Source organism: Rhodamnia argentea, chromosome 10 (genome assembly GCF_020921035.1).
Source record: "Rhodamnia argentea isolate NSW1041297 chromosome 10, ASM2092103v1, whole genome shotgun sequence".
NCBI classification, from domain to species: Eukaryota; Viridiplantae; Streptophyta; class Magnoliopsida; order Myrtales; family Myrtaceae; genus Rhodamnia; species Rhodamnia argentea.
In genome coordinates this window covers 21,746,022-21,817,650 of record NC_063159.1, presented here as the reverse complement: position 1 = coordinate 21,817,650, position 71,629 = coordinate 21,746,022, and the positions used below count along the sequence as shown (strand labels likewise).

General features: G+C 37.3%; 5 protein-coding genes across 6 annotated transcripts in view; 4 read left to right on the top strand and 1 right to left on the bottom strand.

Moving 5' to 3' along the window:
• Positions 1-9,282: 9,282 nt before the first annotated feature.
• On the bottom strand, positions 9,283-11,146 carry LOC115735186 (protein RGF1 INDUCIBLE TRANSCRIPTION FACTOR 1-like). The gene is made up of 3 exons (XM_030666309.2): positions 10,573-11,146; positions 10,230-10,445; positions 9,283-9,839 (listed from the first exon to the last, which is right to left on the bottom strand). Exons 1-3 carry the CDS (start codon positions 10,747-10,749, stop codon positions 9,597-9,599), a joined length of 636 nt encoding a protein of 211 aa, XP_030522169.1. The 5' UTR covers positions 10,750-11,146; the 3' UTR covers positions 9,283-9,596.
• A 12,607-nt stretch (positions 11,147-23,753) lies between these two features.
• LOC115735155 (vacuolar protein-sorting-associated protein 37 homolog 1) lies at positions 23,754-27,463 on the top strand. Its single transcript, XM_030666266.2, has 7 exons — positions 23,754-23,994; positions 24,674-24,883; positions 26,004-26,091; positions 26,612-26,651; positions 26,745-26,791; positions 26,879-26,999; positions 27,140-27,463. Exons 1-7 carry the CDS (start codon positions 23,981-23,983, stop codon positions 27,301-27,303), a joined length of 684 nt encoding a protein of 227 aa, XP_030522126.1. The 5' UTR covers positions 23,754-23,980; the 3' UTR covers positions 27,304-27,463.
• Positions 27,464-35,499: 8,036 nt separating this feature from the next.
• Positions 35,500-41,772, top strand: LOC115735138 (aspartic proteinase 36). 2 transcript variants are annotated; one of them, XM_048271514.1, is made up of 10 exons: positions 35,500-35,981; positions 36,602-36,731; positions 36,831-37,081; positions 37,594-37,821; positions 38,724-38,886; positions 39,982-40,055; positions 40,173-40,257; positions 40,426-40,489; positions 41,011-41,082; positions 41,172-41,772. In XM_048271514.1, the coding sequence occupies exons 1-10, from the start codon at positions 35,710-35,712 to the stop codon at positions 41,339-41,341; spliced, it is 1,509 nt and encodes a 502-aa protein (XP_048127471.1). In that variant the 5' UTR covers positions 35,500-35,709; the 3' UTR covers positions 41,342-41,772. The 2 variants fall into 2 exon arrangements, with proteins under 2 accessions (XP_048127471.1, XP_030522104.1); XM_030666244.2 differs by having other exon boundaries at positions 35,501-35,981; positions 40,173-40,269.
• A 14,244-nt stretch (positions 41,773-56,016) lies between these two features.
• Positions 56,017-61,711, top strand: LOC115735013 (polyadenylate-binding protein 7). The gene is made up of 10 exons (XM_030666053.2): positions 56,017-56,498; positions 57,771-57,889; positions 57,990-58,183; positions 58,304-58,563; positions 58,650-58,756; positions 58,843-59,032; positions 59,786-60,081; positions 60,243-60,380; positions 60,802-61,005; positions 61,236-61,711. Exons 1-10 carry the CDS (start codon positions 56,297-56,299, stop codon positions 61,431-61,433), a joined length of 1,908 nt encoding a protein of 635 aa, XP_030521913.1. The 5' UTR covers positions 56,017-56,296; the 3' UTR covers positions 61,434-61,711.
• Positions 61,712-71,474: 9,763 nt separating this feature from the next.
• Positions 71,475-71,629, top strand: part of LOC115735089 (threonine dehydratase biosynthetic, chloroplastic-like) — a 6,503-nt gene continuing 6,348 nt past the window's right edge. The window contains exon 1 of the mRNA XM_030666161.2: positions 71,475-71,629. This exon is cut by the window's right edge and continues 389 nt beyond it. Coding sequence (XP_030522021.1) covers positions 71,554-71,629 — 76 coding nt within the window. The 5' untranslated portion in view covers positions 71,475-71,553.

Below are 71,629 nucleotides of genomic sequence, written 5' to 3'. Positions count from 1 at the left end.
ATGTTTTATACTTAGATTACTAGTGTAACTACTCAACTTACACACGGAAAAAGCAATATCAGGCATAGTACAATGCATCTCATAAATTAAAGACCCTATAGCACCCACATATTCAGGTTGTGCTACTGCTATACCGTTATTATAATTCAATTTAATACTAGTATCAAATGGAGTACTCATTTCTTTGAAACCAAGTATTCAAATTTACTTAACATCTTTTCAACGTAATTACATCAACCCAAAGAATAACCCCACTATGCTTTTTAACTTTAATATATAAGATAGTATCTATTTCACCCAATTCTTTCATTTTAAAGTTTAAAGTTAGATACTTCTTAGTTTCAATGACTCCAGTCATATCAGTTCCAAAGATAAGCATATCATCTACGTATAAGCAGACTAAAACTCTATAGTATTTAGTGAATTTAAAATAAATGCATTTATCAATACTATTATGCTTGAAACCATTGGACAATATGATTGAATCGAATTCCTCATACCACTACTTCGGTGCTTGTTTAAGCCCATAAAGAGATTAACTAATTTACACACTTTCCTCTCATTTTCAGGAAGAATAAAACCCTCTAGTTGTTCTTTGCAGATTTTCTCATGTAAATCTCCATTTAAGAAAGCAATCTTGACATCTATTTGATGAACGCAAAGATCTTAAATGGATGATAAAGCAAAAAGAATTCAAATGTACATTATACGTGCTACATGAGCATACGTATCAAAATAATATATTCCTTCCTTTTGTCTATAACCCGAGCTATTAATCTAGTCTCAAAAGCATGGATAGAACCATCATAATTATATTTTCTCTTGAAAACCTATTTGCATCTAATAGGTTTAGATCCTTTTAGTAAGTCTGCTAATATTCAAGTATTATTAGACATAATTGAGTTCATTTCATCATCTATAACTTCTTTCCAAAAAGAAGTATCTCTAGAAGACATAGCATAACTAAAGCTTTTAGGATCGTCTTCTAAATTTAATACTACTCGGTATTTATTTACCACGTTATTATCTCTGTCTCCTTCAATAAGAAAAAATGAGTAATAAGGTCAAGACCTAAATCCTTCGCTTTTCTTGCTCTAATGCTTCTCCTAGGCTCAATCATACCTTTAGAATCATTTGTTTTCTCATGAGAATGTACGTGTGTTTCTATGAATTCTGAATTATTCATATCTTGCATTTGAGTATTATTCTCAATAATTTTAAAATCCATAGGATATTTATTCTCAAAGAATTCAACATCTCTTAATTCTACAACGACGTTTGACTCTAAATCAAGAAGCCTATAAGTTTTACTATTCTCAGCATATCCACTAAAGGCACTTTTGATGGCTCTAGGATCAAGTTTCGTCCTTTTAGAGTCGGATATACTGTAGTATGCCAAACACCCCACACTTTAAGATATAATAGGTTTGGTTTTCTACTATTCCACAATTCGTAAGGGCTGGCGTTATTTCTTGTTGAGGGTACTCTATTATAAATGTGATATACAATAAGCAATGCCTCTCCCCAAAGGTTAATCGGTAGCCTCGAGTGCGAGAGTGTACAACTAACCATTTCTCCTAAGGACCGATTTTTCCTTTTAGCAATATCATTTTGTTGTGGAGTGTATGGTGCTGAAACTTGATGAATAATATCATATTCTTCACAAAAGGCTAAAAATTCATTTATGAAATATTCTCCTCCTCTATTTGAACAAAGGACTTTAATTTTCCTTTCTAATTGATTTTCCACTTCAGCCTTATATTTCTTAGACATAGTAAATGCTTCATCCTTTGATATTAGGAGATAGACATATAAATACCTACTGCAATCATTCAAAAAAGTAATGAAATACCTTTTACCACCACATGTTAACATGCCATTGAATCGCATTTATCACTATGTACCAAATCCAGTAAATTTGAATTTTTCTTAACACTAGGAAATAATTTCTTTGTTAATTTGGACTAAGCACATATTTCACATTTATCAAATTTGCCATTAAAGTTTATCAAGTCTAACTTTTTTATATTCTGTAAATAGCGAAAATTTAAATGTGCTAATCTACTATGCCATAAATGAGGAGAATCAACAATGTAAATAGACGACATGATATTATTATTAATACTCGGTTGATACATGCCATCACCGACATAACCCTTTCCCACAAACAACCCATTCTTTGACAGGATAACCTTGTCGAACTCAAACAAAATCCAAAACCTCATTTTACAAAGTAAATCAATATAAATCATATTTCTTCTGATTTCAAGTACAAACAGAACATTAAGAAGGACAACCTTCTTTCCAAAAGTAAAATCTAAAATTACTGTGCCTTTGCCAACAACCTTTGCAAGAGCTTTATTTACCATCTAGACCTCCTGAAAATTCACTTCAACAGTCTCTTCAAAGTGCTTGAATATCGATCGACCCTTGCATATGTACACGGTTACACTAGAATCGACCCACTAAGTAGATTCGACAGTGGCAAAATTGACTTCAAAAATCATGGCCACAAAATCATGAATTTTCTCTGAATTTTCATGTTTAAAAACTTGGTTGAAAGCATGGCTACGTAGTTCTCTTCAACCATGTTTATAGCTGCCTCCACTATTGAAATGTTCTTGTTCTTGAATGTGCTCTTGTGATGTTTGCACTCCTTTGCATGGTGACCCTCCTTGCCACAATAAAGCAGCAACCCTTTTTCTTCTTCTATGACTTCTTAAAATTCTACCCTCTTTTGCGTTTCAAGTTCCGGTGGGTTTTTTTTTTATTGAAATACATTTCCTTCCACAAAATTCACTTTGGTATCATACAAAACAGATTTACCACGTAAACGTGACTCTACCTCAATGCGGACATGTTCCTGAATTTGATCCAAAGTGATGTTCTCATATTTATGTAGCATCATTTTTCCATAATCTTTCCAACTTGCAGGCAATTTTCCAATAATTGCTCTAACTTGAAAAGATTATGGAATTTTCATCTTGAGAGCATGAATTTTATTGACCAGTACTTGTAGTTCATAGACTTGCTCCAACAAGGATTTGGTATCAACGAACTTGGAGTTAAAATACTTAGCAATCAGCTATTTGTTCGTACCTTGCTCCTCTGCTTTAGACTTGAAGTCGAGTGCATTCCATATTTCTCTAGCAGACTTCATCTCAATGAACAAGTCATAGAGACGATTAGATAACGTGTTTAGTATATGGCCTCGACAGAGCAATTCCTCCTCTTCATGTTTCTTTCTCTCCTTGTTGACCCTCTCAACATCTTCTGCACTAAGCTCTCCTCCTTTAGTGGTAGGCGCCATATCCTCTATAGGCATCAAATTTGGGACAGGATATAGGAAATCTTCGGGGCAATGAGAAGAAACGTGATCTTGTCTCTCCAAAGAGCGAAATTGTTGCCATCGATTCGGTCCGGTTTCACTATATCCTGGTTCATAACCTTAATTAGTTCTGACTCCATTGTTGAATGAATAATTCCTTAAAATTGTTGGTAAAATATGGTTGAATGGGATGAACAAAGAAATCAGACTATGAGGCGTGAAAGCACTCTCTTTAAGGAATTATTTGTCCCACAAAGTTGCTAATGGTTACCGACAAAAATCCTCCAAGATACAATAGAGTCTCAAGCGAGAATATTAGATAGCAATTCAAATAATTTTCCAAGAACTCTCTAAGAAACAATCAGAAAAGAAGGCTGTAACCCTCTTGTATTTCAACAATGAAAATTGAAAGTAGAAGTTATAAATAATGAGCAAAATAGTTGAATATGTAATGAGAAAAGATCACACATTTTCAAGTCTGAAAAGGTGTTAATTCTCATATATCTTTTCATCATTTGAAAACAGTTTTTGTTTAAAAAATTGCAACTCTTCGTATCCAATAACCGATAATTCAAATATGCCTCTTCATATTCGAAGCTGTACATTCAATCACATCTTTCATGTCTGAATCGGTAGTTATTCCCAAACATACACAAATACTCCAAAGGTTACAAGGGTGTCGGTTTGGTAGTTATGTCCGAACAGACGTAAACCTTCCAAAAAATCTAAGAGTGTCTTAGAAAATAACCGCCAATTGAATATACACGACCTTTCAAAGGTTGTAAGAGTGCCTCAGAAAATGACCATCAACTATTTTAAAGGTTGTAAGAGTGCCTCAGAAAATAACCATCAATTGAACAGATACACACTCGTGTCCTTTCGTCAATTGAATAAATAAAATAACTATCAAGTGGGACAATGCACTTCTTTGTTTGTTTTACAAATAAACTACCAACAGCTACTACCATTATAACATTGAATTCTATGAGATGTTTTAAGCAAGACGTTAATTAGTAATTACATTTGATTATGACATAAGCTGATTGAATCGTTTTTGCGTGCTATACACCACGTGGATTCACTACAATCCGAAAACTCTCCTCCTTCAATCATCTCCTTGAAAGAAGGAGGGGCTATAATAGCTATAGAGAATCTTTGTCTTCTTGTCCGTGATAGATTTCTTCGTGATATAACTGTTTTTCCGCAGATATAAAATCAAGATTCTCTATGAAAATGGTCCTTGTCTTGCTTGTCTAAAATAGCAATTTCAAACAAATTAATTCATTATTGCATCGAAAAAAGGGAAAAGAATAAAAGAAAAAGAAGTACATAATAATAACAAATCCAAAATTCAGAATATTTTTAAAAATTACAAAAAATTGTCCACGTCAGCATCAACAGTTCTACGTGGCATCATTGTCGTCCAAGTCAGCGACTTTCGATTTAAATTAGCTGAATAGATTCAATTGGCAAAGTGTCAAAAGGTTTAGGACTTAACTGGCAAAATTGAAAGGCTTAAGATTAAATTGATCAAAATGCAAAAGATTTATAACTTTTTTGACAATTTTTTCCAAATAGAGCAGTTACCTTCACACATGCACCTAGGTGGATCCAGGTTATTTCTAAAATTACATTCTAGGCGTCCAATCAATCTGGATTTAAATGATAAAAAAACCAGGTCTCATTAATGATCGACAGACTACAGCGGGTCGGCCCATCCATATCGACTCGATCAAGGTTGGTGTAACTCGACGCAAAGTCGGACCTCTATCTTTTCGTCTGAATCAAATCTATCCGTCGTCTTTGGATGTGCAGGCATTAGGCAACTTAATTAAAAGCTTACCCTGGTCATGCATAGTGCTATTTACCGGAAAAAAAAAAAAAGATGCTATCGAGTGTTTTTTTATTAGATATAGCTGCACATGTCACCTACTTATTCTGCCAATTCCTAGATAGAACAAAAGGACGATGTATTTTAGGAAAACTAATCCATCGACTTCCATGGTACCAAATTGTTTGGCAGATGGGGGTATACTCATAAAGGATGCCTCTCTCGGCTATGAAGATAAACATGAGGAAGAGGGAAAAGATTCAATAAATGATTAATTAACCGAAATCAAAATGTTATTAAGACTTCGTTTGTTCCGCGGAAAACAATTTTCAGGAAAAAAATTTAAATTTTTCAGCGTTTGGTTCACGAAAAATAAATGAGTTAAAGAAAACATTTTCTGTCAATGGAAAAAACACCATCATAAGTGGGGGAATCATTTTCCCTCATTTTTCCTCTCTCCACTTCTTCATCTGTTTTTTTTCTTTTTAATTGTTTAAAAAATTCAAAAAAAAAATTATTTCTTTCTTTTCATTTTAATTATTTTTATTTTTATTTTTATTTTTCCTCGGCCGGGTGCTGACCACGGTGACGACCGGCGAGCTCGCGGCTCACCGGATCCTAGCAAGCTCATCACAAGCTAGCGAGCTAGAGGCTCGCCCAAGGTCGCCGAGCTTGCCTGTGGCCGTCACTAGCTGACCGCGGTGGATGAAGGAGGAAAAAAAGAAACGAAAATAGAAAAATGAAAAATAATTAATAATTTGATTTTAAATAGGGTTAATACCATGAAAAATCTCAAGTCGATACACTTATGACAAATTTACACCAAACTATTTTTTTGACCACAAAAAACTTCAAACCAATACACTTGTGACAAATTTATCCCAAACACCAGTGATAAATTTACCTTCCGTTAATTTTAGTTAAATTTAATCGTCAAATTACTGAGTTGGATGACGTGTGATAGTTGATGGGTATATCGGTTTAAGTTTTTTACCCTCTGTTTGTCACGGGTGTATCAATTTGAGATTTTTCGTTATATTAACCCAATTTTACGAAGGGTAAATTTGTCATAGACGTACCAGTTTGGGGTTTTTCGTGGTTAATAAAATTAGTTTATGATAAATATGTCATACATATAATAGTTTAGGGTTTTTTGTGGTAAAAAAAAATAGTTTGGGTTAAATTTGTCCCATGTATACCATTTTGAGATTTTTCGTGGTAAAAAAAAATAGTTTAACGTAAATTTGTCACAGATGTACTAGTTTGGGGTTTTTCATGGTATTAACCCTTAAAAATAATAGAAAAATTAAAAGAAAAGAATTTATTAAAAGGATTGCAAGAAGGAAAATCAAAATCAATTTTCCATATAAAGCGGCAAAAAATATTTTCCAGTTCATTTTCCAATTTCAGCCGAACACCAAAAAGTATTATCATTTTCCTCAAAAATAACTTTCTAGAACACATTTTTCAGAAACATCTCGTTTTCTATGAAATGAATGGAGCCTTTAGGGTGAGTTTATTTGAATGAAAGTGTTCTTTGAAAATTGATTTTCTGGACTTTCTCCTATTTGACTCGCCAAAAATGACTTAATCAACGGAAAATACTTTTCGGCCAACGGAAAATTCATGCATAAAATTAGGAAAGTGAATTCCTAAATTTAAAGAGCTAAAAACATTTTTTTAAGTTGTTCCTCTGAATTTTTTTGTTATTCTGATATTATTTTTTACATTTAATTTATTCTTCTTTTTTGTTTTCTTTTTCCTTCTTCTTGTTAAGATGCACGTGTGAATTGCATTAGAGAAGTCCCACATTGAAGAATCGATGTTGTGTTGAGCAGTTAACATATCCAAGTTGGCCCATAACTCATTAGCTTAAACTTTTGAGTGAAGATGGATCCAGTTGGATATTCCGATGGGCTCGGACTTAGGCTCTCTCTTAGCGATTTCCCCGGATGAAGGTATCAGACTTCTTCTTTGCGCTCACAACAAATGGTATCAGAACCGATGATTGAATGGTGGGCCTTTAATCTGTTCCGGTGTTTGGTGAATATCTCAAGAAAGAAATATCATGATCGACGTTTATTTGGGATGAAAATTGCCACCATGGGTGATACAATCACAAGTTAGCAATTGATGTTGGTTGGTTGCGGTGCATAGTTGCGGGTGCATTGCAATGACTTGGAAATTCAACTTGAGATAAGTTGGTGTAGAAAAATACATAAATTAAGGGGGAGCAAACCTAATATTGAGCTCACACGTGAGGGGGAGATTGTAAGGATACACGTGTGAGTTGTATTAGAGAAATCCCACATCGAAGAATTGATGCGGCGTTAAGTAATTAACATATCTAAGTTAGCTCATAACTCATTGGCTTAAGTTTTTGAGTGAAGATGGGTCCAACTGGATATTCTGCGAGCTCGGACTTGAGCCCCCTCTTGGCGATCTCCCCGGATGAAAGTATCAAATTTTTGTTACACACTCTCAACACTTTCAATTAGCCGATGGCCACATGCATAGTCAACTCAAGGATCACCAAAGGCCATTGAATCCGGTGAGCCTTGAGCTCGCCCGTGGCCTGTTGCAATGGAGGAAAAAAGGAAAAGAAACAAAAAAAAATGAATAATGAATAATCAAATTAACAGATTAAAAATTTGATTTTTTTTGCATGACACAAAATCATGAGGTTGAAATCATTTTCCAAATGAGATCCAAACACCCTAAAGCATTTTCGATCACATGTCACCAATCGAAAGGAAACTAACAATTTTCCTGAAAAAATAGATTTCCTGAAGAGTGTTTTCCTTTAACATGAATTTTTTTTTTCCCCAAATCATCAATTTGAGTGAAATTATTTTTCCAAAATTAGTTTTCCAGACTTTCAACAGGTTAACGAAAATGATTTAATTAACGGAAAACATTTTATGTCAACAGAAAATTTATATATAAAATTAGAAAAGTGAATTTCTAAATGTAAAGAGGTGAAAACACTTTGCGAAATCACTTATTCGAATTTTTTAATATTTTATTTTCTTAATTTTATATTACATTTTACTTTGTTTATTTCTATTATTTTACCTTATTATTTTTATATCTTTCTTTTTATTTTTCCTTCTCCCTCTGCTAGTCATTGGACCTCGATGACGGCCGATGACCCACAGATGCAGGCCGGCGAACTCGAGATCGCCCATGGCCACCGTCAACCGATCGTAATAGAGGAAGAAAATAAAATGATGAATATATTTTGCCTGAAATAAAATGATGAGATTGAAATCATTTCCTAAATGAGATTCAAACACCAGAAAACATTTTCGGTCAACATAACCAAACACAGGAAAACTGACCATCTTCTTGAAAAATGAATTTCTGTAAGTTATTTTCATTTAACATGAAGGTTTTCCCAAACAAACGTTGTTTTATCGAAAATTACATAATACAGGAAAATTCTTTTTTCATGAAAATGATTTTCAAGGAAACTGGCCTGTTTTCATTTATTTAAGTTTGTTATTTTTCAGTTCACAGAAAATGTTTTAGGTAATCGATTACTTTTTCATCATCCAAACACAGAAAGTTGGAAAACAATTTCCTGAAAATACTTTTCCCTAAATCAAATAAAAATAAAAATAAAAAAAGAGAGAGAGAGACACCTTAAGTAATCCCAGCCCAAAATTTGACAATGGTGTTGATCCAGGAAACAAATCATTCTCCCCTAATTGTCCTCTCTCTCTCTCTCTCTCTCTCTCCTGAAAAGATAGATCCTTCCAAATGAATAGTTTGCAAAATTACTTGCTTCTCAAATCCTTCTGTACCGAACATAACAAGGTAACTGGTGGGAGCATATTCATGTGCCTCTCTTTCGCACTCACGAGACACACTCCCTCCTCTTTTCTCCTTGAGAAAACGCCGAAACAAGTTGGAAAAATTGGAGTAATCAAAGGGAATTCCCCCCCACCCCGTTCGTTGAGCCATCAAAACTTTCGGAACAATCATCGGAAGTCGATTTTCCCCACACTACAATATGCACATTTAAAGAAACACAAAGTAGGTTGAGCCTCTTTTTTGTGAACTGCCCATGTGTTCGAGGGGGCCACACGAAATGTTTTCTTTGTATATATAAGACTTTTCAAAGGTGACTTTCTCCCAATATGTTAATGGCGTGTACACCTTGCAATTCCAAACACACAGCAAATCGTGGCATTATTGAGGGGGGGCAATTTGTTTGTCAATTTGGGGACCCGCCCCCAAGAACTCAAAAAGGCAGGACTTATTACATGCCCTTTTGCCCTTTGGACACAGAATGATCAATATCATCTCCCCCTTCAAAAGAAAAAAGAAAAACAGAGGAATCTCTCTCTATTCTTTTAGCTTATATGAGCTAAGTTAGGTTCATTTTGGCATAGAGTTTGGCTTTTGGAGCTGAAAATGACCTAAACTTTTTGGTTAGGACCCAAATGGTGCTCTGTGAGGGATGCCTTTCCTCCTCCTTGCACTTGAAGGAATGAGCGGAAGGGACTTTGGTGGGTACTTGTCTCTTCTTGAGCTCTCATGTGATTCTTCTCTCTCCCTCGTCAAGACCCTCCTTGAGCTTTTGCCTTCTCTAACCTTCCCAATTGTCTGCTCATCATTCTTGGCCTCCACGGCAAAGTTTCTTGGATCATCCCCATTGCCCTTCATCCCTGCAATCTGAGAGGTGACCCAAGAATCAAACACTCATGAGTTGCAAATGAATTAAGCATTTTGATGGAAGTGAAGCCATGGATCTATGATTGATTGATGAGAAAAAAGAACCAAAAAAAAAGTTAGACAGATGCCTTTGTGTTGCATGAGATGATGCTATTATAATGAAAGATAAAAAGAATGGTTGTGGTGGGTTAGGTGATGGTGATGTTTTGGGAGTGTGGGGGTCATGATGATGGAATAAGATAACCACCATATGATGGAGAGTTTGTGAAGGATGTTGACAACATCATCAAACTACGAGAGGAAAGCAAAAAAAAAAAAACAAAGGAGAAACTGTGCGAGGAGATGCTTTTGGATGATTCAAATCGAATCCAAATGGTAATCTGAATTTACCTTACAACCCAATGAGCAGAACCTAAAAGGGTCCAAGAGGCTCCTTCTGCAGACCTCACAGGCATGAGCTATTCTGTTCCCAGATTTCGGCTGAGGCCTCTCGTTCAAGAAGATCACCCTCGCGCTGTTGATCACATACGTCTGTACTCCGCTTATGTCCAGCACTTTCTGAATCTCCGAAGCCCTCACCACGTCGTGGTATGAAGATCTCCTTATCTGCATAACCATCCCAGAAGAAAAAGCACTGAAAATCGTTCATAATGCAAGCTATTGTGGCTGGCCTTTCGGCATAAAATGTACGGTTTTTTTGGAGGTTTCTAAATGGCGCTGAAGCGGGTAGAACCTGAAGGACTTGATGGTCCTTGTGGCGCGACGAGTGGCAATAGAAGCAGATCGCGTCTCCGCCGTTGCAGTCCAAGCAGTACATGTTGCACTCGCTCCTTGCCGCATCCCTGTGCGTCGAGCAGGTGGTGAAGAATGTGGTGCAGAGCAATGGCTCCACCCATTGGGGCACCGACATTTGACGAAGCCGAGGCCAAGGCCGATCTCTCTAACTGGAACTCCAAGGAAAATGTGTGCTGGTTTGAGGGTTTCTGAGAGAGAGAGATTGATGTGCTAATTCTCTAGCCAGCCCCACAAGAGTAACATTGCCAATCTAGAAGAGGTGATCACCATTTTCATATCCGAAACTCATCACAGAGAGAGAGAGAGAGAGAGAGAGAGAGAGATGACCTTCAGCGCTTAATACAATAATTATCTTGATGCATACAAGAGACAAGAGGCTCATAAAGCAAATGGGGCAACACTGCTGAATCCGACGGGTCAGATTAGGCGGGGTGGCTGGGATCGATCCTCAGCCGTTGGATGGCGCGAGAGAGATATTTGGTTTAGGTGGTTTGGCATTTGCGCTGCTTTTGGGGGGGCTTTCTTTGCGTCTCTTACGTAGATAAAGGGTCAGCCCCAAGCCTACGTAACGTTTATGGGCAAAAGACTAGCTTTTTTTTTCTCTTCTTTCCATAAAGTTGAGCCTTTCCCCACCTAGATTCGTGCCACGTGTAGCCATCCGACGTGGAACAATCTCGCCCGTCTACTTCACGATTGACATTTTGATGACCCATGATTCCTTTGATTTCATCTCGGCGTGTACGTTGACGCTATTGGCTTGAACGTGAAGGATTATAAGATTTCCCATTTGGGTTCGTGAGATTTCAACTATTATAAAAGCTTAAGGTATTAAATAAAAGTATGATATATTTGAACCTCTTGCTCTGATATCATATGAGATTCTTTTGAACCATTTCCAACTATTCTAAAATTTTAAACTATTAGATAAATACGTAATTTAATATTTAATTATCTTATCAATCTTTTTGCAAACACGCATTAATCAAACTCAGAAGCCACTCTTATTTTTGACACATTGAGTGCTTTTGACATACTTGTTTTTGCGTTTGTCAAGATATGGATTAGTCATCTGCATCTTTGAATTCGATTCCCAAAAAAAGAGCAATCTTAGGCTCACTAAAATAGGTTCACAAAATTATTATACTAAGTGATAATATAATTGCAAAGGGTAAAATATATGCTAGTCATTATTAATGCATAGAGAATAGAAAGATCAATATAATATTACGAAATTTGTTATTAATTGATTATGTATAAAGCTAATTAATTGTTTCTGTGAGAGAAATAACTTCTTCATGATGTCTACTGATCGCTTAAAGGCTAGTGTTTTATCACTAGCTCGTTTTACTAAATTATTCAATTAATATTTCCGTTCTCCTTTTTCTTGATGTCATTTGGTCTCCAATAGATTATCAAGAACTACTTTCGCCAAGTTATTTAATGGAAAAATTGTCCAAAAGATCCTAAACATATTGGCCACTAATTCAATCATAAAATTTCCAATTATGCCAATGTAATTCTAAACATTGTGATAATTTTTTCAATGTTAACCATTCGAGAAAATGCTGACATGGCAGTTAGTTGGCATCGACCATGGTCGCCAATCTAACGTGTTCTTCTACACTCAAATCACATTTTGAGATATTTTAACATCTCTATTCATCGCAAATCCTAAGCTCCTACCAAACCACAGAGACCTCAAATCCGCGACAATTGAGCCGGTGATTCTCTTCCCAATGCAAAGACACAATAGATCAACATTAGCGGTGGATGAAAACCCTAGATCACCAGATGTATTTGCCTGTCTCCTCCTTCAACCGAAATGCCTCGTGAATGCAAGAGGAAGGAGGGGTGATGCTAGAGAGATTTGAATTGCAATGGCGATTGATTGGAATGTCGAGTCATTCGAGTCCCGATCACTGAATTGGCTGGAGATCAAAGGGTTTCCACCATCGATGATGAGGGAGAGAGGGAAGGGGAGGGGAATGTGAACAACAAGGAAAAGAAAAGGAAAAAATCTAAATATTTATACAATTTTTCGGAGCTACATCGTTTTGTGTGGAGTTGGAAACATCAAATCATGGTTGACACTGACTGCATCACTACCTTAGCAGTTTCCAACCTAAATTGATGAGACAAATAACATGAAAAAATTGTTAGAAGGTTCAGGACAATATTAATCAAATTGAAAAATTTAGGACCAAATTGACGACCGTACAATAAGTTTAAGATTTTTTTGACAATTTCCCTCTTATGTAGTTAATGGTAACTTTCTCCTTATTTAAAAAATAATGTTCCAAGTATTAAAATCCAACTAAATAATATAGATTCGATATGTATCAAGAAGTTATACATAACGTCAATAAAAACTTCTTGCAAGAGACAAATTAAAGGAAAACGTATACGGGGACAATGATATACATATTAATCTTGACTAAGATGCAATAACTGTAATTTTACTTAGGCTTCATTTGTTTTGCAGAAATAAATTTCAGAAAATGTTTTCTGAATTTTTTGACATTTGATTATCGAAAAATAAGCTAGTTTAGGAAAATATTTTCCACCCATGGAGAAAAAGTCCGTAGGGAAAATATTTTCCTCTTTTTGGGAAGAGGAAAATATTTTCCCTCATCTTTACTTATTCAATTCGTTTACATTCATTTTCTTTTATACTATTATTTATTTTATTTTCTTGTTTTCTTTTCTTTTTGGTTTCATTTGTTTCTTTTTTCTTTTCTCCTTCTTCCTCCTTCCTCTGCCCATGGCTCCTTCCTCCTTCTTCCTCTACCAATAGCGGACCTCGGCGACGACCGGCAGCCTGGCGATCAGCCATGACACAGGCCGGCAAGCTTGAGGCTCGACCGATCCCGGCAAGCTCGAAAGTCGCCCATTTGGTGAGTCCAAGATCACTAGGACTTGTCGAAACCAGAAGGAAAAGGAAAAAAAAATAAAAGGAGAAAGGAGAAAGGAGAAAAATGATAAAAGATAAAGATAAATAAAAAAAATTGAAATTAAGAAAATAAAAATGAAAAGAAATAAAAGAAATAACAATTGAATATGAATAATTTTTAGATTCCGACATAAAAAATAGCAAAATTCAAGATAACAAAAAAAAAAAACAACAACAATCTTTTACACGACCCAGGTGATTGACGCTTGTAGCCTGCCACTTTTCCTCGGGTAGTGACGGTATCGGTTCATATGATCATGTTTTATCTCTTGGATAAGAATCTTGAGCAGACTAGAACGTCATTATTGACGATTTTGTACTCCGGTAATATCTAGGGTTCCTCTAACAAAGAAGACTCTTGAATTGAGAAATAGATTCTGATAGTTAAAAAATAGTAATTTGGGAGTCTTTGAGCTGAGATTGGAGTTCTACTGAATCATCTCCAGCTCTATATCAAGGTCACAATCAATATCGCCACTTCCCTCGGTATAACTCGTTTTACTATAATGCATCTTCTCTCTCCCTCTTTTCTTTTTATCAATTTTCTATTTACATGGCCGGTTCCTCTTCTAGGAGAGTGTCCCCACACCATCTTTAAATTCACAAAGAGACAAAAAACCTGAAATTGACCTTTAATCTTCCTCCGACCACGATGCTTCGTTTGTCTATTCTTTTTGAGTTCGTCCAATTTAAGGGCCTAATCATTGGTCGTTCTCCTCATTAGAGATTTGATTCGAAATTAAATCGACATCTTTCATCTAAAGATGACAAAATGGATCTAAAACAGGATCATAAATGTGTGTCTTTAAGTTTTAAAAGTGGGTCATAAATGGGTTCCATAGAAACTCAATGAGTCATAAATTGATTTTAAATAGGTTAGCTATGGTAACTATTTTAAGTGAGACATAAATAAGTTTTTTGAATATTTTTAGAAAAAATATTATGTTATTTTTATATTTCATTTTATTTGATTTCTTTTCTTTTCTTCTTTTTTCTTTTTTCCTCCTTTTCCTTCTCCTACCTTTGCTACCTCCGCCTACCTCTACTGTGACGGCCACCGACGAGCCTCGAGCTCGGGCAAGCTCGAGGTCGTCGAGGATCCGGCAAACCGCACGCTCGCCGACCTTGGATGAGCTCGTGCTCCCCTAGATCGACGATGAGGCTCGCTGGGATCCGCGAGGCCCCGCTCCCGAACGCGGTTGATTGCCGGCCATCGTCAAAGCCCCGCAACCAGCAGATGGAGGGGGGAAGAGGAAGGAGATAGAAGGAAAATAGAAAAAAAAAGAAAAGAGAAAAGAAAATAAAAATAAAAATAAAAAAACCCCTTAAAAAAAAATAAAAATTCACTAAATTTGTATTGCATAAAAGTGTTTTAGTAATATCTTTTTTTTTATCAAATTATAAGAAACAAGTATTGTATGAATTGATTAAATATAGAAATGTTTAAGAATACTGGTTGAATCGGGTATATGTCACTAAATTTTTTTTGGTTGAAAATATGGGTGACTGTCGCGACCCTCGCAATTTTTTCTTTCGGAGCGGGCGGATGAGGTTAACGAGCCGCGCTTTTTGGACCTCGGTTAACAGCGAGGATTTTCGGTGCGCGAGTCTCTCCCAAGACCCATTACTCGAATTGCGATGTGGAGAAAATTTTATCAAATATCGGGGTCGACCTTAATATGGTCGGGTGACATGTGCACAGTGCACATGCATATGGAATCGCCACCGATCAATTATTGGAGGGTATGATCGGGAACCCTATCGAGCGGTTGGGAGAAACAGTTCGATTCTACGAAAATCAGAGATTTGAGTCCGGGGACTTGGTTACGCCAAGATTTACATTGACGCCCTTTCGGTTACCGAAGTTGAGTGATTTTCTAACCTAGGAATTCATGCAGATGAAATTTTGGGTGAGGTAGGCTCTAACGATCTAAGGTATCATGGAAACGGGAATTTCCTAACCTATCAATCACAATCAAAAATTTAATACACAATCAAGGTGATAACAATCAATGAAATCAACCAATCAATCAAGTAGACACGTCTAATATGGCCCTATCGGCCCACAAAATGAGCCTAATTAAGTATCGGGGTGGTTCGAAAAAATTTGGGGCGGAAAGCTCAAAAGGGTAGAATGGTCATTTTTGGGGTTCGGGACCCAAAAATCACAAAATTGGGGTCGGGCCAGTTGAATGTGGCAATTTCCCATTTTTTGTGATTTTTCAGAATTTTTGTGATTTTTCCTATTTTTTTGAATTTTTTATTTATTTTCTAAAAAAATTTGGGAATTTTCCGAATCAATGTAAATTGACCATTGAAACTTCAAAAATTTGTGATCCAAACTATAAGAGTCCCGAGTTGACCTAAGTATTTTTTAGAAATTTTTTGGAAAAATCTGGAAATTTTTATGAATTTTCTATGAATTTTACAATTTTTGGATTTTTTTTAGAAATTTTTATTAATAATTTCGGACCGGGTCAAACCAGTCAACAACCGGTCAACCCGGTCCAGACCCACTTACGAACCGCTCGACACAAAAACAGCACCGCATCCTATTTATTTGATTTTTTTTATTGAATTTCTAACTAATTTCTAATATTGGAATATAAAGAAAATAAATGGACAACTGAGATCAATCTCAGATTTAATCTCAACCGTCGACTTGCCACTAAGCAAAACGACGACGCATCGGCCTCGCCGCTCTAAACGACGTCGCACTGGCTAAGACCCCGGACGGCCACGATTAGATCCTAAGGCTCGATCCGAGCCGTTCATTCTACCTAAGGCTTAAAACGACGACGCTTCTGGCCTTCATTCTAAACGGCGTCGCGCAACTAAACAAATGAACGGCTACGATTTGATCTAAGACTTAATCCAAGCCATTCATTTCTTCAAAGCCCAAAACGTTGACGCATCCGTTCTGTGTTCTAAACGACATCGCTTGCTACTAATCTAAACGGTGCCGTTTTTGCATTATTCTAATTTCTATCTAATAAACGAAATTCCAAAAATACAAAAATATTGATCCAACGGTCCAGAATCAAACCTAGCTAATTATCCGGACCGTTGGATCAAATCTGAGCCAGCTCGCTCGCGCCAACAAATGAGCCGACTCGGATCCAAGCTGGACCTATGGGGGAATGACACCTAGACATTTAACCTTTTGACCGAGCCACGTCGACTTCGTCTTCTTCGTTGTGACGACACCAAATGAACAGCCGAAAACTCTCCGGCGAGATCCAACGGTGAGATCTCGCCGGAATGACTTCAAACCAACATGAATCGATTCATGAGAACCTCCAGATCAACATATCTAAATATTAGACAATTCCATCCACCGAATCAACACAAATCGAACTCGCACAGTCTCATAGTTGCAAAGTTCAATCACGAAGCACATAGCATAATAGGCCAATTCCTTCACACAGAAGCTCGAAAAGGAGTTGAGAAGACTTACCTCGAGCTCAAATCGAGCCCGCAGTGGCTGGAATTGCCCGGCCGAAGTTCGACCAGACCGAAGTAGGTTGGAGGTTCGACTCGAGGTAATCGCGCAAAATTAATGCACAAACATGATGCGATGATGATTAGTGATGTGTGAGGATGAAAACGCCCACATTAATTGAAGAAATCGAGCTCGCAGAAGTAAGAATCCATGTGTGCACAGTAGGAGAATGTGAAGCTCGACTCACCTTTTTTGGACGTTGCAGACCAATTGAAGTGGCACTATCGCTTTACGGCGCCTATATGAAGCTCCCGGACTTGATCACGAGCTTCGATTTGGCCTGGATTGGCCGACCGAACGATGCACAATCCGAGCTTGAACTTTCATCAATGGAGGATGACGAGAGCTCCTCTCTCTAGCTCTCTCTCTCTCTCTCTCTCTCTCTCTCTCTCTCTCTATTGAACCCGGCGAGCACGAATGAGGCCCCCCTTCCTCTCGAATCTTCTTCAGCCTTTTATACCACGTTTTGAATTTGGGCGCGCACGGGCGAGAGCTCGCCGAGGCCCCCTCACATGTACTCACGTGCAATTAGGCCGCTGGATGGCGACGGAATCGGTTAGGATTCCGTCCGTGTCTGTTAGGCCTCCGTTGATCACAAAACGAACGCTAATTTGACACGGGATTAAGAAAGTTGACTTTTCCGGGCACCGGGGCTTTGACCGGCTCGCCGGAGCTCCTCCGGCGACCATTGGTCGTGCCACCGGTAGCAATCGACACAGTTTGATCTACAAAACAAAACCCCCACATCAATTGGTTCGATTATGCTCGAATTGATCTTCAATTTGGCTGTTGAGTCTCCCCCTTCAATTCCGCAAAATGGCGCAAGTCGTCCGAAGAAGACAACACTGTTTGGACCGGTTCAGACTTAGAATTTTTGAAATTAATCGAGATTTACTGGGAATTTTTGCAATTAAACCTCAAATTGAACTTAGGGGCCTGAATATTATCTAGAAATGTGGTTTTGCCTAAAATTTCTCACCAATTTCTGCAAAAACCCCAAATTTTTCAAAATTCCCAAATTGGGGGAAATTTCAATTGAGTGTCAAATTGATCAAATTGGATTAAACCACCTATGTCAATCGATTTAGAATATATGAAAACCTAGGGGGACGGTCTAATTTTTTCAAGATAGTCCCTCAATTAAAAGTAATTTCAGAAATTGCAAATCTTAGGGACTAAATTGCAAAAATTTTGGGGGTTCTTGCCCAATTCGTGCAAGTCACGCAATTAGAGGTGCAATTGGTCAAATTGAAGTTAGATAGGACTGCAATTGAATGTCTAGACTCTAAATGTGCAAAAATTACAAATAAAAAGAGTCAATTTGTATTTTTTATGAGAATTCAATCCTTAGTGTTATGAAGAAACACCTAAAATTGGATTCAATTTTTGATTTCTCTTGAGTTCAATATGAAAATGGAATTAAAATAAAAATATTGGAAATTTTTCTGTATTTTTGTGACCTCGAAAAGTATTTTTTATGAGTTTTCTAGTATTTTCCTATTTTCCGAAAATATTAAAAAAGTGAAAAATATGAAAAATTATTTTTTTTTGTTCAAAATTGGTTCCTTATGCTTGGCCAAGGATTCCAAACTTAATTTTTTAATTTTTTTGATTTTTTATGAATTTTTGGTGAATTTTAGAAAATAAAACTAATGAAAAATTGATTAAAAATCAGGTGTCAACAGCGACTAAATTTGTACTACATGAAAATATGTCAAAATGGATTAAATGGTTTAATATGGGTTAGACCATATTCGACCCGATCCAACCCACCCGTTTGAGAACTCTTAATTTCACCTCTTGAAAATCAATTTCAGCATTCCGCTCTTCGTCCGCAGACCTTTTTCTCGTTTTCATAATTTGGATCCATGTGAATGAATGTCGGCGAATGATGCTTTGAGAGATCTCCTTCTAAGAGCTAAATTATGGACTGTTTATTCACGTTCTGCTCCCTAAAATTCCAGTGCAAATATCGGGGGGATAATCACTAAAAAAAGTTGTAAGTATATTGTATGCATGCCAATTCAATTTTAAACTTTTTAATTTGATTAATTTAATAATAACTTTTTTGATGATTTGCAAATATAGTCATTCCCACAAAATTGACCGAAAATTGTTGACGTGAATGTTGATCGCCGAAACTAAATATATTGAAAGGCCAAAGGACATAACTTTGTTGTTGAAGGGGCGTGAAGGAAAATCAATATTGGGAAGGGAACTTTAATTGGCTATCAGCTATTACCAACCAATTAAATCTTATAAGGTTGCGTTTGATTATCTGGATTTTTAGTCATGATAGGATTTGATATGATAAGATATAAAATTCAATGATTTTACCATATCCTATCCACTGTTTGGTGAATCACAATAATAAAGCCGGATATGTTCATATCCACACATATTTATGTAACTTAACTTAAAAATGCATAAACGGAGACTATAAGAGTATCTCATAATTCACTGCCAACTCCAGTAAAAGAGAAAATATGATCATTCATATTTGTAATTATAAAAAGTTTTGCCTCTCTCGCTAGTTTCGTTAAACTTCAACATGAACCATAAAACTACGGAGAAGAATGAGTTTTGACTCACTTTCTACTTTCATAGACTTTTGACGTGAACCAAAAACCTTCGAAAGAGAAGAAGTTTCGACTCTCTCGCCGTTTTCATAGAGTTTTGACGTGAACTAAAAATCTACAAAGGAGTGGTGAAATTTTAACACGAACCAAAGATACATAGGAAAAGTAGATGGAGATCTCTAATTTTTTATTTTTTAGAAATTTCATTGCCTTACATTCATCGAGAATTATTTTCATTTTCAAGTTTGAATTTTGTTCATTTAACATCTGGGTTCTTCTACTTCATTTTTGTACTTGTTTTTTATTTTATATCTCTTTTTTTCATTATTTTTATTTCGCTCCATCATTTCTTAATAATTTTTTTTATTAAATAATTAACTATACTACCATATCTAAAATATGTAATGATCTAATGTGGATATGAAGTGTTTGTGTGTATATGCACAAAGTATATATTATAAAGTAGAAAAAAATTATAAATACACATATGAATAAATAAAAAATATTTTTTTAATTTTTAATTTTTAATTTTAATTTTTTATTGAGAATTCAAATATAATTCATATTTAATAATAATAATAATTTTATTATTTAAGGAGCTTGTTATTTGAGATAAAATAGCTTTTATACCATGAACATAAGAAATTTTATACATAGTTATCCCACCTCTCCTATGAGATAATTTTATCTAGGCTATATCCTCATTATATCCCACTTTATCTTGTCTTGAGCGGAAGCCAAAGACAAGATAGGATAAATTTTATCCTATCCTGATTTTTATCACGACTGCCAAACGCAGCCTAAGTTTCTATATCCTTTTTTCATAAAAAAAAAATGATGGCGACATTCCCAAAAAAAAAAAACAACTTCTGGTTTTGGCCCAGATTAGGCAACTTTTAAAATTTGTAAAAGAAAACCAACTAACTATTAGGGTGCTTTTATTTGAATGAAAGTGTTTTTTGGAAAATAAAAATTCGAACTTTCATTCATTTGGTTCGCCAAAAATGATTTAGAGAACGAAAAAACACTTTCAGATTAACGGAAAATTTATGCATAAAAATAGAAAGTGAATTCCTAAATCTAAAGAATTTTAGATGAGTAGTTCTAGAAAGTGTTTTCACGTGACGTGAAATACTATCTAGAACTGCTCATCTCTAATTTTTTAATATTTAAGATTCTAATTAATATTTATATTTATACTTATGCTTTTTATTTTATTTTATGTTTTACTTTCTTTTTCTTTTCTTTTCTTCCCTTTTCTTTTTTTCTTCTACTTCCGCAGCTTGCTGGGCCTCGGCGACGGTGGTTGGCCAGCAAAAGCCTCAAGCTTGCCCGTGTCCGCCGCGCGACCGGTCACGGTGGAGGACATCGCAATGAGGAAGAAGGAAAAGGAAAAAAGATAAATCAATAAAAAAATATACAAACTGTAAAATATAAAAATATATATTTAAAAATATACTCATGCCAACCTATGTCCGACCCGATATATTGCTAAATCACTTCATGTTTAAACCAATCTAAGAAAACTCATGCCTAAATTGATGTGATAGCGCGGAGAGAATGAGCGCGAGATTAAGTGAGTACGAGAGAGAATGAAAAGAGAATCATAGATATGGATTGGACATAGTAAGTTGTAAATCAATTTGTAACCCATAAATGATCTATTTGACACTCATTATATTTAAATCTACTTATGGCCCATTTAATAAATATAACTAGTCAATATAACAACTCCGATATATGGGGCTTGAGATGACGTCATTTCATCGAGCTACTCAAGTTGAAATTGGGGGAAAATTTTGCAGAAAAAAAAAAATAGGGTTCATTTCACTTCTGATCTTCATTGCTCTTTCCGGAATTGAAGATAGTCGATAGATGTGAGAACAGGGCTGATATGGCTAATTCATCTGTTTAATGTGGTAAAGTTAAACGTAGATAAAAGTTAGTAAATAATAATTGATCAAATAGGAAACTAATGATTCTCCCAAAAAAAAAGAAAGAAAGGAAACTTAAGAAAAGAAAGAAAGCAAGCTCTTGGCTTTTTGTAAGGAATTAATGGACAAAACACATTTCATCTCATATTGTAGTTTTAATTTCTTTTCAATAGTATTTTTTTTTTTATAGTTTTTGTTTACATACCGAGCAAGGTTGTCAACATTATAACTTATTTCAACCCATAAAAATCATCAAACAACATAAATGCTGCCATTTTGAGTTATCATTAGATCTAAACTAATGATTGACTATGAAAAAGTTTACCCTATTTGATAATAATATCCAAGTTGTGAATTTTCTTCATCTAAGGTAGGAGAAAAGTACAACATGCTCAAAAGATTAGTTGGGGAACATAAAAAAAAAAATAGAAGGAAAGAAAAACAATTGTCTTCAAATAGATTGGAAGAAAATGAAGACACAAAGAGGAAAGTGAATATAATGAAATGTAAAAAGGAAAAGATGGAAAGCTTTTTTTTTTATCACATAATCTTGTCTTCTTTAGAAAAAAAAAATGAACAATATTGTATAAGAAAATTTGAACACCAAAAGGAAAAAAGAAGGCTAGAGGAGCGTCCATGCCAACGATATTATTTTTCTAAAAGAAAGAAAAAAGAGAAAAATGGCCTAATTTCAATTGGACCACTCTTTCCTCTCTCATTACTATGGCAACCTTAATATATAAAAAAATTAGTCAAACAGGACGACCAATCACAATATTACACATAGTGAATTTTCATAGAAAGTTACCAAAAAAGCCCTAAACCTATTGCAATTGTACTAATTCAGTTATAAACTTTTTTTTTTACAATTGAATCCTCAACATTTTGCATTTTAGCTTGTCCGATCAATTTTGTCTAGAAATTGCTGATCAAGATGCCGATCTTCTTACGTGACGCGACCGGCATTGACGTGGACAATTTTTAATAACATTTTAATTTTTTTATTTTTTTATTTTCTTTCTCTTTCCTTCATTTTTCTTCTCTTCGTGCTTCCAATAGTCGGTCGGCTGCCGTCAAAGGTGAGGGCTAGCCAGGTCAACTTCACCAACCTCTGTCGAGCTCACTCTCACCGGCCCTCGCCTCTTGGTCGGTCGTTGAGGTCCATCGACCAGCTGGTTAAGAAGCACAAACACTCTCCGGGGGCCAAAATGTACGAGATCAATTTTAAACATTTTCAACAAAATTAGGGGCCAAAATGTTAATCTATTAAAAATATATACACTCAAATTATATACCCAGCCACCCCAAAATTAATATACCCAGCTAGTCCCAAAATATATAATCGTGAATCTCTAATAGTAGAAGAAGGAAAAGAAAAAAGTCACTGCTGATATTTTATGTATACACGATAATTTATCATGTAAATGCAAAAAAATACATTTAATATAGAATGTATTCCAACGTGTCAAAATTCTCTAGTTTTTGAAAAATGACGTGTTGGCATGTCATGTTGTGTCGTATCGTGTGGCGTGTCGTGTGTTGATGTTAGTACTACTTAGCTAGCTAGTGAAAGAAGGAAGGAAAAAAGGAAAAAGAAAAAAATACATAAAAGATATAAATATTATTAAAAATTGTACATAATAGTGTCGGCCGAGACACATAAGTAATTTATGGCCAAAATTAGTCGGATGGATTGAATTGCCATAAATACAAAAGATTTATGACTCAATTGGCAAAAAAATAAAGATTTATGGCTGAATTGATGCAATTATTCTGACAAAAAGAAAAAAAAAATTGTTAAAAGGAAAAAGAAAAAAATACTTTAAAAAATATATATTATTAAAAATTATACACGTCGGCGTAGACCGAGACACATAAGTAATTTCTAGCCAAAATTGGTTCAATGCACTGAATTATCATAAACAAAAAAGAGTTTAGACTTAATTGATAAAAAGTAAATATTTAGGACTGAGTTGATACAATTATTCCAACAAAAAAATGGTACAATCATAATAAATTTAGGGTTCTTTTGGTAATTCTGTTCAAATTGTAGTGTTTTGGCAATATGCATGCGTCGTTAACGTATTTAAGATAACCCACCAACAAAAAAAAAAACGTATTTAAGATAGATTGGAAATAAAATTGTCGTCGTCTCCGTGGATGCGTCATTCGTAACACGGTAAGTCTTCTAGAGCGAGAAAGCAACACGGGAAAGGGTTCGCGATAGAGAGCGATTGAGAGAGTAGATCCTTCCGCGTAATCGCGCCTTGACGCTCTCCGGTCTTCCTTCTTCGCCTTCTTCGCCAGCGGCCGTCGATTGAATTCTTGGGTTGATCGATCGGTTCGTCAATCGGCTGATCGCCGGGGAGCTTCTGTTCGCCATGTTCAAGTTCTGGTACGGTCAACCCTGCCATGTTAATTGGTGCTTGTTCGATGATTTTAGCTCTCATTTGGTATTCTGATCAGTTCTTTATGTTTAATCGAATTATCTTCTGTTCTGCGCGGAGCTTTGATTTTAGGGATTTTTACGTGTTTGTGGTGCTTGAATTTTATTTATGGAACGAGGGCGATGAAACTTTGATTTTAGGGGTTTTTACGTGTTTGTGGGGCTGTTTTGCTTTTATGGTCCAGGATGGTTGTTGTTCTGTGTTTCACGATCTGGTGTCATGGTTTGTCTCTTTTAGCGGTGAAACGAGCGGTGGACTTGAATAGCTAAGAGAGAAAATGGAAGGCGCTCGTGGTGGCAAGCACACGTTGGGAGAATTGGAATAGGATTTTAATCGTTTATAATAGTAGAAGTAGACCTGTGAATTTTCACATTGGTAGTTCCAAAGAATTGGTTGTAAAAGGAATTCCTTTTTGGAATAAATATGGCTGTAACTCGACAATGTTATTGTCTGCCTGCTTAAGATGTGAAAGCAGTCGTGTTTTCTTTGAGCTAGCGGACAATTAGAACTTATGCTCGATTTAATGAAGCTTGGATATGCTGCAACTAGTGAAGTTTTCCATTGTTAAGTGCCCAGTGGCAGTTGTCGGATTAGAGTTTTATTTTTCTTTTTGGCATTTTTTTTCAGGGGAAATCAAGAGCAACCAGCTCAACCACACCCACAGGACAGTACTTCACAGTCATGGTACCCACCTTCTGTAGTTAGCTCTCCCGGTTCTTCCCGTCCCTCAACACCAAGCAGTAGCTCTTCTGGCAGTTTCAATTATTTTTCACAGTCCACACCCCATGTTTCGCCCACTGAGGCTTCGGGCATCATAAATCATTTGAAAGACAAGAGGTACTTCTTGTTTCAAGCATCTTTGAGATATGTTTGTCTTCCCTTCTTCTTTTGAATATTTATGGAGTTGCATCCTTGATTTGTAATAGATGAAACATTGAAGTCTGGATCAAATCTTAGTGGCAATTTAGGAAGCTAACTTGCCCTTGGTACTTGTATCTGGTTTTGGTTATTTCATCTTATGAGAAGACATTAGTTCCAAGTGCTCATGTAGACCGTAGAAGATTCATCACATCTTAATGAGATGACATTTAAGATTAGTGGTCATGCCGACACAGAGAAAATCTAGAAACACCAGCTAGTTATTTCTGCTGAATCTTCTTAATTAGTGCAGGCCTTATTTTTCCAGAAGCATCTGATAGTCTTTAGCACACAAGCAGCAATCAAAAGTTTCCTGGTGGAATGTTTGCTCAGAACACCTTGATGAAATTGTGCTTTTGCTGCATTCTTTTGGTCAAGAAAATAGTGCATCTGAGCCATATTTCAGTTACTGGCAGGCATATCTGGACTTGACTTGAACATGATACTAAGCAGCCGCAAAATAATGTTGAGAGAAAGCTGGCTTAAATTATACTCTTCTGGTATAGTGAAAACTTGCATACAGATGTAAATGCTTGGTTGATATGATGGATAATTTATCTTGTTTTTTACCTCCCTCTTGGTTTTGATAGCTGTTTCTTTTGTGGCTTTAGCCTGTTGGGCCCCCTTGGTGCCTTGAAGTTTTTATCCATTAAAGAAATATATATTAAGAGAAAACACAATCCTTGGTGCAACATGACATTAGTTTAAATATTAAAACAGACTGCCAGTCTAATTAGTTGTATGATATGTATGTAGAAGTTGGAAAGTTGTAGTGCTAGCATAATTCATAAATGCTAAAAGATTAAACTAACTAGTCCTTAAGTGCTAGAAGATGATTCCGCAATGTAAATCCTTTTCTACCTCATCCTCATCATTTTCTTTTACCCAATCTGCAATATCTCAGTTGTTTATCTTAGATTGAGCGAAGGACTTCTCTTGGGCTACTATTTTCTGTTCTCTTTATTTCTGCTAGTGTTATTATACTTCATTAGTCATTCCTGTATCTATTTATGTTCTTTTCTTCTGTAAACCTATTCAGTGTTGACGAATTGCGGAAGCTTTTGTCTGACAAGGAAGCATACCATCAGTTCATACTTTCACTTGATCAAGTGAAGATCCAAAATAATGTGAGTGATACAGTTCTATGTATGTAGATTTTGGTTTTTGCTACTCAAACTGTCACTCTCGAACAGTGATTTTTTTTTAGTTTTATGGTTGTTCTTTTATCTTTAGTTAGCACTGTTTCGGGTGCTTTTACCTCTCAAAACCAAAGAGGATGAAATGCCGTTCTGTATTATGGCATTCGAATACCGACTGCGAGAGAGAAGTCTCTTATATGCATGCTGAAGCACCCATGCTGCGCCTTTGGTTACATTTGATCGAATGAGTACAGACCACTTTCAAGTCTCAATTGCATGCCCAGATTCATCAAATATCTTAACTGGCGTTGGTCAGATGGCTGCTATATTAAGAGCATTATCACGTACTTGATTCTTGGTTTGAATGCAATAATTTGGTCTGGTTTGGTTGACTTAATTAGAATTGTTGGAACGGAAAATGCAGCATTCACTACTACATCAACTTAGATTTTTATCTCTTTTAAAATTGATGTTTTTGCTCTTTAACTGTTTGACTGATGGTTGGCAGATACGAGATGAACTCCGGAAAGAAACCCTGCAGCTTGCCAGTGAGTTGTCTTTCCCTGACTGGAGGTGAAGTTTTATCTTGGATGATATGTTATATTGCAGATGGGTCTCATTATTTTTGTCAATAACTATAGGGATGAACTTGGAGAAGGAGCCTCAAATAATGGAGCTGAGAAACCAGGTATATCATAATGCTTCTATATGGGTCATTTAGGGGCAAGCAGCCCATGATGGCATCAGTTAAAGCTGTTTCATTTTCTTTTTGCAGTGTAGGATCATACGGACGACGGAGTTGGCTGCTGCACAGGAGAAGCTCAGTGAACTAGAGAGACAGAAAGAAGAAATTATGAAGCTCTTCTCTTCTTCCTCTCTTATCCAGAAGCTTCAAGGTAATCCATACAATCAGAAAACTGTAAATAGTTTTAGGGTCTTTAACTAAAGCTGGATCTTCACTCTACAGCATGCGGCTTCTGTCAGGAATTTGAGCTTGCCCTTTTATTATTATGACAACCTGTTTGACATTTTGTAGAAGCAATGCGCAAGACGGAGGAGGAATCTGAAGCTTTGCACGAAAAGCTTCTTAATAGGGAAGTAGACTTTGGGACATTTGTGCAGAAATATAAGAAGCTGCGGACCACTTATCACAAGCGCGCACTTATCCAACTTGCAGCGAAAACATCTGCAACCGGATGACAAATGCGTGGCAAGCATCATCCCACATGAATGGGGCGGTGAAGATTTCCTTGTATTACGGTGTGTTAAACTCATCTTACATTTGATTTTGCTGTGCACAAGACCATATCCATGTATGTAAACATTTTCTCTTTCCAAAACTGTCATCCTCACCTCACCTCTTACAATTGGCACTTTGCCTATTGTGTCTCCTGTAATTGATGAAGGCCAAAGATTCTGGCTGCAGTCAGGTATGTCTTTTCGGCCCAGCTCTAGTTTTCAAATGGACAATTGCATCCACGTGCAGTGCATTGCAATTGCATCCACCTTCATTGTGTGAATCGTCTCTATATTGTGGGCTTTAAGCCTCTTAGAATTGTCTTCATCATCTCCGTAAGCGGACTTTGTCCCAAGCGATTGATGCTTGTAATTGCTACATCTAGGAATGTAGCCACATCGTGTGCGTATTGGATTCATTGTGGCTTTGTGGATTGCATGATCCCAAGTATTTCCTCATCTGTTTAAAGAGATTCGAAGAGTTCTTGTTCGATCCGCGTCCTGGATGTGTGGCTCGTTAGAAGTTATAACCCTATTTTATTTTAGGATTAATATCACGAAAAATCCCAAATTAGTATATTTGTGATAAATGTATCTCAAATTTTTTTTTTACAAAAAAAAACCTTAAACCGGTACATTTGTGACGAATTTATCACAAATTAATTTTTTACCATGAAAAATCTGAAATCGGTATATCCGTAATAAATTTACCTTTCGTTAAATTGGATTAATATCTTGAAAAATTTTAAATCGATACACATATGACAAATATAAGGTGAAAACCTCACTCGTATACTCATGAATTGTCGCGTGTTATTCAACTTAATAATTTGACGATTAAATTTAACGAAAATTTATGGAGGGTAAATTTATTACGGATGTATCAGTTTTGGGTAAATTTGTAATAAGTACATCAATTTATGGCTTTTTGTGATCAAAAAAATAATTTGGGGTAGATTTGCCACGGTGTATCAGTTTGGAGTTTTTTGTGGTATTAATCTTTATTTTATGGAGCTTGACGTAAGAAATGTCCTTATCACTCATGGCTAGACCTGAGCACTGGGCAGGCTTCGGCTGGACCCAAGTGTTAATGGGGCTTCGCCTAGCAGAAAGATTTATAGCCCAGGCCCGCCCAGATTATTTGATGCAGGCCTAAAGATCAAATCAGAGGCCAGACTTTATTCATCAAATGCTTTTGCTTTCTCTCCCCGTCAAAGAGGAACAAGAATCGAAAAATGGTAAAGCAGCAGCGCACCAATTTCATGGTCTTGCTTCAGAACTAAAAAATCTCAAGAAAACCTCTTGCATATTCCGGGACGAGTTGCTACAATTATTCTCAATTTCGGTTCTCCATGTATTAAGGTCAATAGAAAAAAGTACAATGACCACCGTTGTCGTCGCGCGATCTAGTCGCACATGATATTGGTGCTACATTCAGTAGGATGACCGCACCGAACTTATTTTCGAATGTTCTAGGACTAGGTCGAATTAGAAAAAAAAAATTCAAAATCAAAACTGTACAAATAAGAAGAAGTTCGAGGTCACCGACCCTAACCACGTTCCGAATTTTCGAAAAGAAAACAAAAGGAAGGAAGAACATGGTCCATACATTGCAAGTTGGGGGTCCGTAGCATATAATACATGGCGTTGGCTGTCACTTTCTGCGAAAACCCCACGCAATTTCGCACGCATTTCTTGCTAGATGATGCATTGTGTTGCCGAGGTGAAACGTACCTATCACGATCGCCAATAGCCTATCTTTATCGATTAATATATGCGATCGGAAGCTTCTTCTCTCCACCCCAATTTTCAAGCAGGAGTCCTGTTGTTGGACCAATCGAATGACGTCGTACCAATTTATCCGGACAATGATTCCATCGGTTCTCAACAAGAAAAGCAATCTCATCTCGGTCGGAAGTTCATTTTGCAGGGTAATGTTTTGGGGTCCAAGTTGTGATGAAATAACAAATCCTTCGTCTGAGCTGGCTCAGCAGAAAAGCTGATTTGAGTTAAGAAAGCCGAAATTGCGCAATGTTTGCTGGCTTCATATTATAGGGCGGGATGTGACGAAAGAGAGTCAAAGATGCGTGCTTTTTCTCAAATGCCAGAACTTTTTTTTTCCCCCCTTTTTCGACGGGTTATAAAGTATATTCGATTGAATTTGCATGTAGGTGATGTCCATGGCTTGTAATCATGGATAACAAATTTAGGAAAATACGATCTTATTTTTTAATATAAATCGGCCGTTAAATGTAGCGACAATACAAATTGACACGAAGTTAAATTTAGTACGTTCGAGAGAAATATTAGATTTTACGATGATGCAAAATATAAAAACATGATACCCATAGCCCGAATTCAACAAGGAAAAGTATAAATATTATTAAAATGCTTACATCGGCGCCGGTCGTGCCACGCCGGTCGTGCCACGTAGAACGCCCGCCATCAATGTCCACGATTTTCGATCAAAATTGACTAGATCTCGTACCGATGCAAAAAGATTTAGGACCGAATTGGTCCAATTAAAAAGTTTAGGGCTGAATTGGTACCGATGTAATAGGTATATGACTAAATTGGCCCAATCAAACGATTTATGATTGAATTGGTACCTATGTAATAGATTTATGACTTTTTTGGTATTTTTTCCGAATTTGACATGTAAACACGATTGCCTTCACTGCTAGTGCAATCCCAACTTATTCCATTTGATTTTAGTTGATTTAGTTTTGACTTAATTTGGCTGTTAGGCGGCCTCTCGCCCATCTTGGGTGAGGGTCGCGACGCCCTCGCCAAATTTGGGCCATGTGAGGGCGCTGTGGAGCTTGACGCCTCGGGCAAGGCCGCAACACCCATATCAGGCAACCTCGGCCGGATCGAGGGCAAAGGTTTTGTGTCCTTGGCCTCGACCAAGGAGGGCATCTCGGCCCTCGCTTGTGGGCGATGAGGGTCGGTTGGCAACCCTAGTCGACCGACAACATAAAGAAGAAAAAGTGCACAAAAAAGAAAAAAAAATGAAAAATGAACCAAAAATATTATAAAGTATATTTAAAATTATTATCTAATCGGAGACATAAACAAAGACAAAGATAATCTTGTGAAAAGGGGCTCTCTAACGTAAAGGACTCAATGACAAAAGCATGTTCTATTTTGACATTAAAAATATTAAAATATTATTAAAATGCTTACATTAGCGCCGTTCGTGCCACGCCGGTCGTGCCATGTAGAACGCCCGCCATCAATGTCCACGATTTTCGATCAAAATTGACTAGATCCGGTACCAATGCAAAAAGATTTAGGACTGAATTGGTCCAATTAAAAAGTTTAGGATTGAATTGGTACCGATGCAATAGGTATATGACTAAATTGGCCCAGTCAAACGATTTATGATTGAATTGGTACCTATGTAATAGATTTATGACTTTTTGGATTTTTTTCCGAATTTGACATGTAAACACGATTGCCTTCACTACTAGTGCAATCCCAGCTTATTCCATTTGATTTTAGTTGATTTAGTTTTGACTCAATTGGGCTTGAGTTAAATTGTTGCATTTCCCAATATTAAATAGAACATACATGTGAAGCATGTGCCAATAAGTACAAAAAAATACCGAAGTATTTAAGCATGACTGTTTGCACAAAAATGACCAACTTTCGGTTATAACCCATATGTGATAGCCATTGTCGATAAGAGTAGAGTTTGGTCATTTATGAACAAAATTATCGACTACTTGATGAATCAACATCTTGAAGGAATCCTTTACCAAAAAAAAAAAAATCTTGAAGGAATCGATAAAAAGTGTAGTCGACAATCTTGGATATAATTGTTGAGAAATAGCTATTAACATCGTGGAATAAAGCAACTGTCAAGTTTGTGGAGTCGAAGAAACTGTCGATATAACCTATGTTTGTAACTTCCTTTTGTGACCTTTGTTATGACCTCCTTTTTAACCTCTGTCAATAACCGTCAATTGTAAACTTTCAATAGCCACATCACACTCTTCGGAGGAACCCAATCCCCCCCCCCCTCCCAAACCCCCGGCGCACAAATCAAACGATTTACTATCTTTATCTTTACTTTTCTACACTGCACTTTATTTTCCTTAGATGCGACTTTCATATTTGTGTCATCGATTAAATTCCAGCGTGTATATTTATGCGGGATGCTGTGTTGTTGATAAATTTCAGCATAGTTTGTTAGCACTTAGTTACTTTACTGAATTTGTATTGCCAAACATTAGTTCATCGGGAGTTTCCAACATCATTAGAAGAAGCAAATCCTCTCTCTCTCTCTCTCTCAAATAGAGACGGTATACTTTTATTTAAACTCATAGAATTAAATTGGTGGAAGCTAACTATATCTTTACTTTTAGATGTCATTAGTATTTTAAGATTATAGGCATTATCATCACACGAGAACACAAATTATCATGAAACCCATTTATGCTTTGTGCCGAATGCTCAGTGTGATGAAAATTGGAACCAGAACAATATTTTGTTCAATAAGCAATTCGAAAATAATTTAGAGTAGCACATAGTACCTTGGAACCGACAGGTACCAAGGTGGCTCCAAGTTAAGTTTCTCGTTTCAAAAAGTTGGAACCAATGTCTATAGAATCACGTAGTCATGATTTGACTCGACGACTTCCAAGAATAAGGACCCAAAATTTGACACGAGAGGAAATTGATCGAACGTATGGTTGGAGGCACTTTCCTTCGCTCAAATTTGCATCAAATCACGACCCAAAAAGTAAAAATGAAAAGCTTAGAGTCAATATTCAATTTGGAAAGATTGGAGACCCCGGACCTACGAAAGCTAAAATTTTCCCTAGAAACTACCTAAGCAACTTTCCAATGTACAAAGTATCGAGACGTTATTACGTTTTTTTCTTTTAGGAGGGCTAAGCTGAAAGATAATTTACTTCAGGTAGGCAGAGATCTTAGGTTTAATAAGTTTCTCCATGGCCTCTCCACATGGTTGGATAATAACCTCATCGCCTGAAATCCAAGAGACGTAGCATCCCAGCGGCCACTATCTCCACTGAACCGATCCAGCAAATTCGTTGGTTGACGTTTTCATCTTCAAGTCGTGGGGGATGACAAAGGCAAATTTGCTTTTGAGCTGTGCGTAACTCGACAAGCTTGGAACCCTTCACTTTTTGCAGTTATTGACAGAAAAAAGAAAAACAGAGAAGAAGAAGATAGAGCGTAAATAAAACGGTACGCACGTTTCTCCAATCGACAAGTTTCGGAGAAATTGAAGAGTCTTGATTTAGAAATTGTTGTGGGGACGCACGGATTCCGGCTACGCGCAATCGGTTCAATGACTTTCAAGTGACGTTTACCGGCCTTAAGTTCTTTAGAGTAAGCGATGGGGCGAATAAGGAATCCGTGTACTTAATCGATGGACTGATATAGAATATCGACATGTCCTATCCCTATCTTGTTTTTTGGCTCGCTGTGACATGATTAGATCGGAAGAAACATTTAGAATATAATAAAAGGCTAAGATTGAAGAAGAGAATCGTAGCACTTGTCAATTTAGACCTTGGGAGAGCATATAAGGGAGAAGGAGCTGTGAAAGGTTGTTTGGCGAACTATAATCGCTAATAACCTCAGATTAACCACCGGGACGTGATCGTCCGACGTAATGAAATGACCAATCGGGGAGATCAATATCTTCCGAATTACTCTTTTAATCCTGGATTTTGATCGATCAAACACGATTCCCGACCACTTCCCCTCAACCCTAATTACCGATGCAGGCTTTCGACGCGAATCGTAAACCTTTGTGCGGTTGCGCGAGAGACATTCCATCGTTGTGCTTTGGATTCTCGTCTTGAGGACTCTAAGTCAAGTCAATGGATCATAAAAGGGCATGTGTGAATGCGTGGTGTCACTGGTGGTGTGCATGCGCTGCCCCGTTGAATTGACTCACTGGTCAACCGGGTCGTCCCCACGGATCGACAAGGTGGGAACGTTGTTCACTTAGTCCTCGTTTGGCTTTATGTCTTCTAGGGCGACCGTTACATAAGTCTTCATTTTGTGTCGGTGTTTGTTCGAAAAAGCATAAAGGGTTTAATGTCACAAAAATGCTCGACTAGCACACTCGCGTATCACAAAAAAAATCACAACTTCAGGGCATGGATAACCACACTTATAAAGTAGAATTTCAGCTCTAAAAGTGTTTCTAAAGTGAAGATTCATTTGATAATATAATTTCTAGAGCAAGAATTTATTTGATTACGCAACTTCATATTTTTTTTACTTTTGAAGCATTTTTTATCCTTTAGAAGTAGTTTTTGGAGCCACTTGAAAAAAAAAAATTACTTATCGTCAGAAGTAGAAAAATCAACTTCTGATCAAAAGTTGATTTCTAGAGCGAAACCGTAGCCATGCACGCCCTGATATGCCCCGTACCACATTTGTCCCAATCAAATTTCCATGATCAAAATCTTAAGTCGAAATTGGGACAGAGCTAGGGATTTTAGCGGGTTTTCAAAACCCCAAGAGAGCTCTTAGAAAAAAAATATATTATAATTTAGGATTTTCCGCTATAAGAAATTGGGATAAATGTTTTCGGATGCGGCAGTTTAGGATTTTCGACGATATTAACCGTAAAAAAAAAATAAAATTCAAGGATATTCGCATCTCCTTTTCCTTCTTTTCTGATTGACTTAATCGTGTAGTTACAACAAAGTGGCACTCTACCGTTGCAAATTCCTCCTTTTTTTTTCCCCACTACTTGTTCAAATCGACCTACTCTGTTCTGTCTAAGAAATGCGTGTGATTGGACAACACGGCATGCTAATTACTTTATGTATTCTTGTTTGACTCTCTTTTTTGACTTAACTTGGTGCAACAGGCCTCGCGATGCCGACACGCTATATCTTTTCTTTGTTTTATTTTCCCCCCTTTGATTTCTCGCGAAAGCAACCCACGAGTCCTTTCTATCAAAGTAGTGCAACGTGCAATCGTGAAGGAGCTAGATTTCTTTCCTTTTTTTTTATTTTTATGTTTCCATTTCATAATTGTGTTAAATCTGGTTCACTTCAATTAGAACAGCAATTTCTTCGACCCAAGAAAAGCCGTCGAGCAAGAAAAGTCTAGCTACCTATTCGATTCTAAAAGTCATGCTAAAATTAGCAGCGTTTACTCAAGCAAAGGTTACGCAAAGAGCGAATATTGCAAAGTGGTCGTGCAAATTCCATAAGGAAATAACCATACATGCCTTTATCTCTTTCTCAACCTGCTGGCTCTCAAAAGGGGAGAGTAAAAGAGCTATTCTGTGTCGAAGGAAAAAGCCGTGTTCTTTTTGCCTTTTTTTTTCCCTCCCGTAAAAGGGGAAAGTTTTAGTTCAAACGTAATAGATTTATGACTTCTTTTTTATAAGTTTTTTTTTAAATAAATAAATTAATTAATTAACTTAGGCATTTGGTGATAACATCACTCTTAAATTTCTTAAATAATTTCCCCAATTACACCCATGCAAGTTCGAATTAAACAAGGAGTCAACATATAATAAGTCATACAAGACAAACTAAACTTCACCTTGTAAAGAATAAAATCTACTCAAGGAATGTTGCAGGCACGGAAAACGAAAGATAGTGATCATTAATGGCATTTTTCATGCCGATCACTAGCCACAAAAATACAAGACGACATTCATCATGCGTCTCTTTTTAGATACACGATGTCTTAGACACGGCTTTTGCGTGTCGAAACTGAACTTGTGAATGCAAAGGAACGCAATTGAACTTTTGCACACTTGATTATCTTTCTAAAAGAAATGAAGCTTTGTGTATTGCGTGAGTGCATGATGTTCTTGAACGATCCCATCCAATCCAACCCCAAAAGGCAAAGATCCAAACTTTAAACGTCGTAGTCATGGCGGGTTATGGAGTCCCAGATATAATAAAATAAATAAAACAAAAAAAAACAAACAAATAAATAAATAAAATAGATAGATAAACAATTCAACTCCAACTCACTTCTCTCTTAAGGAAGGATAAGAAAAACACAGGTAACCGCAATCTCTCTCTCTCTCTCTCTCTCTCTCTCTCTCTCAAGCCGTTTCTCTACAGCATCATCACCATCGTCGTCAACCTGAAAAAGTTCCCAAATTCGCTTTCTTCTGTAAAATATTTCTGTATAATCCAACCCCATTTCCATTTTCCCTTTCCTTTTCCCTTAATCAGCGTCTCTTCTGGTCCCTGTAACTTCTCTCTCTCTCTCTCTCTCTCTCTCTCTCGAGAAATGCAGAAAAGGCAACACTTGCTCGATCTCTGCCTCTGAAAAAGGAAGGAACTTGCCTCTCCGCAGACTCGAATCCCACGAACCCACCAAAAGGAAGACTGGAAAAGTAATAAAGAAATGCGAGCTTTAGATGCTCCGGCGGAGTTCTTGATCTTCTTGGTCTTGGCCGCCTTGACACTGCCGGTTCCGGTGGTGGTGCGCTGCGGCGCTGCCCCCGCCCCGAGAACCGCCGTCCTACCTCTGCAACGGGCCTTCCCACTCGACCGCCGGGTCGACCCCGACTTGCTCCGAGCTCGGGACCGGGTCAGGCACGCCCGAATCTTGCAGAGCGTGGCCGGTGGCGTCGTCGACTTCTCGGTCCAAGGCTCCTCTGATCCACTTCTCATCGGGTGACTTTCTTGTCTGTATTGCTGTTCTTGTTTTTTCAGGTGCTCTGATTTGTGTTTGTGCTCCAAGTAGAAAACAGTTGGGACTATTGAAATTTGGCCTCTTTGGTAATTAGGCAAGTCGAATTTTTTCTAGTGGGTTTCTCTTAGATGCTGAAGGAGGTGGGATTAAAGTGGTGTGAGAATTAACTGGGGGAGTTCTTTCATTTTTTTATTTTCTGATGGAAAAAAGCGATTGGTTACATGAGGGAGAAAGATGAGACATCTTTAAGAAGGAGAGACTCTGCTTGCGGGATCAATTCTTGGTGTCTTTAGTGACTCTTAGTACCTCAAATGTACGGGGGCTTCGAATTATTGAGATAGTGTCATGTTTATGCAAAAATCTCTCTGTTTGGACGTGAATGGACTTTGATATACTTTCCTCTGAATCTTATTTGACTTTAAATTATGGAAAGTTGAGCTTTTCGAATCTCTGTCTTAGGAATGGTGATAGTGTGCTGGTGTTCTTGGTTTCACGAATTGAAATGTGCTTGTGCACTGTCTGGTGAATGCTGTTAATAGGTATGCAAAGTTCAGAAATTGGGATTGACCATCTTCCTTGTCAATGTGGACTTTGTCGTCAGGCTTTATTTTACAAAGGTGAAGCTGGGCTCTCCTCCAAAGGTTTTCAATGTGCAGATTGATACTGGAAGCGATGTATTGTGGGTTACCTGCAGTTCCTGCAGCGACTGCCCCCAAACTAGCGGACTTGGAGTAATTTATATATCCTCTTTTTTCATGTTCCTTGAACTTTGGTGTCTATAAAGACCAAAAGCAACATTCTGATGTTCTGACTCTACTTGCATTGTACAGATTGAGCTCAGTTTCTTTGATTCGTCCAGCTCTTCCACGTCTTATTTGGTTTCCTGTTCAGATCCTTTGTGCACTTCTCAAATTCAAACCATGTCAACTGAATGCCCTCCTCAAAGTAATCAGTGCAGTTACTCCTTCCAGTATGGAGATGGGAGCGGGACAACAGGTCATTACGTATCTGATGTGCTGTATTTTGACATGGTTATGGGGGGTTCGTTGATTGCAAACTCTTCAGCTCCCGTTGTTTTTGGGTGAGGTGACATGACTTCTACGGAATTCTATGTTCTGTACTTCGGATTTAAACATGATCATTGAATTTAAGAAGATGATATAGGAACTTATAATGTATTGTTTCTGGAAATTAAAACAGGTTACGGTTGTTTTACGTGACTTAGAGTATGATTTCAGCAAACTACTATTTCAAGTACTGGCTAGGCAGGCTTATTCCAACAAGTGATTTATTCAATCGATAGAATGATTTCCTTAAATGATCAAGCTAAAAAGTCAGTTACTTATATTGGCATTTCCTTAGTTTCTGTGCTAACATGGCACACTCGTATGAGGTCCTTTCAGGTATATGCACAAGAAATCCTGCAAGATTTGTAACCATAATCTACAAGGAAATTTACAGCCATTAGATTATGTCCATAATAGCATGACTCGGGATGAAACTGGACCTCTGAGTATTCTCACTCCTGTGGGTAGTGCATCTTGTGGTTGTTGCTTGGGTCCTAACCGCTTTATCTGGTTTTATGAAAAATAGGTGTAGCACCTACCAGTCTGGTGACTTGACTAAATCAGACAAAGCCATTGATGGGATTTTCGGCTTTGGGGGAGGAGATTTATCTGTTGTATCGCAGTTGTCATCGCGAGGGATAACACCAAAAGTATTCTCTCATTGCTTGAGAGGGGATGGGAATGGAGGAGGCATCATGGTTCTTGGTGAGATTTTGGAGCCAAGCATCGTATACAGTCCGCTTGTCCCTTCCCAGTATGTTTACTTAACACCATTTCTCAATTTGAAACAGCTCCTTTTGTTGTGACATTGTGTTTCTGTTAACTAAATGGGGTAAAGGATTAAAAGCTGGAGTAGGCATGGCAAATATCCTTATACTACTCCTAATTCAATAATCATCTGCATTTGGAGCCCCATATTGCTTTTTTTTTTATTGAGTCCTCTTGCCTATTTTGTGATGTTTATGCCTAATGTGAAAATTATGTGGCTTCTGATGTACTTGTGTGAAGGCCATTATGACTCTGTGATATCACAGAGAAATGTACAAAGGATTTAGTAATATATCTCTAAACCATTATACACATTCCTCTATTATTGTTGCTTTATGATTTTTGACGTTATAGAAGATGCTCTACAATGTCATGGTATGATCCCGAGCTTTTTGAATTGCTTCCACTTTCATTTGGGTTGCAAAAACATGAAATAATTGGATGTTTGCAATTTGTAAGAAGAATGTGGTTAAGATGGTAAGAACTGTTTCTTAATGGTGAGAAGTTCTGCTCTGATTGCAAGGAATGGGTGGCTATGAATTCAAAGTGTCTTCCTAGTATGACCTGACCTTTTCTTTGGCTCCAGCTTTCAACTGACGAGTCTTAATTGTTGGCTAGCTTAAAATAATATCTGATGAAACTGTCTGAGGGTTTGAGTGAGCTATTTTATATTCTTTGCTTAAAATTGACTGCACTATTATTTCTCTTTTGCTTAGGAGATGTCTTGTTTGGTTATCCACAATTGCAAACCACATGTATTGCTTACCTATTGTACTCATTCCTTTTTCTAATGTGCCTTTAGTCAGAAAGATGGTGATTTCCAGCCTGTGAAGATTAGTTTCTTTCAGCTGGAGTCTTAAATCTAACCATGCAAACCTGCTATTTCAGGCCTCATTATAATTTGAATCTCCAGAGCATTGCTGTCAATGGGCAACCATTGCCAATTGATCCGGCAGTGTTTGCAACGACAAACAACCGGGGAACTATTATTGATTCCGGAACTACCTTGACGTACCTTGTGGAAGATGCTTTTGATCCTTTTGTCAACGCTGTGAGTCCAGCTTTATGTTTATCTCAGTAAAAGTAAATCATAACTAATGTTAGCTGGTCAAAAGAGAATCATAGAGGATATTGAGTTTTGATCATTAGAAGCTAGCACTGGCTTTTTCTTTTGTAAGGCATTAGTTTGAGGAGGCTTGATTTTTCGTAGATGACATACAAGGGATTGGAAGTAGGGAGTAAGATAGCAAAAGGGAGTACAACTTTGGTTGAAAATTTTCATGTGGTCTCGCTTGTGCTATTGTCTGAAGTCTCATAGCGGGTCAAGTCAACATTGCTTTCATCCTAATAATTCTTGAAACCTAAATGGATCACAAAGATCCAATATTGTAGCACCATTTACCCATCTTTTTAATCTCATAGAAGTCTTGGATTAGGAACTTGATGTGAACCAGTTTGTAAGGTCAGACTTGTTTGGAAGTGCTTTTCATTTGCGAAATGCTGTTGTTTTAGTACCTGTTTTTTTCTTCAATTCTTTAGTCTGTTCTTTTTCTAGGTTCCCACCATCTTATACTTTTATTTTGTGACGGTATCTTCTTAGTTGTTTGCCAATTTTCTGTGCTGGTTGTGCTTACCTTAATTTTTCTTTTATTCATGAAAAGCGTCAACAAAATGATACCGATGGTGTCATTATCCATAATTAAGTCAAGTGGTGTGCAAATAGCATAAGAGATAGATGAATGGATTTGTGGATTGGGCACTGACTACTGCTATTGGGGTTGTTAGAACTCGGGGAAAAACTGCGCACACATCACGCCTTAAGTTAATGCAAGTCCTTGTGGTTTGGGCGTATTCAAACCTTAAGTACCATACCAAAGTTCTCCAAGATCCTACATTGATTGCTGTCATCCTAATCTTCAAACTTTGGGTTACGCATCTCCACTTTATGGAAGCGATAGCACCAACAATCCTGCTTTGTTTGTAATGTTCTAGACATGAGAATACTTTATTTCTGCAGTAACATCATCTGTAGATGATAGTGAATGATAGACTTGGTTTATGTGCAAAGTTCTGTTGGCGAAATGTCTTATTATGATCTAGTTAAACTCTATGGAAGTTGAATTTTCTTTTTCCACTTTAAATGCAGTTAACCGCCACAGTCTCGCAAACTGTGACTCCCATAATATCCAAAGGACGACAGTGTTTTCTAGTCTCTTCCAGGTTGGTTCTGTTTCTTTAGTATCCAAACCTTTTTATCTTTAAGGCAGTGCTATGCATGGCAGAAGTTTGGTCCGTTATTCCTTGATAAAGAATGTGTTCTGAATCTCTCTCCTTCAGTTTATCCGAGACTTTTCCTCTGGTTAGTTTCAACTTTTTGGGTGGTGCAACTATGTTGCTGAAGCCTGAAGAGTATCTTATACATGTAGGTTTCACTGTAAGTTACTCATTCTTTCCTTTTACGTAAGTTTCTCGCACCTTGTGGAATTTCATTATGATTCGAGTAATCGATAGGGGAGATTGTGAATTTCTGGCCAAATAGGGACAAGTATGAGTCGACTCCGATAGCATATTTTGATTTTTAACGTGACAGGAAGGAGCTGCCCTATGGTGCATTGGTTTTGAGAAAGCACAAGAGGGGGTCTCAATTTTAGGAGGTGAGGATTTAATAACTTCTTCTAAATGCAAATATGGTGTCTTGCATCTGCATTTTCGGGATCCCATACTTTTAATAGTGCTATATCACATGAAACAACGGTCATTTCTGTTTTTTGTTTCTGTATTTCTAATGAAAATAACAAAGTTTGACAGAAAATCGCTGCTGAACTTTTCCCCAGAGGGGAATACTTTCCTCCCTCGGACTACTTCATGCCTTTTTCTTGGTATTGATGGCATGATAAAAGCAAGAAACGTAGTTTTAATTCATTAGCATTTCACGCTCGGTAATATGTATCAATATATGTAAGATAAAAAAAAAACTGATTATTTTCATTTAATCTTATGAAAATTTGGTATTTACTACCATCCAGTTGGGAAATTATGGTCTTGCAGTCTGATGCTCTATCGGCTGGCCAACTGAATTTGCATCATTAATAGTTGTTGAAGTATTTGGGTGTTACAATAATACCTAAAAACCTTTCTAATGTAGAATGAATATTTTGTTCTGTTGATGATGCAGATCTTGTCCTGAAAGATAAGATCTTTGTGTATGATTTGGCTCGTCAACGGATTGGATGGGCTCCCTATGATTGTAAGTTCTTCCATGCTTATTCAAATTATTCTTTTAAGAAAGCAAACCTCTTCCTGACTTTCCGTTCCATACCAAACATCTTTTCCCAGGTTCGATGTCCGTAAATGTCTCTGTAACATCTGGCAAGGACGAGTTCATCAACGCGGGGCAGCTGAGCATGGGCAGCTCCTCAAGAGACATGCTTCTTGAACTTTTGCCAATAGGATTGATAATACTTCTAATGCACGTCTCGAGAGCCATGGGGTTCCATTTTTTGTGATACTTGCGCAGGCTTTCTTTATTTGATTCTTTTCCAATGTGTATTGGCCTGGCCGATGTTTTATTTAAGGTGCTCGGCAGGTCCTTGTGCTATTATTTGGCCTGCGAGGATGGCTTGTAGCGTTATAAATAGTTTCCTCGGTCCTAAGGCGCGCAAAAGAAAAGAAGAGGAGGCGCGGGGGGGTGTTGCATTTTGCTTGTCCCGCTTAGAAAGATATTCGGCTTTCTCCATGTAAAGAGCCTTCCTAGAGCATCGCTAGAATTGTAAATGACACATCGTACCGTGAACCCGTGCTGGAGGAGGAAGGAGATGAGTATTGTAACTCTGGAGTTGGCTTGGCAAATTCAAATGAACGGGATTTGTAACTTGCATCTTGATTTGTATTCACAAACTATTCTGGATTCAATCGATCTTAATGTCGGGATAACAAATTCGGTCCGTTCAGTTTGGTTCGATTTCTCATGTTATGTACTTGATGGCGTACTCTGTTTCTTTAGATCGTATTTACCACTTTCAGCTGTATTCTGGTGATGTTCCCGATCTCTTGAACTCTTAACCATCCGACCAAAGGAAAAAAAAAAAACTACCTGTTTTGTCTTCGGCATTGAATCGATGGATACACTGGAAAGGGTTTTAACGAAGATTTGAGCTCTTGGAAATACTCTTATCAGCAAATCTTGGGGGTAAAGATTTGGGCTGCCCGTGTTGGACTAACTCGGCCCAAGCCTAGCAATTACTTGGTTGGAAACGTGAAAAAGGAACGTTCTCACGTCCGTTCTAACACAGACTCGAATGACGTTCTTTTCCGCAGAGAAAAAGAATAGTGAAGAACGACGATGACGTTGTGCTCCTCTCCTGAACGAGAAATCGGTAGACAACCGCTCTCTCTCTCAAAGTTGCATAGAATATTTAATCCGTGAAAATCAAGGTACGTTCCTCGCGTGACATAGTCTTCGCGATCGGTGATTCGAATATGTGCTTGGGTATATTTTCGTGTAATCTGCTGTGTTGTATTCAGGATTCGTTCCCTTCGTTGGTATTAGAGTTTGATGTTCTAGGTTTTTTACGTTTTAGTATTTTGTAATGGTAATCAATTGTGAAAGACCTCTTTTTGAGCGTGCTGTTTAATGGCTATCAACATTTTTTTTGTCCAATAAAAGTTGTTTTTGAACACATAGATGGAACCGTCTTATTGAGAAGAGAATTTTGAGTGGTCGACTAATGCCGACGGATGCTGTATGAGGCGTTATGTGCCACACGCGCCACGACGGGACCGGGTCCCTCGAAGCTACGGCAAAACGTCGTCTTTACGTGCACTTTTGTTCGATGAAAATTGGTTTTGAGCATACCACCATACTCATCTCGTCGATACAAGCACTTTGATGGGTCGCACGTCACCGGATGGCGCCACAGGTAGCTGCATGCGCCAGAGGGAGCCTCTACGCGTGGGCCTCGTGCGCCGCACGCGCGCACGTTTTGTGAATCGTCGCTAACTTGTGTGTTGACATCACTAACCCCGTGACCCGCTTCTCGATCAGACCCAAGATCCAACCCGTTTTTCTGCCTGATTTGTTGGCCCGATTAATGGTTAGACTGGTCAACCAGTCGAACCGGTAAACCTGAGCCGGTGGTCGCCCGCGTGTGAACCTGATGTCTGAAGGCTCCAAGTGGCGCGTGTGATGTCTGTTGGGGGCGTACGAGGTACCATTGTGTTTGTTTTGAAATTCTCTACGCTGTGGAATAGTTATATTACATGTTTGATATTTTTAAGGTGATGAAAATATGCACGAAACTCAATATACACGTATTTTGGGCATTTTTTGAATATATTTTTTACCTATATTTCTCTACTTCTTTTTAAATATAGAAGTTAACTACATATAGATTGTGTAGAGCATGATGCATTGATAGCTAGTTTAATGTTGAACGTGCTATCTATTTATATCAAGTATTCCGAATTTGACTATAATTTTGCAAGTATTTTTTAGTATTAGTTCATATCTTGCTATGTCTAATGCTTTATTCAAGTGGGGAGTTCTATAAAGTTTTAATAACTTTAAAGAACTTGATTTTACATAAATAATTATATTAATGATAATTCCAATTAGGATTATCAAATAATGATTTGGGAACATGGTGACCTTTCTAATCTATAACCTTATGTGAAATTAATCATTAATGTAATTAATTTTTGTAAAATAGATGCATAAATATTAGACATTAATAATTCATGAATACATGTCTAAATAATTTCGTGTTCAAATACAATAGCTACATTATCTAAGAATATTAGAACCGAGCTCAACAAAGGAGAGAAATTGAACGGCGGAAATGAAATTTGTAACACAAAGCTTCAACAGAACTTTCATAATGATAGTGTTGACTTGTTGTTGGGAACAAGTCATTGTAGTTTTGGATATTTTCTGTGTGATTTTATTGTGTTAAATGTTGAATACAATAATGTTAATGTTTGTTATTCCCTATTTACATATTTTGAATCTTATGATAATGATATGAATATATGGCATACTAGACTTGGATATATTAGCCAACAACGAATGAACAGAATAGCCAAAGAGGGCTTATTGGGCAACAATCTTAAATTTCAACAAATTTATGCTAATAGATTATAAGCTAAGTATTTAATTAATCTAACTCGGATTCTTCCAAGTCCATACCAAATCGCAACTTAGGGTTTATGCCTTAGTGCGCAATATTTAGCTTTTGGAGTCACCACTAATTTATTTACGGTAGGTCGATTAGACACTCGGTAAAATAGCGGGAGAACTAAATTACTTCTATGAACTAGATGAATTCGGGGTCTTGATTATGCTAGATTTTCTAACACTCTTTCGGTACCATTTCATTTTATGAAAATATTTTATCAAGCAGCTTTATATGGTTTTAACCTAAGCCACTAACATGGGTTATCACGTGGTGCGTGATCCATTAAATAAAACACCCAATAATCAAGATAAATTGCAAGGAGCATGCGCCAAACAATTATTCTCTCTTTTGTGGTTTTCAATCTTTATGAAAATAAAATGCATGAAATGCATAAATTCTATTATAAAGCAATGACATGGATTAAATGCACGCTATCCTAAGATTATACATTAATTTAAACTACTTGACTACCTCTAATGACATGCAATTTAATTAAATTATTGTACAAATCATATTACAGTCTAATTAAATCGATTACATGACATGTGAGTTAACTAAAGACCTAAACATACAATTCTATATGCAATGCATCCTATCATGCAATCTATATGACATGGCAAGAATGATTTCTTGTTATTTTCGGAATTAATTATGACCCTAAAATAAACTATGCCTAAAGATGGTTATCTTACATATTTAAGGTTTAAATTTACCTAATCCCTAACCTATTAAAGATAAGTTATTTTAGGCATAATAATATCCTTAAACATGCAGTCTCTATTCTAGAATGCAATCTAATCTAAATTATTCTAAGAATTAATTAGACATGTGAATATTATCTAAATGATTCTATTCTAGAATGTAATTTACACCTAACATGGCAATTCTATGCAAATAATCTATATGCAATGCAAAATCTACATGGAGAAATCTTTTAGAATTCTAAAATCATGCAAGATAATTTTCTAAAAGATAGCAATCAAATCAATCCAACTCAAATACATAAAGAAATAATTTAAATATCACAATATTTTTAAATCTCATTGTTGATCCAAAATTTTATAGATCAATCCATCGGATATAAAGCCCCATCTAATTAAAATGTTCTATCTAAAATGTTTATAGATAGAACATTCTAATCGTGTGGCGGGTTGCAGATCAGGAAATTTCCTAATCGGCACATACACCTCAAAGATTTATTACAGATTTTGCTTTATAGAATATTAAATTGAATTAAAGATAAGATTTTCGAATTTGAAACGGGTGAATCGACCTAGGATCTTAGACTCACGACAGCGGCTACGGCCGACGGCGGCGGTGACGGACGGAGAACAGACAACAATAGGTGATGGTTCTCGGCTCCGCTCATGGGACAAGAGAGTAGTGGTGCTTAGGGGTGAGCGGTTCCAGGTTCCTTACGGGTTCCACCTGGAACCCGAAACCTACCCGTCGGAACAAGTTCCTCATTTTTTGGAACCTGGAACCTACCCGTCATACGTTGGAACCCGGAACCTACCCTATCACAGGTTCTAGGGTCGGTTCCGTGGTACCCGAGAACCTATTAATTTCTGTTATTTTCTTTTATTTTTTCATTTTTAGTTAAGCGAAATAACAGTGAACGCTACAACATCTAAGAGAAAGTAGAGATGAGTGATTTTAGACTTTGTACAGGTTACATTTAGAACCCGAAACCAATCCATTGGAACACGTTTATCATTTTTTGGAACCCGAAACCTAAAAATTTGTTTGGCTCCAAATTATACACTCATCATCGGATGCCATAGAATATTATATGATCGTGCAAAAACATATACCAAGAAAAATATAAAAATTTATTTCAGAATCTATGGTCCAGGTTCCAGGTTCCGGGTTCTACATAGTGGAACCCGGAACCTACCCGTTGGAACAGGTTCCTCAATTTTTGGAACCTGGAACCTACCCTGTATACCTTGGAACCTGGAACCGGACTCGATCCTACGGGTTCCGGTTCCAGGTTCTCGGTTCTACCCTGGAACCATGCTCACCCCTAGTGGTGCTCAACTGCTCATGATGAGGGGCTCCAATTGGCCTGCGATAATTTTTAAATCAATAAAGACTCCCTGTTGAATTCATCTAGTTGTCCTCTGGTGCCTTTGTTACGTATCCCCCCTCAGGTCAAAGCTGTGGAGGATTTTTGACTGATTTTGTTCTCCCCATTCAGCCGTGATCTTTTCCTATGGAGAGAGAAAAACCGTGGGTACCGTTGCTCACGGACGTGGTGAAACCGATCACCGAGATGCTCAGCTACTTCGTCCAGGAGCTACTGCGGGGATCGTCGTCCGAGCACCACTGCGGAACAACAGGTGCAGTTTGATGGTGTTGTCTCACGGTTCGTCGTCTGGCAGCTCCCGGGACTGCTCAATCGAGATCTTGGCACAGAGGAGGCTCGACTCGCGGCTAGTTTAAGTCAGATGGCAGTCAGTGATTAGTCACGGTATTCAGCAGCCACGCTTGATAGCCCTGCAAAACGAAAGAATCCCGAAGCGTAAATGAGTTAGCTCAAAGGATGAGGTTTTCACTTACACTTACAAATATAGTTATAAACCGACCATCAATCGATGCGGAGTAACTCAATAATATCCCCATAACACATCGGGCCATAGGTCGAAACCACCTAACACCCCAACACCAGTATCAGAACTCGGGTTATCAACAAGTCTGGAGAAATACAGGGTTATAAGTGTGTTTATAAGTATGAGGGAAATGCTCATCTTTTGAGCTGACTTTTAAAATAAGAGAGGTTCAAGACCACCTAACACAATAGTTCTTCAAATTCGATTCCTTCGTGAAGTTAAAGCCGAAAGATGGACATGAAATGTCAGTTGTCTTTAATTATACTCATGCCAGAGATTGGGGTCAGATCGTGATGAGGCGTATCCATAGAGAGGATGGGCGCCAGAACCAGATGATGGCTTTCTCTTTCTTCATTCAGAACATACACTCTGACTCTCAAGTCTTTTTTGTTTCTTTGTCTGCCCAAGTTGCTCCCTGCATCTTCCGCCATGTGTGTTCTTTTGCCGCCGATTGATTCCTCATCTGTGACGGACGAAGAACTTCATGTATGAGTGTTGAACACCGAGGGTGGGGTCTTATCGGCTGGACATGCCGGAGGCCGCTGGGTCACGGCTGGATCTGCGATGAGTAAGCAAAGGCTGGTCGGAGGAGAAGAGCTCAGCCGTTGTGGAAAGTCACGGTTAAGACTTGCGCCTCTCTTTTCTCTCAATCTCACGTCTGTTTTGAATCTCAAACCCTCTGTATTGTGGCCGTGTGTATGAATGGCATGGCCTCCCCTTGTGTTCTCGGTAACACACACACACACACTTATATATAGATGCGAGATTAGGATTTCTTCTTTTAAATTTTTTGTTTAAATCTAATTTGGCATTTAAATGCAATTTTCAGCGATATAGATTTTCAATGGACTTGACCAAAATTACACGCTCCCATGGGCTCAGTCAAGTTTTTTTAATTAAGTTGAAAACTTTTGCTTAAGTCCTTTTGCCACCGGTCTGGTTTAAGTGTAAGATGTAATGCAATAAATGCTAAAATTAAACTATCTTATATGAAAATTGTATAAAATGATTTAATATTTTTGATAAGGACTAAGGTTAGTCCTTGATTTTAAAATGTAATTAATGACTAAAAAGTTAGTCAAAATTGAGGTGTCAATAATTACCTAACGAGAATCTTAAGGTATCTGAAGGGTACCGCTGATCATTCGTTGAGTTATCAAGGAAGAGATCTACGCCTTGAAGATTATGCTAACACCGATTGGGGAGGAGATTTGGATGAAAGAAAACCTACCTCTAGATTTGCATTCTTATTGAATAATGGCGCTATATCATACAGTAATAAGAATCAAACGTGTATAGTCTTACCTACAATGGAAGCCGAATTTGTGGCATTATCGGGAATAGTATAAGAGGGTGTTTGATTGAAGAGATTTTTGGATCACTTAGGTGTTGCTGAGGATGCTGCAAGTTCATTATTGGTCAATTGTGATACCAAGTAACAATAGCTTACACTAAAGATTCCAAATTGCATTCCAAGACCAACATATAGATACAAAGTTTAATTTTGCAAACAAGCATGTTTGTACGAAGAGATATGAACATCCAGTATATATCTACACATAAAATAATAACAAATCCTATGACGAAGCCAATTTCTAGAGCTATCTTCCTTGGTCATGTAAAATCTCTAGGACTGTGTAGAAGTTGATTTACTCGATATTTTGTAATTTTCTAAAGTTTACAGTTAAGGGTATTTTCTGTCATTATTAATGCTTATAAGTTTATTTGACGTTTATGCATATTAATACTTAGTGCATTATATTGAGAAGGTACGTCAAACATATGAGAAATTAGCCCATACACACAGGTAATTGCCTCCATTTATTGTGTGATAAGTAGAGTTGAGATAATTTTAAGCTTATTATCTATGTGATAATTGAGAACTCAAGCTTAAAATATACATCTTTGATGCTAGATGTGAGTTATGATGGATTCTTTCAAAAAGAGTAGCTTTATGAACTCAAGTTAGATATTGAGAATATTTGAACTATCATCCGTACGATATTAAATGTAAAGACATACTCTCTATGGGCAAAGAGAGAATACCATAATACGTATTTCATACTACATATGCATGACACGACCAATAAGAGTTAGCAATTTTTTTTTATCTCAACTTTGAAGCCGTGTGAAACCCTTGAGAATAAGAGTTCCTCGATTAAGTATCCTCATGACTTTTACTTATTCTCGAAATTTTTATCCAATATTTGATTGCTTAGAATGTCACCAATGATCATGCATGATTCGATCTAATGGGACATTTATGGTGAATTGAATTAAAATTATAAGATTTAATAGAAGAGGAAGATCAACATGTTTTGATGTCACATACTATTTTTGTATTCAGAGGTCGAATAATTAAAATTATTTGAAGTTTAATTGTAATTGTGATACAATATGTATAAAATACTTAAATGGATTAAGAGAGGTATGATGTAAATGTAACCGATTGATCTAGGAAACCGCATACTGGATTTTCTCTAAATTATTATGCCCATTTTGAGCTATCATATATTCCTAATAGATATATGGCAATGAGGTCTCATAGTATATAGGTCGCACAGATTATTTGTTGATATGAATCTTGCAGAGAAGAGAGAGCTTTATTTAATCCATTATGGGTTAGTAGGAGATGATGGGTTTTATGGGTGGGCCGCTCATGTTGGGCTGACTCGGCCCAAGTCCATAGGCTTGAACAAGTAATTGCCGCTTGGTTGAGAACGTTAAAAAGGAATGTTCTCATGTCTATTCTAATACAAACTTGAACGAAGTTCTTTTCCACGGAGAAAAAGAATAGTGAAGAACGACGACAACATTGTGCTATTCTCCTGAATGAAAAATCGGTAGATGACTGCTCTCTCTTAAGGATGCATCGAACATTTAATATCTAAAAATTAAGATACGTTCCTCGTGTGTGACACAATTTTTATGATAAGTGATTTAAGTATGTTCTTGGGCATGTTTTTTGTGTAATCCGCTGTGTTGTATTCGAGATTCGTTTCCTTCACTTAAGCACTCCATTGGACCTCGGCTTATGTATGTCAAGTCGAGTCATCACAAACAAATTTCGGAGTAGGGTCCCTTCCAAGACGTGGACGAACTAAGTTCATACCCAATCCGACAGGGGGCATGGAGTAATTGTTGAGGCTAAAAGACTCGGATGAGACGCTGGACCAGGTAGGCTTTTGAAAAGACGGTTTTGGTACCCGCAGATCAAACCACACATCAAACAAAAGAGTATCATCGGGCGATTTGGGTCATCGCTAAAGAAGACAACTGTTCTTTAAGATGGATGGTTACCCTTACATGGTTATTAAGCGCTCTACTTGGGACTTGCCTTATGTGGGTCAAGTTGGGTCATCACAAACAAATATCCGAGTAGGATCTCCTCTAGTACGTGGATGAACTGGATTCGCACCCAATATGACAAAGGACATAGAGCAATTGCCCGGGGGGAATGATTTAGACGAGATGCTAGTCTAGGCAGGTTTTTGAGATTGATAGTTTTTGGTACGAGCAGATCAAATCACACGTCGAACAAAGAAATATCGCCGGACGATCTGAGCCATCGTTGAAGAAGACGGCGGTGCTTTAAGACCATCGTGGCATCGTGAAAAGCCACGTCATGGGGAAGACAACGCTGAGTCGTTGATTAATTGTAATTTACCTTCAAATTGGTCTTCACCTTGTCGGAGAGAGTGAGAAAACTTTTAATAGCGTTGAAGTCCCCGCGATCGCTTTCAAAAGTACAAAGAATTGCAGCCACGATACTGACTTTCCAGCAGTAGAAGAATTTAGACTGTCGGCGACTAGTAGCGTCCTTACCATCATTTGAGTGGGGCCTAGGGAGTTGCTTCCATTTAAGATTGTCCTTCACTGGACGCATCAACGATTTCGGCGTTGTGATTCAAAAAAGAAAAAGAAAACAAATACGTACATAAAAAATCCTAAAACTTATTTGTAAAGTACAATTAAGTCATAAAAAAAAAAAACTTTCAAAAAACGCAATCAAATCTTAAACTTATCACGAAAAGCACAACCGAATCCTAAAACTTTCAAAAAGTGAAATCAACGAAAGGATTTGATTAGATCAATTTGACAAAATTTTAGGATTTGATTGCACTTTACTCGATGGCACTTATACCACAAGTTTTGCGATTTACTTGTACTTTTTTTGAAAGTTTTAGGATTAAATTGTACTTTTCTAATAAGATTTAGAACTTCCAATACAATTATCCCAACAAAAAAGAAAAAGGAACAGCCTGAATAAGGGGAGATCTTTTTTTGGTTTTTGTTTTTTTGGGTCAAAAGAGGGGAGATCTTGGGGAGGATTTGAGTGGGGATTTAGATCAAATCATGATCGAATGCTTTCGCGAGATACTAATTCAGTGTAATTTGTGCTTGGAAGTTTCGAATTCTACGATGGCTTTTTTTTTTTTTTTTCCGAGAAACTGAGTGGTTTTTGAGAGAGTGAGGTGCTGTATGAGAGGCATGATAATACATGGGAGTGGTTTTAGTAAAGCAACTACACTCTTCCAAAAAAAAAATATCCACCTAAATGCATAGAATTATCATAGAATCATAAGGGCATTTTACTAATTTGAGGGTAGAGAACACTTAAAAAAATGAAATAAAAAAAACTAAAGTTTCTTTCATTTATAGTATAGATAGACACATCAGGATTCATGATAGACTTAGATAATAAAAATTGCTTATTTCTACGATATTTTCGTAGCTTCTTCTTTTATATAGGTGTAATTATAACGAAATACGATTTTATTTTTCGAATGGGATTTCTCCATATCTTTTCATTTAAATTTCTACTTTTTTCATTCATCATTTAGAAGTATCTTTCACTGTAATCTTTATTTCTATACATATGTGCATTTATAAAAGTCCTCCCAATTCACAAATCACGACCAATCTTCTTCTTCTTCTTTCTTTTTCCCCCCGTTGTGATTTTGTGTTTTCCTCTGGGATACAAGCCTCCCAATTTTCAGGGACAGATGAAACGAAAAGAAGAAGAAAATTTTCCTTTAGACAACATAAGGAGATGACAGCCTTGAGGAGATGGTCCTAGTGTTAAATCGACTAGAATCTTGTTTCTTAATCGGTGCGCGAAGCTGAAAGCGATCTAACTCGTTCGGCTTTGAGAAAATCTGCAACGAGACCAAGTCATTCAAGGGTTTCCAATTGGTTATTCAAACCATTAAGTAAGCTTTCTTAAATTGAATCTTTGGGTAAATGACACAAATGATCTTTGAATTTTGGTCCAATGTGCGATGTGATCCATGAATCTTAAATTTCTTTAAAAGGGACCTTTGAACTTTTTGTACACGTCCACTTCAATCCCAGGACCATATGAAATTTTCAATGATGTTCCTTAATTTGAATTAATGAATTAATGAAAGGATGACATTGAACAATTCCAAACGATTTAGGGACTAAATTGAATATGTATCAAAAGTCTAAAGACCACAATGAATAAATTAAAAGTTCAGGAGAGATATTACATATTGAGCTAAAATTCAATGGCCCCATTAAACAAATTTAAAGTACATAGACTACATTGCATACTGGGTAAAGTTCATAGAGAATTTGTGCCGTTATCCCTCACTCTTTCAAGTCAAAGTTAAATATAATTTTATCCAACAAAATTAGTCTTATTGAATGTCGAACGTTTCGGCACTTAATAAAATTGCCAGACAAGAGTAACTCATTCACTTAATCTAGTAAGCGGGGTTTCAATTAATTTTAGTTAATCGTTAAAACTTATTAGTTTAGCCAATTCATTGAGTGCCGAACGGTTTGATTTTAGCACTGAACGTAAAAATAAAACGTGCCGTCGGTCTGTTATCTTAAACCTTATCTAAACTAGGGGCGACAATTCTCGACATGATATGAGAACACGATCCAAACACGATACATCACAAAATTTACTCAAAAAAAGCACTAACCCGACACAACGCAAGTTTACTCGAATCCAACATTCGTGGATTGGCGTTAGGGATGAGTGGTTTCATGGTCGATCCACGCTCCACTTGAAACCTGAAATCTATCTCGCAGAATCGGTTATTCAATTTTCAGAACTTGAAATCTACCCCTAAAACCTACCCTTTCGCAAGTTTAATGATCCCCGGATTTCATTTGTTTTCTTAATTTGACGATTGCAGTAATCATCACTTTTAACGACCATCATTCACTGCTTTTATCAATTGATCATAACTTATATTTAGATGCACAGAGAATATGAAGTATTAACGGAGCAAAAATCTTAGTCATAAATATCGCCGAAAATAGAAGCTTAGACTACCGGTATCGGTTCCAGATTATACGCTCATCATCGGACGCCATGAAGTATCGCTTGATAGCGCGAAAACACAAAACAATAAAAACACAAAAACTTGTTCCGGATTCCAAGTTACCCTGTCGGAATTAATTTTTCAATTTTCGGAACTTGAAACTTGTTATACATATCTTAGAACCCGAAACCGAACTAGACATTCTTCGATTCCCGATTCTACTTTGAAATCATGCTCACCTCTAACTAACACATTATCGCCGTAATGCCTCGGAGAAAAAAAAAAGGAAGAGAAAAAAAATGGAGGTACAAATAAATAATTACGTGAGGAAGAAAAAAAATTGACAAAGCAACAAGAGGGAGGGAGGGAGGAAACATGGACGTCCGTCGTCGTAGGAGAGTTGCGTCACTCCTAGCGATGATACGAATCTACGGCTGTGGCGCAACGTGCGTCACTGCTGCTCTCTCTCTCCTCAGTTCCGATTCTGAACCGGTCTTCGACTCCGTGGGCCCCACGTTTACCCGCTTCCCTCTCGCAAAGGAAAAAGTCAACGACTTCTCCTCTTTTTCCGCACGTGCGATCCGATCCGATCCGATCCATCCCCGTCACGTGATCAAATCGCCACCTGTTCGTTTTTTATTTGGCAGGTGTGTCCGTCGCTCTTAATGACCGTGATGACGAATTTTCGAATATAATCGGCACCAATTATAGCCAGTAAATGAATTCATTTTTATGGTCGTATTGTAGGACCTGTGAGTACAGTCGTATCATTCACATAAATCCATCAACTTAAATGTATATTTCTCGGTTAATTACTAATTACTTGGCGGCTAATTATAGTTAACAGCCGGGTCGTCTCTTTTTTTTTTTTTTTGTGAATTATCTCATTCTCGTGCTCTCGATATAAAATGTCGAACCTAAACTGTTTGTTCAGTTAAACAAAACGTACAACGTTAACGAATATTTGCATTTCAGCCTTAACTCTCCTTGGAAAAAAGAAAAAAAAAGAACATTGCATCTCTCCCCGAACTTTCATTTTGCTATATACATTAACCTTGTGACTTTTACTAATTAATGTCATAAGCATTCACCGTGTATATGACTCGGGGTTATAGGCAAGTTTAATAAAATATTATACCTACTGATTTAGCGTAACTACTTAAGGAAAAACAATTAAAACTAGAACAATTTTTGAAAAAAAAATTAGTGAAGGTACTCAGATGAAAATATAAGTTCTCTTGATATTCTTAATTTTTCACGTGTAGTTAGTATTTTGAAATGATTTGAATAATAAATTTGGGTTAGCGAGAGAATTTTTGCCTTTTTTAGTATTTGATTTCTTGCCTATTTCAACTAAGAACAAAAAGGATTATAGTAAAAATAATAAAGAAGAAATTGTACTTCACTTCCTGAAAGTCGCAATAATTGCATATGCCAATTAAAAAATTAACTAGCTTTTAATTTTATAAGTGTGAAAGTTCACTCATAATTTTTATAAGTGTGAAAGTTCACTCATAATGTGAATTGAATTTGCAATGTCATTAAAAATCGGTGACCCGTTTACCATCAGGCTAGCCATCTCACTGGTGACTAGCTTAGCAATTGGACCAAAATGCGAGTTCAAGAGGTAAAAGTATATATTCGTCCACCATCTCTATACCATCTCCAAGTTTTAAAAATTCAAGGAGATAAAGCAAAAATATTTATGTCATCGTATATAACATAAAATATTTGTAACTATTTATCTTCCCAAAATACAATTAATGTTCCTCATCAAATGCCATAAGGGCACTTTTCAACATATTCCAAAATAAATTTCTTTATGAGATAACTCTGAATGATACTCAATAATTGCCAGATTGCTTCATAAAAGATGAAGATTTGCTCACTTGTTATTTTTATGTGTAACGAGAAAAGAATAAAAAAAAAATTTTTAAATGTTTTTAATAAGCATATAATACTTGAAATTTTGATCTCACTTTGAAAAATTGATGTAAATCGTTGTAGAATTTTGATATTCCTAGTTTTAGAATGTCCGAGGAGTTTAATGGATCACTATGTAAGAATCCCAAGTACTTATAAAAGTAGGAATCTTTTTTTTGTTTTTGTCAAAATTCACTATTTTATCTATTTTATAGTAGTCAACGAAAAAAAAGAGTTACATCTTGACAATTTATATGGGCCATCATGGACTTTCTTAGGCTGAAAAATTTTCTGACCATGTTATAAAACCAGTATCTTGTCAATCATTTTTTTTATGTGCAAGATATCTTCTTGATTTAGTTGACTAAAGTGAGTATTTTAATGTTCATTTTCTTGGGTCGAAAAATGAGTAAGTTAATGTTAACGATGAGCCTTTTCTTGTACTTTATAAATCATTTTTGGAGCCAACGACAAAGAAGTAACTTCAATTTTAGGTTCAAGATTTATATGCTTCAAGTGTGCTTTATACGGATCAAATAAGGTCATAAATAGGAAAGTCACTTATTTTATTTCCCGAACGAAAGGGTCAAGATTTTAGAATACCATGCTTGGAATCGAAGATTTGTGCACGACGATGTATTTTGTTCTGACTAAATGCAATCACGGCATTGTCACCGTACAAATTCCTTAACTAGCCGTGCACATGGTGTAAATGTTTTCTCCTTCATTCATTTTTATAAGCTATGAATTTTTTGAAAATATTATTATTATTTTTTTTGAAAATCACTCATTCTTCGCGAAACAGGCAAAGAGCCCTGGTAATAAGAAGAGGGGGGACAAAAGGAAATCATCCTGCTCCAAATATGCCAACAATTTCATCGTACCTTTTTGGGGGGGCCAAGGAATAAAAGCGAAATCCATAGTTTCATAAAATCCATCTTTTGTTTCTTTTCCTCCTTTTTTTTTTTTCAATTTTTTTTTTTCTTCTTCTTCTTTTTTTTTTTTTTTTGTGGGTCGAATTTTCTTTTATTTTTGCACTTGTTTTATTTTTATTTTTTGGGGGATGGGGCGCGAGGTGGGGCCCTCACGCGCTGCTACAGAACGTCGTCTCGTTCCGGCGTCCTTATAGCCAACGGCTCAACCTCCTGCGTCCATGCAAAAACCCACACAGTCTCTCTCTCTCTCTCTCTCTCTTCTTTCTCTGTCTATCTCTACACGTTTCTCACCATCTCCCTAACCCCAATTCAATCCACTCAACTCACAAATTAATCACTCTCTCTCTCTCTCTCTCTCTCTCTCTCTCTCTCTCATTCAATGCCATTCAACCAGTCCCTCTGAAACCGAAGCGAAGCGAAGCGAAACGGAAACGCGCCTCTCCCCGCCTTCCTCCTCTTCCGTCGTTCGGATTCCTCATTCCCCGATTGGCCGATTTGTGATTCGCGATTTGCTGAATGGCGGTTCCAGCGACGGTCGCCACCGCCGCCGCTCCGGCGTCGCTCTACGTCGGCGACCTCCACCCGGACGTCTCCGACGGCCTCCTCTTCGAGGCGTTCACCGAGTTCAAGAGCCTCACGTCCGTCCGCGTCTGCAGGGACTCGTCCTCTGGCAGGTCGCTCTGTTACGGATACGTCAACTTCGTCTCCCCCGTCGATGGTAAATCATCGCCCGCGTGGCCCTCGAATGTCCGATTCGATTATCGATGTGCCACCAAAAATTCGTCTTTTTTACCGTTTGCGAGGTTGCTTTTCTCATAATTATTTAGTAATCCTAGCAATGTGAGGAATTTAACGAAAAAAATTTCGAGAAAAGAGAGCAAACTGGTGGCGAGTGGTGCTCTCTGACTGATTGATTGGCGCGACACAATGGGCATATTCTCTGTCAGTGCAATTGGCTGTTTCTCATTTTTTTTTTTTAATGATAAACTAAAGACGATCAGTGCACTTGGCTGTTGAGATGGAGTATCGTTGGATAAAGTTTCTAGCTTTTCTGATTTACCAGAACATGTTGTGTTGTTTGTCTGGTTCAGTGTGAATTTGACAGGACCATGTTGGATTTGCATTCTTAGTTAACTCGGCCTATGTTTATTATTATAATATGTTAATATCTTTTAGTGCCCGGGATTTGGATCTGTATTGATGTATTTTTGTTGAGTGCGATCTCACCATGTGTACAGAGCAATGCCCAGAAAAGGAGTTGATGCTTGATGACGTCGTGATGTTCATCTTAATATATGTTTTGGAAGGTTCTTATATTTGAAAGTAATAGGATGTTGCAGAAGATTCATTATGTGAGCGTATGTATGTGTAGCATATCTGAGGCAAAATTCTGTATTTTAACCGAGACTCTGCAGGGACTGTTGAAGGCCTTTATTGATCTTTAAACATTCAGAATTATAATGTAGTTATCAAGCTCTACTGCTACATACTGTTTTCCCTAATCAGTTTCTTTTTGAAGTACATCTGCACAGAGCATGAATTTATAAACATCCATTCCTAAAAGTCTGCCGTCTTGTTTCCCTCTTTTGTTGGTTGATTAAAAGAAAAAACTGCAAGGCATTGATAAAATAAAACTAAGATTTGTGAGGAAGGATTGAATTTATCATAAGTTGTACAGATAGTTTCAGCCAAATAAGTTTATACAGCATTCATCAGAATGACACTTTCTCCATTTGGTCTCCTTCAATATCTTTTCCTGCACCCTATGCTAAACCAACTGCAACATCCAGCTCCCTTCCTCCTCCTCCTGCTTTTGGAACCCATGGGGGAAGAAATGCCTATGTCCACCAACTAATGTATCACATTTTGTTTGACGAATCTAACTGAAGAAGTGTTCTGTACATTCGTTACTTCTGATGTGCTGCTTGTGCTTATCTTATTATTAGTGTTTGAAAGTACCAGTATTGTTACCATGTTTTTCATTTGACAGCAACACGTGCTATTGAGACCAAGAACCACACTTTGCTGCATGGGAAAGTTATAAGGGTTGCCTGGTCATGTCGCGATCCCGATGCAAGGAAAAATGGAAAAGCAAATGTATTTGTAAAGGTATACGCTTTCAATTTCTGTTTGTAGAATTTTGTGCATACTTATCCTGTGCATACATTGAATAGACCTTTTTCTAATGACTTGGCATATTTGTGGTCAGAACTTGGCTGATTCAGTTGACAATGTTGGACTGAAAGATATGTTTAAGAAATTTGGCGATATCTTGTCTTGCAAAGTAGCAATGTCTGATGATGGGAAGAGTAGAGGGCATGGCTTTGTGCAATTTGATAGTGAGGAATCTGCAAATGCTGCTATAGAAAATCTAAATGGCTCGAATGTCGAAGGCAAGAAGATGTATGTAGTTCTTCTCTTCATTCGTTCATATTTACAATTTCTCATTTTGGTGGAAGCTAGCATTGTTTGAAGCTACTCTGTTCTTAATTCTCAACTGGCAATGGTAATTTTGTTGCACAGCTATGTGGCAAAATTTGTCAGGAAGAGTGATCGTGGTCTGCTAACTGCTGATGCAAAATATACAAATCTGTATGTGAAGAATCTTGATCCAGAGGTCACAGAAGAGGGTTTGCAGGAGAAATTTTCTGAGTTTGGTAAAGTCACTAGTATGGTCATTGCAAAGAATGATGATGGAACCTCAAGAGGTTTTGGCTTCGTGAATTTTGAAAACCCAGACGATGCCAAAAAAGCTACAGAGACTCTGGATGGAACACAGCTTGGTAAGCTACAGTTCTCAAAGAAGCTTAGTAGGTAGAGGATTATGCCCAATCCGCCTTTCTAAACTATATGCTCTCATACAAAACAGGCTCGAAAGTTCTGTACGTAGCCAGGGCACAGAAAAGGTCTGAACGCAATGAGATACTACGTCGGCAGTTTGAGGAGAGACGCAAAGAACGAATTCTCAAGTACAAGGTAGAATTTGCTGCAGTTGCTTCTTAAGCTTCACTAGCGTGCCGTCATTTTTCATTTACTTATGATTGTTTCGCTTCATATTTTAGGATTCAAATATCTATATCAAGAATATTGATGATGATGTCACTGATGAGCAACTTCGAGAACACTTCAGTCAGTGTGGCATGATTATCTCTGCAAAAGTGATGCGAGATGACAAAGGAATAAGCAAGGGCTTTGGGTTTGTTTGCTTCTCCACTCCAGAGGAGGCCAATAAAGCTGTAAATAGTTTTTATGGTAAGTCTAACTTGTTTATGCTGTGAGGGAAAATTCAATATGGCATCCTCTTTCACTATCACTAATGAAGGATTCCATCTTATATTAGCAAGTTATATTTCGAGCTTAAAGAATTCTTTTTTTCCTCTACATGCGACATGAATTGATTTTGATGACCGGAGACCATGTGGGGTCATAGTTCCAAATTAATAATTCTTTAACATGAAGTTTGACCTTGTTATCCAGAATACCAGTCACTGCAATATCTGCATCATGGATAGACTCCACCATATGCAGTTACAACCTATATATGATTGAAACTCAAAAGTATGAAACAATGATTTTATAGGAGGAAGATGTATAGGCCAGTTGGTGGTTCTTCTGTTCGATAATAACAATTTAAGCTTCCTGGGAAAACTGAGGAGCTGATTGTTGGTGTTATTTCTGTTAATTGTGATTTTGGAGCAATGCCATGTAAAATATTAGGTTTGGACAGAATATTAAGCTTCCTGGGAATACTATAATTAGAGATTACACTCTCTGTCCTTGAGTAATTTTGTTTTTTCTCTTTCTTGAAATAAGGGTTGTATGACCAAGGTTTTGCCTCATAAAAACCCTAAGGCCACGTCATTTTTAGTTTTGGTTCTTTGTTAGGGACTTGGGTCGTGCCAGATAACTAATAGTTTGCATGATAACCAACTGTTGCTGTTGATCTGGTTTATTTGGTTTATTACATCCAAAGCTTTGATTCTCTCTTCTTGGATGTTTTTGCAGGTTGCATGTTTCATGGAAAGCCATTATATTTGGCTATTGCTCAAAGGAAAGATGAAAGGCAAGCACATCTGCAGATTCAGTATACGCATCAAATGCCTGGACTAGCAGGAGCTTCAACTGCTGTTATTCCTGCTGGATATCCTCCTTTTTACTACACAGCTCCCTCAAGTCTTATTTCTCAAGGACCTTCGCGCCCGGGTTTGATGTATCAGCCGATAGGACTAAGGCCAGGCTGGAGGAGTCCTGGATTTCCCCACCCAGCTAGACCAGGCTTTCAACCTTCTTCTTTTCCAGTTGTAAGAACAAGAGCCTTTTAGTGACGTTGCAAATGTTGTGTAGCGCATGTTGGACAGAATAATCTTATTCTTTCACACTGTTTAAATGATTTGTTTGTGCCAGCAAAGAAAACCTGAGTTACTGTTTTATCTGCTGATTGATTGTGGCTTCTACTTTCCAGATTCCGAGCACTCCAAGAGAGAACAGAAACAACAGAGGAAGGATGAATGGTGGCATTGCTCAGTCTGCGCCACATATGCCACCCTTGCAGCAGTCGACTCAATATGTAGCCTCTGCAAAAGATTCGAACAATAATCAGGTGCTCTCTGTTAATGTCTAACAATGTAATGTGGATGCTCCAGTTTTGCTAATTTTCAGTTCTCCTGCTATCACATCACTTAAATGAAATGAGATATTATTGAAACTGCCAAGCAGTAGGTGCTATTTGAAATCATAGAGATTCAAAGCAGATTTATTTTGCCAGAGATTTGGCTCTTCTCCATGTGAAGGTTCTTGATTGAATTTTTACATCCCTTGAATTGACTCTGAGTTTAATGACTTTACAGCATATATAGATGAAGAGATGTTTAGAGATATTAACATTGGAGCCACAATTGTACCTTTACAAATGTTTTAAGAGATGTTGTCCAAAGACTTCATCACATTAGTAGACTTCTACTTGCTTCTCTGGTTGTTTTATGTGGTACATATCGTAAATTCTGCCTTCCTATGAACTGCAGCGCGGAAGGAATGCTAGATATGTACCAAATGGTCACTCTCGCGAGACAAATAATGGAGCAGGGGTCACCTCTTCTGTTCCTGATTCTGCTGGATCGGGTCAACAAGGAACCGAAATGCTAAGCAGCATGCTTTCTGCTGCATCCCCTGAGCAGCAGAAACAGATACTCGGGGAACGTCTGTACCCACTAGTTCAGAAACACAAGGTAAAAGTTTAATCAAGTAATAGTTCGACAGGTTTGCTTTGCCTGAAACAACTATGACTTCCAATTTACTATATGACCTCTGTGTCGCTGGAGGATGATAGGTTGCCCCGGTCGGCATGACCTATTCTCAAGTTTACTCGTACATGTATCTGCCGTCAGTTTAGGACTGAACTGTGTCCACTTAAACATTACAGCGCCTGTAACTTATAGTGTTTCATGTCTACTTGCAGCCTGATCTTGTCGCGAAAATTACTGGGATGCTTTTGGAGATGGACAACTCAGAGCTGCTTCTGCTTCTGGAATCTCCCGAGTCGCTCACTGCCAAAGTGGAAGAAGCTGTAGATGTTCTGAAGCTCTCAAAAACCAAATCCTCCAGCCAGGACTCCTTACATCCCAGCTTTCTGTCCGCCCAAGTTGCAGTCAGTTGAGATAAGGTGAGATCGGTTAGGACCCGTCCTGTTTTTTCAAGTATAGAGGGTAATGGCGCGAGTAAAGCTCCGGAAGAGCGGCGGAATTTTGATATAATACACTAAATTTACCAATTAGGCTTATTTACAACTTAGGGTGTAGCATTTGGATTTTCTGTTTGTATCTCCGTGATTCGGAAGGATTGGTTTGAGATATTTTCATATTTAGTCTTTCTACTAGGCGTTTGTTTAGACATATTATGAAAGTTCGTTTGATTCGAAATAAATATTTATTAGTACACTAAACATGATAGGTTGATAAGTTTTTTTGCCCTTGTTCCTACATGCAAAGTAGATGCGGTAACAAATGCTTAATTTCCTTAACTTGCTTAGAGCATTGTCTTATTCTTCAACTAACATGTACCATATACATATGCCGGACATAGCTTGTTGTCGGTTTGTTTTGTTAAGAGACTGTTAATTTTCCAGATGGCAAAAAACTAATCGATGTACGGAAACATTTTTTATTAGAGCGGGTGAAAACGGATTTCCCATTATGACAAGATGGAAATTACTTTCTCTAATAAATCATTAAATAAATGAAAACTTAACTATTTTCCCTAAAAATGATCTTCATGAAAAATAGTATATTTTATAATGAATGTTTCAGTGAAATAAACGCACTGCACCTTAAGTCATTCCTCTTCCCGACTTTTATGACTTGCATGTATCCACCGTCGCCATCGGCGGCTTCGGGATCTTACGCTTGCGTATGTGCCGCCTCGTTGTTTCTAAAACCATTGAGATTTCTTCTCTAAAAGACGGAATACCAATGAAAGCTTGGAAGCTGTTGGTTTCCTCCTTTACAGCAAAATTTTCTTCTTCTAACGTTAAAATTTCAAGTTCCTCTCTTCTTACCTGATCTTCACACCCTGTGCAGCTCTTTTTCTTCTTTCAGAGCATAAAACCAATTATTTTCTAATCAAATGGCATGACGAGATCGCTTATCTTCAACGACGTCGTTTAGTTTAAGGGCATCTAACTTACCATCTCCAGTGGAACCGGAATTCTCTAATTTCTATGTTCAACCGGATGTTCTCTACACTAAACAAGATTTGTGAATTCCTGTCTACCACATTCGCACCGAGAGAAGAGATTTCTCATTCTTCAAGAAAACTTAGGCAAAATATGTCTGAATAAGTTTGAAAGCGATAAAAATATTTTTCGTTGATTTCTTTTTGCAAACAATTCAAATGGCCATTGTTTAAAATATATTTTTCAAATCATTAATCTTCCACGAAATAAATGCACTTGAAATTCAACATTAATCTTTTGGGCCACTGGGGGGCACGTTGATCGTAATACTCCACATGGAGAAAAGACCAAAACCACCCACTTCGCGAGAAAACTTTGCATAGAGTTCAACAGCGAAGGACAATGCATTTTTGGCCAAAACAAAGGACAAATGTGCACCAAGTTCTTTGACTCGCCTTTTCGAAGAGAATCGTTAGGATTTAGCTTGTAGTTGTGAATACCGGCACACAAATTGGCTTATTAAGTGATGGATCCGATTATTATTGATTCTTGAATATGACCCGTATGTCTAAAGGGCCACTTCCTATCTGACGGATCATCTAGTAATCAGATTGAATAAATATGGCAAATATTCCTTTTTCTAACCCCATTAACTGAAGTGAATCCTTCTTTTGTTAGTTGGGTCAAGGTCAAGAAGTAGCAGAGAAAAAGTAATTTCCGCCGTTTTCCAAACTTAAATGCGATTAAAGGGAGTTGGTTGGTGACATTCGGCGTCATTAGGAATCTTGGTGCGTGCTAAAATGTTTGAAAATAAGGAATCACGGTCAATTTATAAGATTGGTCATTTCGTAATCTTCCAACAACTATCCTTTGGTCCCTCGGAACACCTACCTACCATTTCATATTGTAATTACACGACTAATATGGAACAACCATGTCATCTTCCCTACGACTGTCATCATTAATACCCTCGATGAAACTTGCACATGTGATTCCGGCCGGGCTTTCCTTATCTTATGACCTTGCTTCTGCTTGCCGCTGGCGAGCCTCTCTTGACTATTGCCGGTTGGTTTTCTAATGGCTATGGTATCATAGCTCCGTTGCTAGCGAGTTCAATTTTGGTGTTAATCACAACGACCCCCTAATGAAGTGATTTGTTGAGTCCCTCAAATCGATATGAATTGAAGAACCATTTTTTGGATTCAACTTGAATGTGATGGGAGATTTCTTTATTTGGGTAAAGCCCTTTTTCTAGAATCTCGTGGAATTTTATAAGTTGTTTGTCATGAAAAAAAAAGCTATGCATTTTTTTTTTTTGGGCTAAAAAGAACTTCCATTCCATCAAAGCAGCCCAAATATTACAAAAGGGAACAAGAACCTACATTAAGATGATAGATTAAAGAAGATTATGGAAAAATTATAAAAAAAATCCTAAATTTATTGCACTTTTGCCATTTTAGTTCTAAAATTTTTGATTTTACTGATTGAGTCCTAAACTTTTTTTTTATGCCAATTTAGTTATAAACCTTTTGTATTTGTGCCAATTCAATCTATCCGGTTAACCTTGACTGGCCGACGCAGTCTGGCATTGACAAGGCAATCTTTAATAACATTTTAATATTTTTCAAATTTTTATTCTTTTTATTCCTTTTTTTTTCCTTTATTGTTCATCTTCTTTCTCCAACCGGCGAGACTCGACCTCACTATTCACCGGCGTCGCCGCTGTTGGGTGAGGTTGGCTTTGCCTAGGTGAGGCCAAACCACCCCATGGCTGGATGAGTTTGACCTTGCCTAGACATGGCGTCACCGTCACCGGGTGAGCTCGGCCTCACCTAGCGACAGTGAAGCCATGGCTAGGCTAGGTCCAGCCTCGGCCAGATTGAGGGAGGCCAAGCCTCGCCATCACCTAGCCATGGCGCTCGCTTGGGCGATGGCAAGGCTCGGTCGTCACCGTCACTAGGCAACGCCTACTAGACTCGAGCAAGACCAACCTAGCCTAGCGGTGGCAGTGCTAGTAGCTGGCGTTCTAGATTGGCGACTTGTTGGAGGTTGCAAATGAATAAAAAAAAAGAATTTCAAAAAAATATTAACGTATTATTAAAAATTGTCCCGTCGGTGCCGGCAGTTGTCCTCACAAGCATCAACCGATTAAAGTTGGCCGGATGTACTGAATTGAGACAAATGCAAAAAGTTTAGGACTGAATTAACATAAAAAAGATTTAGGACTAAATTGGCAAAATTAAAATATTTAGCATTAAATTGGTAAAAGTGCAATAAATTTAGGATCTTTTCCATGATTTTCCCATATATGTTATAAAGTAAGTTTTATCTTCATTGCACAGGGTTGCAATAAATCAGATTTATTTCTTCCATTATTTGGTAATGGATTCGTATTTTGGCTCACCTCTTACTTTATCCATGAAGTAAGAGGTATCTTCACCAAGGATTTAGCAATTTGTCTTGACTTAGCAAATCTGTGATCTTTTTGGCCATACCCCATTAATTTAGAGCACCTGCAATAATGTCGCCCCTTGGCATCTTTTCGGGCCACATTAGCAGTCAGTCTTTCTTTTAAAAACAGAGCAAGACATGTTCCTAAGTCTCATGTGTAAACAACCTTTCTTTGACATGCTAAACATAAATAATCAGCTGCCCAAATAAACAGACTATCGTCTTGACCAAAAACTTCGTATAGAGTTCAACAGCGAAGGACAATGCTTTTCCAGACCAACAAAGGACAAATGTCGGTCGAGTTCTCGGACTCGCTTTTTTTTTTCCGAAGAAGATCATTAGGGTTTAGCTTGTTCTTGGGAAGACCGGTTTACAAATTAGCTTTTTGAGTAATGTGTCCGATTATCATTGATTCTTAAATATGATACGTGTGTCTAAACGGCCACTCAAAGTCCGACGGATAACTTAGTAACTGGTTTGATTAAATATGACATTTTTCTTATGTTAACCAAGAGCGAAAGAGGTAGATCAAGGTCGGCCGGCAAAACATGCAAAGTACTCTTGATTTTACAAGGATTTAAAAGTATATTCACTTCATTGAAAATTCGGTTTTATTAGGCCGGTGATCTTTTCAATTAAGTCACCCAATATTCCCTTTTTTACCAACATTAACTGAGGAGGATCCTTGTTATTTTAGTTGGGTCAAGGTCAAAAAGTAGCATAGACAAATTGGTTTCCGCCATTTTCGAAATTTCATGCAATTAATTGGAGTTGTTTGGTGACATTCGGCGTCGTTAGGAATTTTAACTTATGCAAAAATGTTTGGAAATGACGAATCATGGTCATTTTATAAGATAGGTCATTTCCTAATCATCGAACTATCAATATTAGCCTTTCGACCCTCCTGTCACCTATCTACCATTTCATATTTTAATTGCACGATTAATGTGGACCAACCCTGTCATCTTCCCTACCACTGTGGTCACTAATCACCCTTGATGAAACTTGCACGTAACGTGTGGTTTTAGGTGAGCTTTCCTTAGGTACCTAATAGCCTTGCTTTTGCTTGCCGCTGGCATACGGCTTCTAACTATTGCCCATTTATCCTGGAATAGAAGTGTCAAATGAGTGGGTCGACTTAAATCGGGTCGGATATGGTCCGATCCATATTAACTCATTTAACCCATCTTAACCCATTTTTATACAGTAAAAATTTAACGATCAATACTCGACCCGACCCATATTGTTCAAACACTTCAATATTTAATCACATTAAGAAAAATTCATATCTTATAATTTTTTGAAAAAAAAATGTATTCCTAAAACAGTACGGATAATTTTCATAATCTCTAAAAAAACTAAAAATTTTCCTTTTCTTTTTTATATTTTTCTTTTCCTTCTTCCTCTTTTCTCCATTAGTCGTCGGGCCTCAGAAACTAGCCATATAAACAGCTGATTCCAATGAGTTCGAGACTCGCCAAATTTTAAGTGAGGCATAAAAAGATTTTTTCAGAATTTAAAAAATATTCAAATTTTTAATAATTTGAAAATTTTAATTTTTTATTTTTATTTTTATTTTTTTTCTTTCTTTTCTTCCTATTTGCTTTTTTCTCTTGCCTTGGCCATTGCCCTACCTAAGTTTCCATTGGTCGGCGACGGCCATCGGCAAGTTGGGGCTCGCTAGGATCAAGCGAGCCTCGAGCTCAGCTTGCCGATATCTAGCGAGCCTCGAGCTCGCCGGGCTCTAGCATGTTGGGGCTTGCCTTCGCTAAGCTCGAGGCCTAGGGCAAGCCCGAGCTCACCGACAGCCGTCAGCGGCCAATGGCAACTCAAGCAAGGCAAAAGCCAAGGCAAGAGAAAAAAGAAAATAGGAATAAAAGAAAAAATCAATACAAAAGCAAATATAATAATATTAAAATAATAAAAAGTTCAATTTTTTTTTTAAAATATACACAAAACCTTTTGTCTTAACTAACCCATTTATGATCTATTTAAAATCCATTTAGGACCTTTATTAAGTTTTTAAATAACCCATTTATGACCCACTAAAGCACATAAGCCAACCCATATAAATCATTCTGCCAATAAATACAGGTTGAATATGGGTTCTAGAACCATTTTGCCACCTCTGTCCTCGAATAATCTTTTCAGGAGGGACGAGTTTACATATTTTTGTTAAATCATTCTATTACTAAGTACAAATGTTACCATTTCGATGTGCTTTGATTCTTCCTAATGAGAGAGGTTTGATGCTTTTGTGCATGGACAATTACTACCTCTTCTTTTGAATCTCCTTTTTTGCATCTTTTTTCGAGCACCACCTAAAGTTCCAACTAAAAAGGTGAAGTATTTTTTCATTATAACAATTGAATTGAAGTAATGAGCTAACGATGACAAGAATTTCTTCAAATATGTCATTGAATTCATTCGAGTTGCTAGCAAAACTCAGATTGGAGAAGAATATGGCACATGGGTTCTTTTTATTGGAACTATGCTCCCATTTCTTTTTGTTTCGAATTGGTAGCTGCTCTTTTACCATGGCAAATCTTAGAGTTACTTTATGGGGGAGTTGGCCGCACTAAATAGGTAATCGACCAATTAACCGACATACTTGATAAGAGAGCATTCCTGCCCTAGTGAAAGTGTACTTGTCCATGGACATGGAATGAGAAGAATGAAAAGATAGATAGCCCAATAGCCTTTTCAAAGTTCCATGGGAAAAATTTTAAAAAGGGCCCGAAGTCCTCATATTTTCTCAAATAAGGGCCCTAAGTGAATACTGTTTCAAATAAGGGCTTGAAATGACCATAAAATCTCAAAAAAGGCCTAATTTAAGGGCATTTTAGTCTTTTTACTTATTTAATTTTTTTCTTTTGTATTATAGTTTTTGTTATATGTTTTCACAAAAAAAAAAAAAAAAAGAAAGAAAAAAGAGAAGAAGAATAGGAAGTGGACGTTCACAGGCAGGAGGGGCAACCCTCCTACTTGTGGCCACCGCCCCACCGCCGGAGGGCGATAGGCCGGGCGGCACAGGCTGGCGGGGTCGCCGGCGCCGCGGCAAGGGCCAGTGACCTAGCCGACTAGAGGCGAGGGCCTCTGGCCCTCTCCCGAATCTGGGTGAGGCCGGCGATCCTCGCCCGGATCGGGGGTCACCAGCTGTCGCCGGGGACCGGGCCGGGGTCATACCGAGCCAGCAGTAAGATTTACACTAAGGTATATGATATCCTTAGGTCATACCGAGCTGATAGTAAGATTTGCACTAACACATTAGTATTCTCAAGAGAATTTATTGTCTTGATCAACCTCCAGATCCTATAAGCCACGAGTGACATCTAGCAATATGTCATAGCTACCGGACAATGTGATTATTTTAAGAACATAATGAACCCGTCAGCTATCCCTACAATATAATTCAATCACTCTGGGTGGGTTTGGTTCATCATTTGAAATTAGCTTTGGGGAAATACAAAGACCTTCAACTTAAAGAGTTTAGGAAAATGCTAATTGCGTTTGGCAAAATCACCTAATAATATAATCATACGAAATCTTCAATAAAGGTATTCTCAAAAACCGACTCTTGAGGGAAATAGGAAAATGCCCAGATAAAATCATTCTCGGAAAAGCCACAACGAGATGATATCGGTCATAATTGTGTCGAACAAATTACCGGGGAAAGAAAAATAGGCGGAATTACAAGCAGGGAAAAATAGAGAACGATAGAGAGAGAGAGAGTCGGGGATTTGAATCCCCGATCTGTTCTTTTGGTATCATGTTAGACAAACCGCAATTTGTAATGACTTAAATTAACAGAAATTAGGTAAAACAATGCATATATATAGTGTACACATTTCATCTTTCTTATATACCGTGATTCAATAAATCTTGTGGACGTGGGCGGTGGAAAGTCCAATCCCTCTTTTTGTTTGTCGGAAATTGATTAGTCTATGTGCTAATTGGCCATACAAAATTAGACTAAGTCCCACTTCAGCTGCACATGATATTGGCTGGATTGCCACCCGAGGAAAAGATAGAAAACACGAAAAAAATGAAGTAGAAGAAGAAGTAATAAAGGATGAAAATCCCTTATCGGTGGGAAGATCATGAGCTTGTTTAAGACTGTCATGGTCACTTCAAATTCTTATCCTCGACCAACAAAAAAAAAGAAAAGAAACTTATTATAAGTTGATAAGTTTCACGTCAGGTCTTTATTTGAAAAAAAATGAGAGCACTTCAAGCCCTTATTTTCGCACTTCAAATCCTTAATTGGAAATTTTCTCTAGAGTTATAAAAGTATTTCACATACCGAAGCTCCGAAAAGTGGGCCCGAATCAGATTAAATTGCTTTTAATTATAAGGACTTTAGACAATTACGTCATTAGCATTTATTAGTGATATGGGGTTTTTTTTTAATGACTAATAATTCCAAAAATAGGAAAAAGAAAAACGCGGGTTTTTTTCCAATTTAATTTTTTTTAAATATTTACAAAAATATTTTTTAAAAATAAATATTTTCAGATTTGGGCCTCGCTCACAATTGGGCTGCCGAGCAAGGCTTATCTTTTTTTTTTTTAATTTCATTTTTTAAGTGTTTTGATTATTCATATTTATAATATTTAGTTTATTTCCTATTTTTTTAACATGTTTATATTTATTTTATTTATATTTTTTTTTTTGCGAAGCTTATCTTTATAACATAATTAGTAATAATTAATACAAAAAATTATTAAGATCTATAATTCATAAATAATGTTGTAATTATGTAATTAATTGAAAATATTCATAAAATAAATTTGGTAAGATATATGTTGGAAAAACAAATGCGAAAGCGAACACGTAACACAATGATTTACGTGGTTCGATCAAGGTGATCTACGTCCACGGGCGAGGCAAAACGAAATTCCACTATGATCAAAGAGAGTACAGATTACAGAAGTCGATTTCGATCGAACAAAAGCACACGGCCCACTCGTCTCTCACATAAGGAAATCCCTCAATACCAAACGAAAAGAAACCCTAGCCGCAATATAAAAAATAGAGCCCAAAAAATTTTTTCTAGGGGGCGTTGCTCCCAAACCCCCACGCAGATCTGTTCGCACCGCAAATGAGATTTGTTCACTTGCTCCGAGTTGGGCCTATCGGCCCAACTCTTCGCGTCACGAACTAAATTTCAATTTTTCCTCCACTTTTTAGGCCGCACAAAAATATGTCGGGTCGGGTGATAAACCGGGCCGCGTACATAAAATTCAAGACATATTTAACAATATATGAAATTAATTGAAAATATTCATAATATAAAATTGGTAAAATATTCATATAAATAATGTTGTAATTATGCAATTCGGTCGGCTAAAAAAATTGAAAGAGGAGGAAAGAGGGAAATGAGGGTTCATTTGATATCGAGAAGTAGCACTGAAGGGAGAAAAATGCAAAATTGACAAGGAAAATAGCCGTTTTCCCACACAAAAAGAATAGCCCGGCTTTTTCCCCAAAAAACGCCGTTTTCCTTGTCAATTTTTCATTTTTCTCCCTTCGGTGTTACTTCTCGATATCAAATGAACCCTCCTTTCCCTCTTTCCTCCTCTTTCAATCTTTTTAGCCGACCGAATTGCATAATTATAACATTATTTATATGAATATTTTACCAATTTTATATTATGAATATTTTCAATTAGTTTCATATATTGTTAAATATGTCTTGAATTTTATGTACCCAGCTTGGTTTATCACCCGATCCGACATATTTTTGTGCGGCCCAAAAAGTGGAGGAAAAATTAAGATTTAGTTCGTGGCGCAGATTTACAACATCTATTTTTTATATTGCGGCTACGATTTCTTTTCGTTTGGTATTGAGGATTTTCCTTATGTGATAGACGAGTGTGTCATGTGCTTTTGTTCAATCGAAAATCGACTTTTGTAATCTGTACTCTTTTTGATCATAGTGGAATTTCGTTTTGCTTCGCCCGTGGACGTAGATCACCTTGATCGAACCACGTAAATCTTTGTGTTCTGTGTTCGCTTTCGCATTTGTTTTTCCAACATATATCTTACCAATTTTATTTTATGAATATTTTCAATTAATTACATAATTGCAACATTATTTATGAATTATAGATCATAATAATTTTTGTATTAATGATTACTAATTATGTTATAAAGATAAGCTTCGCAAAAAAAAATATAAATAACATAAATATAAACATGTTAAAAAAATACAAAATAAACTAAATATTATAAATATAAATAATCAAAACACTTAAAAAATGAAATTAAAAAAAAAAAAAAGATAAGCCTTGCTTGGTAGCCCAGCTACCGAGCAGCCATGCTGGGCCAGCAGCCTAGCTGTCGAGCGAGGCCCAAATAAAAAAATATTTATTTTAAAAAAAATTATAAATATTTTTTAAAAAAATTAAATTGGAAAAAAAACCCGGGAAACGCCTACTTTTTTGTCCACAAATCCAAAATTTTCTTTTGCCCACCATCGTTATAAGCCGCCCCTCTCCTCCTCCTCCTCCTCTCCCCCCACCATCATTTCGCTGCAGCCACCGGGTTTTACAGCAGCAGCCACCACCGCCACCCTCTCTCGCTCTCTCTCTCTCTCCGCGATCAACACTTTCCCAGGCGCATCCATTCCGCACTCTCTCTCTCTCTCCACACAATGGAGGCTCTCCAATTGGCGCCACCGCAGCCTCCCCACCTCCGCTCGCGGAGCGCCGGCGTCGCCGTGCCCCGCA

Bases quoted from the DNA above. Each gene is read 5' to 3' on its own strand.
- LOC115735186 (XM_030666309.2), bottom strand. From the start codon at position 10,749: ATGTCGGTGCCCCAATGGGTGGAGCCATTGCTCTGCACCACATTCTTC. The intron at 10,446-10,572 runs GTTCTACCCGCT...ATGGTTATGCAG, and splicing joins AGGACCATCAAGTCCTTCAG to ATAAGGAGATCTTCATACCA. The intron at 9,840-10,229 runs GTAAATTCAGAT...GTCACCTCTCAG, and splicing joins TCTGCTCATTGGGTTGTAAG to ATTGCAGGGATGAAGGGCAA.
- LOC115735155 (XM_030666266.2), top strand. The intron at 26,792-26,878 runs GTATATCATAAT...TTCTTTTTGCAG, and splicing joins TAATGGAGCTGAGAAACCAG to TGTAGGATCATACGGACGAC. The intron at 27,000-27,139 runs GTAATCCATACA...GACATTTTGTAG, and splicing joins TCTTATCCAGAAGCTTCAAG to AAGCAATGCGCAAGACGGAG.
- LOC115735138 (XM_030666244.2), top strand. From the start codon at position 35,710: ATGCGAGCTTTAGATGCTCCGGCGGAGTTCTTGATCTTCTTGGTCTTG. The intron at 36,732-36,830 runs GTAATTTATATA...TGCATTGTACAG, and splicing joins CCCAAACTAGCGGACTTGGA to ATTGAGCTCAGTTTCTTTGA. The intron at 40,270-40,425 runs GTAAGTTACTCA...TTAACGTGACAG, and splicing joins TTATACATGTAGGTTTCACT to GAAGGAGCTGCCCTATGGTG.
- LOC115735013 (XM_030666053.2), top strand. From the start codon at position 56,297: ATGGCGGTTCCAGCGACGGTCGCCACCGCCGCCGCTCCGGCGTCGCTC. The intron at 59,033-59,785 runs GTAAGTCTAACT...ATGTTTTTGCAG, and splicing joins AGCTGTAAATAGTTTTTATG to GTTGCATGTTTCATGGAAAG. The intron at 60,381-60,801 runs GTGCTCTCTGTT...TATGAACTGCAG, and splicing joins AAGATTCGAACAATAATCAG to CGCGGAAGGAATGCTAGATA.